Genomic DNA, 72,089 nt, shown 5'->3' with positions numbered 1-72,089 from the left:
GGAGTGACTGATGAGGGTCAGGGGGGTCAGGCTAGTCCAGATAGTGGGTCTGTATGAGGTTATTAGGGAGGGATAAGGTAGTGGCAGAGTTCAGGCTGTAGTTGTGCTCCAACAGTTGAGACAGGGCAGGACAAAAAATGACCTCCTGATGGCGTTAGGAGTGATTCTTACAAGAACCAATCAATAAAAGTGGGTGGTGACCTGCTCATGTGACGCTTGTGTTGATGATTACTGGGTCTCCTCCATGCTCATTTATCATGAATGAATCCCTCTGAGTAAAACACCTGATGACTCCTGAGTTGTTTCACAAAATGTGTGTGTGTGTGTGTGTGTGTGTGGGCAATATGTGTTATGGTTGTTATGGAGTTTATGGTTATTATCTCTGTTTCTTGTGTCTTTGTCTTTGTTGTCCTCCCCTTCGTCCGTCCTGGATTTTTGACCCTGGTTGCAGGAAGCCTGTGACCTCAACTCCTTTTTCTGTGTTGCTGAACGTAGAGCCTTGCTTCATTGTGCTCGCTAAAGTGTGATCCTCCCTGCTGATTCCTTATTTTGTTGACTAATTACCCACCAAAAATTCATACCTACTTGCTTTATTTGGCTGAAGTTTAAAAGACCATCATTCTGGTAGCAACAGTCTTTCTGCCTTGTAAACACGCTAAGCTAACGATGGCTTCTCCCTCTTGTTCTCCTCTCTCCTGCTCAGAGTGCCACATGTTTTGTTCCTCCTCTGCCTCCTTTAGTGATACTGATAAGTGTGTTAAATGTAGTTTTCTTGTTGTGTTGGAGGTGAGTGTATGCGATGTTGAATTGGACCTGCAGCGGCTCTGCACCAAAAGCTGCAAGAGCTAGCCAGCCCTCATTAGCTGGTGAAGACCACCTTAGCTTAGCTCCTAGCTTAGGCCCAACTAGCGCTTCCCCAGCAGCTCCCATGCATCTGGAAGAGCGCCAAGAAAAGTTGGGCCTAAGCTGGGATGTGCTTGCTCATGAAGAATTGTTGGGTGTAAATTCATTTAAGGAGTGTTGAACTGGACCTGTTCTACTTGTAAAGTGTAACTTTTGTTGTTATTTGGTACTTTACAGGGTGATGACTTGACTTCATTGCAGCTTTGACCTGAGCAGGTGTTCATTCACATCTCAGTAACAGGGTGACACTTTATCACACCAGTCGACAAACATAAGCATTCATTACCCAGCAGCTCCTCTGATCAACAGAACAAGTTAAAGTATTCTGGAGAATGAGGGCATGGATCCCTCTACCTCTCACATGCTAAGCGAGCGCTCTACCATTTGAGCTAATTCCCCTGTTAAGGAGCATAGCAGATAATGGAGGTTGACCTTTATGCATGGTTGAATGAGCGTCACCAGTTGAAGCTTCTCTGGTTGACCAATGTCATGGAGACCAAGGGTTCCATGACATCAATGATTAATTGAAGGCAGCATTTGTCTTGGTATTAACAGTTTATGTAAATTAGAGGCACACACACATGTTAATGGTCAGGTTTATTGAATCAGCAAACAAGTGAAACATTTTCTATGCCATGTGTTCCAGGGAGGGACCTGGGAAGCACAGGGGGACCGGCCATCCTGCCTGTGGAAAATGAAGACCCCAGTGTCAGTCAGTGGGAATCACTGTGCAAGAACTGGTATTTAGTGTTGATCTAGTTTGTCTCATGTAAATGTGGCAGTTTCAGTCGTCACGGTCAGTCCTCACCTCTTCCTGGTGGTTTCCTTAAAGGGGGTGGAGCCAAAAGGGGAGAGTGGCCCAAGGAAGCTCCTTAGGAGCTGTAGGTGCAAACCTTTGCTCCCAGATGGGGGAGGGGGTACAATCACAGGCAAGGTTCATTTGAATGATTATGCATGTGGATGTATTATTGAGTTGGTGTAGTAGTCTGGAATCATGTATATATTTAGTCAGGTTAAGTTGTTGAGATGGTGCTGGTTTGATGTAAATATTGATTGTAGAGCATGGTTGTGGTCTCACCTCCACTCTATGGGCCATCCATCGTCATCTTCTGCTTATTCCTTACTAGTAAGGGTCACGGGAGGGGGGGGGCTGGAGCCTATCCCAGCATCTACGGGCGAGAGGCGGTGTTCACCCTGGACAGGTCGCCAGTCCATCGCAGGGCCAACACACAGAGACAAACAACCATTCACACTCACACCTACGGTCAATTTAGAGTATCAATCAGCCAAGTCCCCTAATTGCATGTCTTTGGACAGTGGGAGGAAGCCGGAGTACCTGGAGAGAACCCACGCAGGAACAGGGAGAACATGCAAACTCCACACAGAAAGATCCCACGCCCGAACCCGGAACCTTCTTGCTGTGAGGGCACAGTGCTGACCACTGCACCACCGTGCAGCCCCGCTCGATGGGCTGGTCTGTCTAATTTCCTGCAGCCAGGAGGGAATTAAAGGCAGTCAGGGGTTTTTAATGTAAGTTGATGGTGTCTCATGCAATCTCTTTCAATACTCCAGTGGTGGTTTAAGTGAAGAAAAACATGGGTTAGTCAGTAGGACTCTGTGTGTGTGTGTATGTGTGTGTGTGTGTGTGTGTGTGTGTGTGTGTGTGTGTGTGTGTGTGTGTGTGTGTGTGTGTGTGTGTGTTTCCATGCAGACTTTCCCTTGTGACAACCGATTTGATTTGGAAACCATCTCATCTAAATCTCCTCTCCAAAAACCCTCTTCTGCAACTTTGTACCCAAGTTGTCTCCTCATCAGGCACCACAGTATCCAGTAGGTTTAGTTAAAACAGTCATCAGTGATTAATGTTCATGTTCAATGATGAGGTTTTGATTTATTCTTCTAGAATCATCTGAACAAACCCTCCTCAACACAGTGAAGCCTTCATCTGACAGGAGGAGTTTCTTTTCCCAGTGATTCCACTGACAGTGAAAAGCTTTGTTCATCAGACTGGTCTGATAGGATCAACTACTGGTTGCTCTGGAGTGGAAACAGCAACCTGTCAGGAAACATTAGTCAGATCAAAGCCAAGATTAAAGCAAGAGCCTCCAGGTCAAAGTCAGAATTGATGATGATGTCATCAGGGGGCTTTGATAGTGTATTTATTTGTACCTTGAATTCTGTCTTTGATCTCAGGAGGACATGAAAGAAACCCAATTGAGGAAAGCAAAGGAGAACATTCAGCTTCACTAGAAACACTTGAACTGTTGAACAGTAGAATTTGTTTGAAACAGTTTACAACACTGAGTGACAGGACTGAAGAGGGGAGAGTTTGGTATTTTCAGTTTAATTCTAACTTTAAACTGGGCATGAACATTTTTAGTCATTCATATTCTAACATACAGAGGAAGTCATGTCATTCCCTTTTTTTTAACCTGTCCTGTTCAGGAAATGGAAATGGAAATTTAGCTGCTATGTTGAATCAGAAAAACCTTTTGAAGTCTACTTTTGCTTCAGTCAGAAAGTGGACTGTTGTTAACTCTCACAATGGTTGGTGATTGTGGAGGAAGACAAAATCCTTATGAACCTCTTTTTAACAGACACACATTTCTAAAGACACTGGTTCATTTTATTTTTCTTCTTTTAGCTGAGGATGGTTTTGATCCATTGACCTCTGGGTTATGGGCCCAGCACGCTTCCTCTGCGCCACTCTGCTCTACCATTGACTGAACAGTCCTTGTTTTAGGACAGCATTCTCTGTCTTTGTCTCTGCCCTGCTCTCCTGCTCTCTTTCCCCTCATTTAGTCCTTGACATGATCCATGCTCTACAGCTCTGCGGGTGGAATGAAGACCTGCGTCTGCTCTGCCCGTGCCGTCCTTCGTCTCAACCTAAATTGTTTGACCCACCTTTATAATGATCGGACTCGCTCCCGCTGAGCGCGCCAGGCGCTGCAGACAACACAACCAAACTGGCCCCGATCAGGATTTGACAGGCTGAACTCGCGCCGAAATCTTTACAAAAAATCCATTTTTGTCACCCACGTGAAGACGGGTGGGAACATGCCCTAAAAACACCAAGAATAATATCCACCACCTTCTGAACGGGGCCTGGCCCGTCTCCTGCATCAGGGGCCGCCGCAGTCGCACATCAGCTGTTCAACAGCTTTTCGCCGCAACACTCAATGAGTCAAAGACATAGAAGCTCAAGCTGCTGTTGCGGAAGCCGTGATCGTATAGTGGTCAGTACTCTGTGTTGTGGCCGCAGCAACCCTGGTTCGAATCCGGGTCACGGAAGCATGAGATAAATTTCTTTGTGTGTAGTGATGGACACAAGCCAAGCAGAAATTTCCCACAATGCAATAGGGCAGTGTTTGGTCAGTGTTGAGCAGGCGTCAGTCTGACAATGATGTCATATTATTGTGTCATCACTTGACCAGACCCAAAAGTAGGCTCAGGTATCAGTTTCTTCTCAATGCTAACGTCTGCTAGCTTAGTCTGCTACTTTGATGGCTCTGCCTGCTCAAAGGTCCAGACCCCTGGATGTGGTGGTTCCTACCTGAACGTAGATTCTGTCAGCTCATGTTGTTAAATCAACTCACCAGGAACACCAGTAGATTTCAATGGACTGACAATGAGTCTCATTGAATGGTAAACATGTCAAATATGAAGTCATCACCTGAGGAGGTCTGCTGCTGGAATGAAGCTCCAGATATTCACAAGATATTCTAGATCTTAAAATAAAGCATTTTTATATTTGATTTATTGTTCATTAGCCTGCTTCACATTGTTTTATTTTCTGTGTTGTATATCAATAGAACTTTGATCCACAACCTCCACAAACACTCTTGTCCAACTTTTGTGCCCAAATTTTCTCCTCCTGAGGCACCAAATCAAGTCAAGTCATTTTTATTTGTTAGAACCAAATCACAACAAAAGTTATCTCATGACTCTTTACTAGTAGAGCAGGTCCAGCACCAAACTGCTTCAATGAACCTCCACCCAACAATTCTCCATCAGCAGGACATCCTGCAACAGTGGTGATGAAAACCTTCCTTTTAACAGGCAGGAACGTCGAGCAGATCCAGGATCAGTGGGGATGGCCTCCTGCTTTGACCGGTTGTATGTAAAGCTCCATCAGATTGGAACAACCTTTCCTCCTCACTTGGGTCTCTCTCTTCCTTTCTCATCTTCAAATCATCAAGCATTTTCAAACATCTGCTCTTGTTTCTGATGCACCTCCCCTTTTCTCTCCAGGATTCACTCTCTACTTGTTCTTGTTTGTTCTCTGTACTGTAAATATGTGGATATTTGTGTATGAATATGCATTGTGTACTTTAATGGTGCATGGAAGCAGTATTTATTTAGATGGGTGTTTAAATGTATGAGTATGTGAACACAGGCCCACTCTTATTCTGCAGTGGGATGTCTGATCATACTTTGTAGAATACTGGATGGTGGTTGGGGGGGGGGGGGGGGGCTTTGGGGAACATTGTTGGCCTGTACCTGGGTGTATGATGTGTGTGTCCTTGTGTTGAAAATAGAATCTACTTTTATTATTGTTGTATTGTTGGTCATTATTTGTCAGGACCCCCTCCAAAATGAGATGGTGCATCTCAAGGGGCTGCCCTTGAAATCAAGAATCAAGAATGAAGGTGTCTGCTGGTCTTGGTGGACCCTCTGCTTCTCCAGCTGAGTCAACAGATTCCTGTGTTGCCTGAGTCATTGTGTATCCTGGCTGCATTCAGCGCTTTCACCGCTGCAGCCCAGCGTGATTGCCAGTCAGGACAGGTGTTATTAACAATGGAAGAGGGGACAGTTTTGGCAGGACAAGTTGCTCCACATTCAGGAGATGGTGGGAAGTTTCAAAGCTGCCATAAATCTTGATAACAAACTCCTTCACTGTGTGGGAGGCTCAGAGTCCCTGGTTTGATTGCAGCTTTGACCTGAGCAGGTGTTCATTCACATCTCAGTAACAGGGGACACTTTATCACACCAGTGGACAAACATCAGCATTCATCACCCAGCAGCTCCTCTGATCAACAGAACAAGTTAAAGTATTCTGAGAATGAGGGCATCGATCCCTCTACCTCTCACATGCTAAGCTAGCACTCTACCATTGGAGCTAAGTCCCTGCTAATGTACAGTGACTTACAACACTGCGACAACAACAAAAAACACCCTCCACAAACACTCCTGTCCAACATTTGTGCCCAAATTTTCTCCTCATGAGGCATCAAATCACTACAAAAACTGCCATTAAGTTGATCTGGTTGGCACTGGTATTTGTTCTTGCTGCAGCTCAGGAGTGATTCAGGAGAAGAGGTTCAGAACAGCCAAGGTTGGGGACAGGAATTCTAAAATTTCCCCTGGAACCAAACAACTTTGGGAGGTAAAACCTCCAATCATAGCCACTCAGATGCAGCAGCAGAAGAAGCTGTCATCCACCCTGACAGTCAGAGCATCAAGTCAAGAAAACATCACCATCTTGGAGTTCCAAACCTCCACCTGTCAGATTCAGCTACTTCTTATTGTGGGACTTTAAACTTGAACACAATGGAATTTGGACAAGGAGTTTTCCTTCCAGTCCAAACATCATCGTCCAGCCTCCAACCAGAGGTCCCTCAGTTATCATGGAGCCACAGGTGGAGTCTGGATTCTTTTCTGGAATGAGACGGCAATGACAGTCCTGCCAAGTGACATCACTGACATGAATGGATGACTTCAGTCATGTGACTGGATGACTTCAGTCACGTGACTGGATGACATCACTGACATGACTGGATGACTTCGGTCATGTGACTGGATGACTTCAGTCATGTGACTGGATGACTTCGGTCATGTGACTGGATGACTTCGGTCATGTGACTGGATGACTTCAGTCACATGACTGGATGACTTCAGTCACATGACTGGATGACTTCAGTCACATGACTGGATGACAGTGTAGATTCCAATGTAGAGGTTGGGGAAATAGTCTCTGAGAATCCAGCTTGAAGCCACGCCCTCCTTGTCCTTCTAAAACCCAAACAGCGACCATCAGTCTCCCTCCAATCCTGTACTTGGTTCAATGTTGCTGTTCCATTTTGCAGCAGTAGGTGTCGCTGTGATACCAGGTTCAGTTCAAGATTCCCAACTCCAGCTCATGTTGGTGACATCAGTGGCAGGTAAAATGGCGCTTCAGTGGATCATGTGATCAACTCATGTGTGTCCTCACTGCTCCACAGGTCTGTCAAATGTTCTGTAAAATAGTTGGACCCAGCAGAGCTGCTAGATTAGGAGTTGATGGAGTCGTTGCAGATACCAGGGTCCAAAGTCCAGCTTGAACCTGGTTTGTGCAGTTCTTTGTCAAGCTAGCAGCCATTCTTTTCTTTTCACATGGCGGTGTCTCCTGATGACTCAGGACCAGTTGATGTCCATTTACCTGTCATGGTGACAGAGAACTTTCTCCAGCTCAACCAGGACAAAACTGAGGTCTTAATTAAAGCTGGTGGCGGCATTGTTAGGACCTGAGCCTCCGCCGTCCTCTGCAGCCGAGTAGCAGGTGTTGGCCACAGACAAACACAACTCCACTTTCAAAGCCTGTCAGAGACCTGCTGGAGGCTCCGCCGAGATTTGAACTCAGATTGCTGCATTCAAAGTCCAGAGTGCTAACCATTACACCATGGAACCTGTCCAAAGAAGACATGAGTGAGACAAATTATGGCACTAATCATGTTGGAGGGACCACAGTGGTCGTCTGGTTTTAATTTAACAAACAAATACGGTTGAAAACTTTGAGACAGAGACACAGGGCTCTTATTTGAAGGGCCATGGGATGGGAAATATCCCAGACCTCTGAGATCATAGCGCTCACTTTGATCTCAGGGTCCTGACTTTGGGGGTTCTTCCTTTGGTCTTCAAATACTCATGGATTTTATTGGCAGAACTTTCAACTTGCATGCAAAAAGAGAATCACAGTCAATGTAAACCCAGCAGACAGTGTTTATTTCTAATAAATCAGACAATCGCACAAATGAGAATGAAAGGAAAAAACAATAAAATGTTTAAAATCCTTTTCCACTCTAAAGCTTTTTAAAGTTCATTTGAAGGTTCAAAGGTGGAGGTGAGGAGGTCACCCTGATCCTCCCTGTCGTCACTGCCGGGATTCTTTCTTCTGGTGCTGTGGTTCTTCTGATGAAGGGGGCGTGATGTTTGCTGTCTCAGGCTCCACCAAATGTCCTCTTTAGGACGCCACAATGTGGCCTCTTCAGTGCTCCATCTTCCCTGCATCGGAGACACCAGGGTTCCTCCTGGTGCCGACCCCATCGTCCTTCTACCCAATGGTGCGGCCATGGATCCTCAGAGGAGGCTGGGATCCTTTTCTCATCAGAGCCACAGTTTTTCCTGGAGGGAACAACAGGAGCTTTGTTGTAATGTTTTGCTCGGTGTTTCCTGCTCAGAGCGTCAGGATCTGTGACGCCATCTTGTGGTAGTGCACATCTCCTGTTTCCTCACATCAAACCACACCTACTTCATAAAACAAGCCTGACCACTGAACTCCTTTCATGTCAACTGCATTTAACAACACAGAGGTGTTTTGTTCAATGCCTACTGGAGGTGAATCTCATCCATGATTGTCCGGACATTTTTTAGGTCTGACAGTTTCAGCATCTGAGGAGGAAGACGACAGCCTGTCTGAAACAGAGGTTTTCAAAGTGAAGTCCTCAGATAAATGAGCTCACTGATCCTGGATCAGATTTGTGTTGAAAGGATAAAAGCAACTGGACTTGCTTGAATGTTTTGAAGAGGCTTCATCATCCATGTACTTCTTATCTTGTAGTAACTGCAGTACTTCAAAAAATTAGGGTTATGAATTGACTTCATTGCAGCTTTGACCTGAGCAGGTGTTCACTCAGGACCAGCTGGTCCAGAGAGGTCCAGGCACCTGGAGCCACTGGATCAGTTTGATCTTTGAGCAGCACAAAGTAGTTTGACACAGGAAGAAGGTCGTCTGGAGAGAAGAGAGGAAGAGAAATCCGTCTCCCTTCTCCTCAACGGACGAACACAGGAGAGGACGGACATCAGATGGACAGAGAGCAACACTGCTGGACTCTCACAGCTGAGAGGGCGTCCAGCTGCAGCCAGGAGACAAACAGGGACGCTGCTTGAGGACATCATCCAGGAGGCTCTCCATGGTGTGGAGCTGGGGTCTCAGACTGGAAGCTCTGGCTGCTGAGTTGTCCAACCAGCCGTCACATCACCTCCTGAGCTCTCAGCCTCCTCTTGACCAGGTTCTGGATGCTGACTCAGCAGGACACAGGAAAGTAATCAATGTTGAAGGAATTCCAAAGCGTCCATCAACCTGCAGGACAAACTCCTTCACTGTGTGGGAGGTTCAGAGTCCCTGGTTTGATTGCAGCTTTGACCTGAGCAGGTGTTCATCCTCATCTCAGTAACAGGGGACACTTTATCACAGTAGTGGACAAACATCAGCATTCATCACCCAGCAGCTCCTCTGATCAACAGACCAAGCTGAAGTATTCTGAGAAGGAGGGCATGGATCCCTCTACCTCTCACATGCTAAGCTAACACTCTACCATTGGAGCTAAGTCCCTGCTGAGGAGCAGCAGATGGTGGAGGTTGACCTTTAGGCTGCTGAGAATTCAACAACTGAAACATTTTAGGAATTCCCTCATCTTGTTAGAAATGATTTGAGAGAAGAAAACCTTGAAACGTGATGATGTTATTATTTATGTCTTTAATGCACCCAAACCTTTATTTTTCTGGGGTTTTGAGAGGTTCTGGGTCATGAATCAAAATTTAAATGGACACAAATGTCCTGCAGGGTCACTGGGGCCGCACGTTTCATGTTCTCAACAGATTAGAACTGTAGAGTGTGTGTGGTGTGTTTGTCAGGAGCTTTCAAGAACAAAGTTGTTGACACACAAAAGAAAGAAACATGTCAAAGTTTGTTCATTCTCATGAGTTCAACTGAAAATTAGTTGCAGAGTGACGACAAAAATGGAGAAATCCTCCTCTTCACTACTCAGTCAAAACACCTCACACACACACACACACACACACACACACAAATAGTTTGTGTCTGTGAGAAGATTAAAAAACCTACTATGCTTCAATAAATATAAATTGTTGAGTATCAGTCCTCTACTAAGTGTGAGTGTAGTTGTTGTGGCTGAGTGGTGAAGGCGATGGACTAGAAATCCATTGGCGTCTCCCTGCTCAGGTTCCAGTCCTGCCAACAACGTTAAACTGCTGTTCCAGAGGAGACAACACCTGCTCCTACTGTAGGTCCATGTGTCAAAGGTTTTCTTTCAAGGGCTGCAGCAGCTGATGATGAGGGAGAGAGAGAGGATTGGTAGCATGTTGTCTTGTCTCCACCATTCTGGTGTTGACCAGATACTCCAGTGGAGGTGAAGCTGATGGGAAGGTTCCAAGTGGGACGGTTCCATGTTCTACCAGTCTCATCTAGAACTGAGGGGGAGCTTAGGGTTAAGTAGGAATTGGTTTGGTTTAGTCCCTGGGAATGTCAGTTGGTGTGTGTGTGTGTGTGTGTGTGTGTGTGTGTGTGTGTGTGTGTGTGTGTGTGTGTGTGTACATGCAGACTTTCCCTTGTGACAGCTGATTTGGTTTGGAATCCATCTTAGTCAGGACATTTGGAGAAAATTCTATCATGTCGTTGGAGTTATTTTGATTTACAACACTGCAAATAAAATCATCTCCCCTCCAAAAACCCTCCTCTCCAACTTTGTACTCAAGTTGTCTCCTCATCAGGCACCACAGGATCCAGCAGGTTCAGTTAAAACAGTCATTAGAGATTGAAAAAATGTCCATCAAACACAAAATAAGGCTTCAAATAGGTTTCCAATTTTATTTGATGTTGACCCATTTCGTCCATTTAACATCAGGACTGCTCCCAGATCAGCTCCATGACCTCATCCCTGCACCAGAGTACCGCCCAAGTTCATCAAGGACAGCAAACATGAGCAGGTCTAGATTCACCTCCATCTTTGGAGGCTGTTGAATTTCCTCCTGAGGACCGTCAGGCTGTTTCCTTACTTTGCTGTGACCCAACAGCAGACAGCAACAAGGACTGTGGTGCACTTGGTCATTGGATGCACTGAAGTCACGTGACTGAAGTCATCCAGTCATGTGACTGAAGTCATCCAGTCATGTGACTGAAGTCATCCTGTCATGTCAGTGATGTCACTCTGCAGGACTGTCACTGCCGTCTCATTCTAAAAAAGAATCCAGACTCCACCTGTGGCTCCATGATAACTGATGGACCTCTGGTTGGAGGCTGGACGATGATGTTTGGTCTGGGGGGGTTAAGATGGTGGGGCTGTTTCAGTTCTAGTGCTGAAGGCTTTCACCATGACAGTCAGACTCTCCTCTGTCCTTCATGGTCCCTCAAATGTGCAGTGTGGACCTCACACACTGAATTTAGCCTGAAAACTCTTCATGAACAGCAGGAGACTCAGAGTCTCTGTGGCGCTCGGCTGTTAACAGAGAGGCTGGTGGTTGGAGCCCCCCAGGGACCAGGACCAGGCTCTACTGGTGCTGAGGACTCTGTTGATCAGCTGCTGAGTTGCTACTTGATGTCAACATTGGTCTGTTTCATCCTGAGTAGTTTGATCCTAGCAGAGTCGCTGCATCGATGATCTGAATGTGGACGGACAGACTGACCCTCCACAGCAGACGCCTGTCACAGATCTCTGGATGAGACACTTTGAGGTAAAGCCAGGTTCTGCCAGTCCCACTCACATGTTTCAATCACATGTTCAGAGATGGGTTTGTTGTTCCTGAATCCATTTCTTATTTTCTGATCACCTTGTGGATTGTTCATCATTCTCCTCATCACCATACTTTAGGTTGCAGTACGAACACCTGAGTTAGTCTGGGGTTGCAGGAATCATACAGCATCCAAATAATAGCAGGCTGAAACATTTATTTAAAAGAGATTAACATGGTTACACACACACACACACACACACACACACACACACACACACACACACACACACACGTTTCCAGTCATGTCATTGTGGGTTCATTTCATCAAGGCTCTCAAACGGGGGAGGGTAACTTCACACACTCGTACGTTTCAGGTCTGACCTGAGTGGGGTCCTTCCACGTGGTTCTGACTCAAGGTGTTTCTATGACACTGTGGCAACACCTGGCATCAGCTCAACTTTGACTTTTACACTTCTAACTGTACGCTGTGTGAGCTGTTCCATGTTTTAAAGCCATATTTCCAGTGTGGCCCACTGCAAATCTTTGGAATGGCTCATGCCAGTTGCTGACGCCTCAGAACGACTGTGCTGTGATCTCAGTTTGAAGTTCTGTGCCATTGGAGAACCTGTCTTACCACGAGGTCACCTTATTAGCCTGTGAATGTCTCCACCTACAGCGATGACTTCTGTCAGCTCCAAGTGTCTTCTTGTCTGGCATCTGAATTTCAGGTGAGAGACCCTCTGACTCCTGCAGCAGCAGTAGAGACAGAGGAGCCCTGAAGCTCAGAGGTTCCATGAGGGATCAAAGCCAGACGAGACGGCCACAAAGGTAACAGGACATTGTGGACTCAGTCGTCACCACTAATCTGTGTTGACAGTATTTAATGACATTCTGCTGCCAAAAACAGATCATGATTCCATACATTTGAGAGGCCTCACAGTTCAGGTTTCAGGTCTGTATCCACTGTAGAGGCCAATGAGAGCAAAAGAGCAACAGGGTCAAAGGTCAACAGGCCTCGTGTCTCAGCCAGGCCTCAAAGGGTTAAGTGAGCCTTTTGGAGCTCCTTTGAAAAAAGGCCTGACACCAATCTTGTTCAGGACCAACATGAAGAAGGATCTTTGGAACATTTTCACATCTTTAAGACGGCCTTGACTCCTTTTTATAGCAGGAGTCACTGAACAGCACAAAGCTGCTATTGCAGCCATCAGGCCTCATTTCTGATCAGTTATTATTGTTGAAACAAAGCTGAATATCAATTATTGATTTTTATTGTCATCATTTTGAACACCTGATGAGAGAAACACAATAAAAACATTTGAAAAGGAAGGATCAGAGTGTTGTTGTACTGCAATACTACAGTACAGCATCAGAGACACTCAGTTATTGATTGCCTGAATGATTGATTTACCCAGAAGAGGAACAGCTTTGTTGGAGCAGTAAAAATACACACATCAGAACGACAAAGTTACATTGGAAAAGAAACTACATGACATTACCAGCACAACATCTGAAGAACAGTTAGGATCAATTTAACTGGCCAGATAGTTAGGATTTCTTTAATGATATCCTTGATGAACCCAGACATCAGAGTGGTTTGTTCCCCTCAATCATAAATCTGTAAATACAGCGTGAAGTGATGGAACTAAAAGGCCACCTCTGAGTGCAGGAGTGAGCCTCTGAGACGGATGTGACGTCAGCAGACCGCCATCAGTTTGAGTCATTGTTTATATTCTTAATGCTGATTGGTCGATCTATAATGGTGACAAATGGACTTTGTAGGTAGAATAAACATCCAGAAATTAAATGAATTTGTAGATTGTCTTATTAATCAAAAGATGAAGTATTAAAAATATTTGTTTTTTTTCCTCGGAGTGAGCGACAACTACCGGATTTTCTCACAGAAGACAAACCAAACAAACAAACCAACCAAAGATTAAACACAAGAACTGAGCGAAGATTATGAAAACAAAATGCATATTTCTCTCTAGAAATGTCATCAGAATGCTTTATTAAATCAAAATTATCTTGGAAGAAGGCACTTTCCTCCGAAAATGACAGGAGCGGCGGCCATGTTTTTGTTTTGAGAGGCCCGCATGAAAGAGTCACATGAGGGAAGGGGGTATGGGGTCATGGGGGGGGGGGGGGGGGGGGCGATCCCAGGTGACATTGTTCAAGAGGCAGGGTTCACCCTGGACAGGTCACCAGTCCATCAGGAGAAATGAGGTGGTCGGTATCATGCAACCTAAACTAAAACATTAGTCAGGTCAAATTCAGATTAAAGCAAGAGTCTCCAGATCAAAGTCAGAATTCCTGATGATGTCATCAGGGCTTTGACAGTAGCTAGAATTCTGTCTTTGATCTCAGGAGGACATGAAAGAAACACAATTGAGGAAAGTAGAAGAGAGCATGGCAGCATGATGGTGCAGTGGTGAGCACTGTGGCCTCACAGCAAGAAGGTTCTGGTTTGAGTCCAGGCTCGGGTGGGGAATCTTTCTGTGTAGAGCCTGCATGTTCTCCCCATGAATGCGTGGGTTCTCTCTGGTACTCCGGCTCCTTCCCACTGTCCAAAGACATGTAATTGGGGACGAGGCTGATTGGACACTCTAAATTGACCGTAGGTATGAATGTGAGTGTGAATGGTTGTTCGTCTCTGAGTGCTGACCCTGTGATGGACTGGTGACCTGTCCAGGGTGAACCCCGCCTCTGGCCCGTAGATGCTGGGATAGGCTCCACCCCCCCTCCACCATCAATGTAGGTCTTTTGTTAATTGCATGCCACATGAAATTATTGTTGGTCAGTTTTCTAGCGACTGTCTCACAGTGGCAAGACAAGAACACTTCTACTTTTGATGTTGACAGTTTGTTCAACACTAAACTTCATCCAGTTCCATGTTGTCAAACACTGGAACCTCCACAGCACCTGAACAGGGACTTGAACCCTGGACCCTCAGATTAAAAGTCTGATGCTCTACCGTCTGAGCTCCTCAGGCTCTTTCTACAGCATTGAGACAGGAACAGAAACACCCGTGAAGGTCAAACTGATGCTTTCTTGACTTGTTCAGTCCTCCATGTTGAAGTCCACCATGCTTTTGATTGGCTCTGATTCTCTGTGGCAAAATCCAACAAGAGGCTCCAAAAATGTCCTGAATGTCACAAGAATGCACAGGACAAGATGTTAGTTTCCTTCATGTCTGCAGTTCCTCCACTGGAAAGTAAAGTCAATGCTGCTCCTCTGCTGAAACCTGGGATCGGACCAGGGACCTTTAGATCTTCAGTCTAAGGCTCTCCCAACTGAGCTGGTTCAGTTCTGAGTGAGGGCCCTGCTTCTCTCATTTATAATCTCTTCCACTCTCACTGGACCTTAGAGAGGATTGGAGCTTCTGAAGTCCTGACACATTGAACAGTTCTCCAGGACCATTTTTGATGAAGGTCTGGATCACACCAGCCTTTTTTGTTTGTCTTCTTGCACCACCGTGCCGCCCCTACTAGTCGTCTACATATCAGTGTTCTCAGTATTGCACGAACATTCACATCAGTATTGTGCTAATATTTTATTTCCTGGCTCTTCAATCCTCCTATTATGAAGTTGATTGCTTCAGCGACCAGGAGACGTTATCATTGGCAGCTAGTTTACTATTATTGCTGCTGCTGTTGTTGGTTGTGTGTCTGTCTTCCATCCCCCTGTCCCTCTGTCTTTCTCTCTGCTTGTCTTTCACCCTCATCTTGTTCCCATCTTTTTGTCATTCTCTCCCTCCTTTCTCTCTGTCTTTTGTCTTTTCTTCTCTTTGTTTGTCTTCTGCTGTCTGTCCTGTCCTGCTCTCTTTCAACAACCAACCAGTCAAAGCAGATGTCCGGTGAAAAAAATATGATAAAAGAACTCTTGGTTTGATTTGGCTTGAGACATGAAGAAGACAGGATTGTTTTCCTTTCATTTTAGAAGCTTTTCCAGATTCATGAAAAGATCATCAATCAGAGCAGTATTTCAGACAGACTTCTGGTCCGTGAGGACGAGGAATCCAGCACAGATCCACAGAACTCCAACTGCCATCTTTGATGGTTCCTTTACAGTCTGTAGGGTGGAGAAATCCTCCTGAGTCTGGCTTGGAATGTTTGTCTGTGGATGTGTTGGCCCTGTGATGGACTGGTGACCTGTCCAGGGTGAACACGGCCTGTCGCCCAAAAGCTGCTGGGATAGGCTCCACCCCCTCCATGACCCTGAACAGGATAAGCAGAAGACAATGGACAGAAGTCCTGACACATTGAACAGTTCTCCAGGACCATTTTTGATGAAGGTCTGGATCACACCAGCCTTTTTTGTTTGTCTTCTTCCAGTGTCCTCAACATTGTGTGAGCCAATAATTCCACATCTGTACCAGACACACCTCTGGTTGGTGGGTTGATGGATCTTTCTGTTCTAACAGTGTCTTTTATCTTGCTTTTATCTTTTCTATCTTTTCTTTGTATCTGCATTCTGTGGTGCACGGTGGCTCTGGAAGAGCGCTCTAACTATTGTCACTGTACCCCCCCCCCCCCCCCCGTACAACGAAAATAAAAGATTCTGATTCCGATTCTGACACACACACACACACACACACACACACACACACACACACACGTGTATCAACATGATGTTCCGAATGTTTCACTGTCTGTGGTTGTCCAGCTCTCCTTGCCTCTTCACTGTCATTGTCAGAACTCGGAGCAGTCTTCCTCTCCAGGTGATGTCTCTGAGTGATGATGATTGCTGTCTGTTCAACCAGCTTCATTTGTTGATATCTGAGAAGGACTGAAGACAGCAAAGTGTGCTGATTGGCCAACAACCCCTCACAGGTCAAAGGTCACTGCTCTGAGGCGGACCAGTTTACTGTAACAGTGGTGGCACCATCCACTGCTGGCGCTCTCTTCAGTGCTTCTTGTTTCTGCCCTTTGTGTGTGAGCTCCTAGAGCAGCTGGTCCGGCTCACCCCCCCCCCCTTTTCTTTTCTATTCCTCTAATTTATTTTTTGATTTTCTATTTTTGTAATTCATCATCGATCTCGGCTCACGGTCGCTACACTCTTGACCTCCTGTGAGCCTTGAAGAGAGAGAAGCCACCTTTGTGTCGGAGAAGAGCAGCTTAGTCCAGGCAGCCAGCAGCCTGAGACCAGAGGGTAGCCAATCAACGCGCTTCCCTTCTTCATCGAGCGAATCTCAGCGGGAGCCACGGTCGACGAGGTGGAGGCTTTGGAGGCCGTCCTCCCACCAGTTCGTTGGAGAGGCGTCGTACATCGATGGGAGAATCCAGCTGAGAATGTAAGCCGGTTACGTTGGTTTTCACCGATTCAGGCCTGGACTCCTGTCTCGCTGCCAAACTCCGCCTGACTCCGTAGAGCTGGTCAGCCTCCACTCAGTCCTCTTCATTTGGTTGGAGGTCACCATCGTTCATCCTACACACCTTTCCACCTGCCTCTTAGCCGTCTACTTGAAGCTCAGATAAATCCAGGCTAATTCATACCTGCTACTCAATATAGGCCTTAATTACTCTGCTGGAATTATCACTCTGTCTTAAGGGTTTTCTTCATTGTATTAAATCCTCTTTAATTTCCAAGAAGTCTTCCAACTCATTCATTCATGCAAGCCACTGATCCACAAGACCTCATTGATGAGCTTCAACCTGAGACTGATTGTTTCTCGTTGGACGAGACACCCATTCAATGAGACTCATTGTCAGTCCATTGAAATCTACTGGTGTTCCTGGTGAGTTGATTTAACAACATGAGCTGACAGAATCAACGTTCAGGTAGGAACCACCACATCCAGGGGTCTGGACCTTTGAGCAGGCAGAGCCATCAAAGTAGCAGACTAAGCTAGCAGACATTAGCATTGAGAAGAAACTGATACCTGAGCCTACTTTTGGGTCTGGACCTTTGAGCAGGCAGAGCCATCAAAGCAGCAGACTAAGCTAGCAGACGTTAGCATTGAGAAGAAACTGATACCTGAGCCTACTTTTGGGTCTGGTCAGGTGATGACACAATAATATGACATCATTGTCAGACTGACGCCTGCTCAACACTGACCAAACGCCGCCCTATTGCATTGTGAGAAATTTCTGCTTGGCTCGCGTACATCAAAACACACAAAGAAATTTCTCCAGAATCAGGATTGACAGTGGATACAATTGATTCCACACTGGTTTTTCCATTCTGAGTCGGGTGCAGGTGTGGAATTTCAGACACAGTCTGTGCTTGTGTTGTTTATTCAGTGATTTTTCTTACAATTCCCAATCAAAGCCCCACATTGCTAATGAACTCAAAATGATGCTAACAGTAATGTAGTGATAGTTGCTAATAAACTAAGTGATGCTTACAGTAATGTAGTAAGTGTTTCGAACTACCTCAAAGTGATGCTGACAGTCATGTAGTAAGAGTTGCTACGAACCTCAAAATAATGCGACAGTGATGTTGGAAGAATTGCTAATGATCTCAAAATGATGCGACAGTGATTTAGTAAGAATTGCTAACGAACTCAAAATGACGCTAACAGTAATGGAATGAAAGTTTCGAACAACCTCAAAGTGATGCTGACAGTGATGTCGTCAGAATTGAGAGTCGGGGTTTTCCAAGTTGATCTCCTCCCACGCATGAATTCTCTGGTATCCTTCCACTTACTGCGAAGACGAGCCGTGGATGTATTGTCCTGAGCCCAGGGCTTGTCAGATACCATGACCCTCAACTAAATGTGGCAGAAACCCTGCCCTCTTCATTTAGGGTTGGAAGGTGTGAGAGATACTGGGAGCTCATCGAGGCTACGTCCTCCGCGGTCTCCTCAGGCTGGCCAGCAAAAGAGGAGACCACCAACTGGACGGGACAGGCGGTCACCGTTGTTGTTGCCGCCGTCGTCGGCCTTTCTTTCTTTCTTTCGTTTTTTTCACACGATCACAGGGGAGAGCGCGGACGCAGTCCCCCACTGTCAGAAATTATGCAGTTGAGACTCCCACATTTGGGGAATTCACCAGGGTCAGCACAGCCCCAGTGCAATGGCTGAGCCTCACCCGGGGAGAACCACCTTGCTGATCATGGTATCTCCCCTGCCAGGTAAGTATGACTCGCTGAGCTTAGGAACAGACATGAGCTCCAGGGACACAGCCTTCTGACTGACAGGCAGGGAGGCCGACACAGCGCCTGATCTTTCCTACCTTGTGCCAATCTGCCGCGTGCGCAGCCCCCTTTGTTTCTCACAACGATGCCGGATGTCGGATATCCCAAGCCCGGGAAGCTCGACCGATGCCGTTTTCAAGGCTCACCTTCTCGCTGGGGGCACCAGCGTGGCCTCTAACCGCACGCATCGTGCCCCGCAGTAAAAAAAACAATCTCCGTCCGCTTTCACCCTTGGATGGAGCGTCGCAACCATGAGAGCTGTCAACGCAAGCGGCCCAATTCCGAAAGACTGAAGGCAGCAAGCTGGGGTTTCACATTTCAACATCAAGTTCACAACCCATCTCTGGGCAAAACACGCACATTGAAGGTTCAGGTCTTTCAGAGTGCATTCCAAAGCCTTTTGGGAAAGGCTCCGAGAGCAGTGCCGTCAGCGGACCTCCATCCTTATCTGGAGTGCAAACGGAGCCACAACTTGACGCCCAGCGGCAGCGCGGGCGGAAATCCAGCCCCGGCCTCATGTGCAGCACTCGAGAGTTGGCCTGAAGAGCACGGGATTTGCTCCTGACAAAAGGGGAGGGGCCCGCACTGTTCCTGGAAGGCCATTGCGGCCGCAGGCTGAGGAAAAGCTGCAGTGCAGGAGGAGAACCCTGGTCCGGCTTTGGGTGGAGCAGGTGAGCGAGTGCCTGGCGGAGGCTTGTTTTATTTCCGACGAGAAATGCGGGGCATTGCACCACTCCTGGAAACACTGCAATACCAGGTTGATGCGTGGAAAGGACGGAGCAAGCTCCCGTTCCATCTCCCTGTTCCAAAAAGCAATTTAATATATGGTTCCCGGATAGGGAACGTACCAGATATTAAACTGATAAGAACAGATACTACACTTGATCTTAGCCAAAAGGCCGAGAAGCGATGCCTGTCAGCCACCCGACGTGAGAGCCAGCACCCCCGGTACAGCCAATCCCGGCCGCGGCTGTGGGCAGGAACTGCAACATTTTGGGTGGCGACACAAAATGCAGTGCCATAAACACTACATCTTGCACACTGGTTGTCCCCACTGCTATCCAAAGCAAAGGCAATCGGTGCCTTCACCCCGCTATGCTTGTGGGGCGACTCAAAGTAAAACAAAGCGGTGTTCAAAGCCACAAGCCAGCGACTCATCCTGGAGTCGGGGTTTTCCAAGTTGATCTCCTCCCACGCATGAATTCTCTGGTATCATTCCACTTACTGCGAAGACGAGCCGTGGATGTATTGTCCTGAGCCCAGGGCTTGTCGGATACCATGACCCTCAACTAAATGTGGCAGAAACCCTGCCCTCTTCATTTAGGGCTGGAAGGTGTGAGAGATACTGGGAGCTCATCGAGGCTACGTCCTCCGCGGTCTCCTCAGGCTGGCCAGCACAAGAGGAGACCGCCAACTGGCCGGGACAGGCGGTCACCGTTGTTGTTGTTGCCGCCGTGGTCGGCCTTTCTTTCTTTCTTTCCTTTTTTCACACGATCACAGGGGAGAGCACGGACGCAGTCCCCCACTGTCAGAAATTATGCAGTTGAGATTCCCACATTTGGGGAATTCACCAGGGTATCCAAAGCCCGGGAAGCTCGGCCGATGCCGTTTTCAAGGCTCACCTTCTCGCTCGGTGAACCAGCGTGGCCTCGAACCGCATTAGAATTGCTAATGAACTCAAAATGATGCTAAAAGCAATGTTGTGAAAGTTTCGAATAACCTCAAAGTAATGCTGACAGTCATGTAGTAAGAGTTTCTTTGAACTTCAAAATAATGCGACAATGATGTCGGAAGAATTGCTAATAATCTCAAAATAATGCGACAGTGATGTCGGAAGAATTGCTAATAAACTCAAAATGATGCTGACGGTAATTTTGGAAAAGTTGAAACTAACCTCAAATTGATAATACAGTGATGTCGTAAGAATTGCTAATAAACTCAAAATGATGCTAACAGTAATGTAGTGATAGTTGCTAATAAACTCAGTGATGCTTACAGTAATGTAGTAAGTGTTGCTACTAACCTCAAAATAATGCAACAGTAATGTAGTAAGAATTGCTAATGAACTCAAAATGATGCTGACAGTAATCTAGTAAAAGTTGCTACGAACCTCAAAATATTGCAACAGTGATGTCGGAAGAATTGCTAATAAACTCAAAATGATGCTAACAGTGATGTAGTGATAGTTGTTAATAAACTCAGTGAAGCTTAAAGTAATGTAGTAAGTGTTTTTAACAACCTCAAAGTGATTCTGACAGTCATGTAGTAAGAGTTAAAAACGAACCTTAAAATAATGCTAACAGTAATTTAGTAAGAGCTGCTAATAACCTCAAAATAATGCGACAGTAATGTAGGAAGAATTGTTAATGAAATAAAAAATGATGCTAACATTAATGTAGTGATAGTTGCTTATAAACTAAAAGTGATGCTTAAAGTAATGTAGTAAGTGTTTTGAACAACCTCAAAATAATGCGACAGTGATGTCAGAAGAATTGGTAATAACCTCAAAATGATGCTGAAAGTGATGTGGTCAGAATTGCTAATGAACTCAAGATGATGCTAACAGTAATGTAGTGATAGTTGCTAATAAACTCATTGGTGCTTAAAGTAATGTAGTAAGAGTTTTTAACAACCTCAAAGTGATGCTGACAGTCATGTAGTAAGAGTTGCTACGAAACTCAAAATAATGCGACAGTGATGTAGTAAAAGTTGCTACGAACCTCAAAAAAATGCGACAGTGATGTCGGAAGAATTGATAATGATCTCAAAATTATGCGACAGTGATGTCGTAAGAATTGCAAATAAACTCAAAATGATACTAACAGTAATGTAGTGAAAGTTTCGAATAACCTCAAAGTGATGCTGACAGTCATGTGGTTAGAGCTGCGAGTAACCTAAAATTGATGATGACAGTGATGTCGTAAGAATTGCTATTGAACTCAAAACGATGCTAACAGTCACGTGGTGAGAGATGCTAATAAACTCAGTGATGCTGACAGTAATGTAGTAATAGTTGCTAATAACCTCAAAATGATGCGACAGTGATGTCGTAAGAATTTCTACTGAACTCAAAATGATGCGACAGTGATGTCGTAAGAATTGCTAATGAACTCAAAATGATGCGACAGTGATGTCAGAAGAATTGCAAATGAACTCAAAATGATGCTGACGGTCATGAAGTGAGAGTTGCTACTATCCTCAAAATGATGCTACAGTGGTGTAGGAAGAGTTGCTACGAACCTTAAAATAATGCGACAGTGATGTTCTAAGAATTTCAAATGAACTCAAAATGATGCTGACGGTAATCTAGTAAGAGTTGCTAAAAAACTCAAAATAATGCGAAAGTGATGTCGTAAGAATTGCTAATAAACTCAAAATAATACTGACATTATTATAGTAATAGTTGCTACGAACCTCAAAATGATGCTACAGTGATGTAGGAAGAATTGTTAATGAATTAAAGAATGATGCTGATGGTAATGTTGTGAGAGTTGCGAAAAACCTCAATATGATGATTACAATAATGTCGTACGAATTCCAAATGAACTCAAAATGATGCTACCGTGATGTTCTAAGGATTGCTAATAAACTCAAAATGATGCTAACAGTAATGTAGTGATAGTTGCGAACAAACTCAAAGTGATGCTGACAGTAATGTAGTGAAAGTTTCGAATAACCTTAAAGTGATGCTGACAGTCTTGTAGTAATATTTGCTACGAACCTCAAAATGATGCTACAGTGATGTAATTAAAGTTACTAATGATCTCAAAATGTTGCTGAGAGTGATGTCGTAAGATTTGCTAATAACCTCAAAAAATGCTACAGTGATGTAGGAAGAGTTGCTAACGACCTCAAAAACAATGCTACAGGGATGTAGGAAGAGTTGCTAATAACCTCAAAATAATGCGACAGAGATGTCGTAAGAATTGCTAATGAAATCAAAATAATGCTAACAGTAATGCAGTGAAAGATTCGAATAACCTCAATGATAATAATGAACTCAAAATGATGCTGACAGTGATGTAATGAGAGTATCTACTAATTTCAAAAAGATGCGAAAGTGATGTCATGAGAGTTGCTTCTAACCTAATAAATGATGCGAAAGTGATGTGGTGAGAGTTGCTTAAAACCTTAAAATGATGCTGACAGTCATGTAGTGAGAGTTGCTACTATCCTCCAAATGATGCTACAGTGATGTAGTGAGAGTTGCTTAAAATCTCAAAATAATGCGACAGTGATGTGGTGAGATTTGCTTCTGTCACGACCCGGCTCAGAAATCGTGACATCGAAGGAGGGAGACGCAGACTAAACGTGACACACAACTAATAATTTATTATTAGTAAGGCAAAATCAACACAAGGCAAACCATAACGTACAGTGGAGTGTGGTTATCAGTCGTGTCAGTGGTGAGTGTGAGTGTGTGCATGAGTGTACAGGGGGTGTATGTGTGCGGTGTGATGGATGCAGAGAACTAAACAAGACATAACTCAAGAAACACAACCATCGCTCCGACGTGGGCCAGGAGGAGTGAGCGAGAGACAACCGGCCAGGTTGGTCGCCTGCTTTATAGCTGGGAGACGCCGGGCCCAGGTGCTCCCAATTAGTCAGCAGCTCCGCCCCATGAAGCTCGAACCTGAGAAGGGAAGGAAGTCAAAAATAATGCAACGCCCCCATGCCCGTGACCATGGGGACGTGACACTACGAACCTCAATATGATGCTCCAGTAATGTAGTGAGAGTTGCTACTAATCTAAGAAATGATGCTCCAGTGATGTAAAAAGAATTGCTACAAACCTAAGAAATGATGCTACAGTGATTTAGTGAGAGTTGCTTAAAACCTCAAAATGATGCTGACAGTGATGTAGTGAGAGTTGCTTAAAACCTCAAAATGATGCTCCAGTAATGTAGTGAGAGTTGCTACTAATCTAAGAAATGATGCTCCAGTGATGTAATAAGAATTGCTACAAACCTAAGAAATGATGCTACAGTGATTTAGTGAGAGTTGCTTAAAACCTCAAAATGATGCTACAGTGATGTAGTGAGAGTTGCTACGAAGCTCAAAATGATGCTACAGTGATGTCGTAAGAGTTGCTAAAAATCTCAAAATGATTCTTCAGTGATGTGGTGAGAGTTGCTAAAAACCTCAAAATGATGCTACAGTAATGTAGTGAGAGTTGCTTAAAACCTCAAAATGATGCTACAGTAATGAAGTGAGAGTTGCTAAAAACCTCAAAATGATGCTGTCAGTAATGTAGTGAGAGTTGCTAAAAACCTCAAAATGATGCTACAGTGATGTAGTGAGAGTTGCTACGAACCTCAAAATGATGCTAACAGTAATGTAGGGAGAGTTGCTACGAACCTCAAAATGATGCTAACAGTAATGTAGGGAGAGTTGCGACGAACCTCAAAATGATGCTACAGTGATGTAGTGAGAGTTGCTCCAAACCTCAAAATGATGCTACAGTGATATAATGAGGTTTGCTATTTACCTAAGAAATGATGCTACAGTGATGTGGTGAGAGTTTCTACAAAGCTCAAAATGATACTGAGAGTAATGTAGTGTGAGTTGCTACGAATTTCAAAATGATGCTAAAGTGATGTAATGAGAGTTGCTAATAACCTCAAAATGATGCTACAGTGATGTGAGCTTCATCAAGACCCAGGCCACTATTTGTGGTCATGCATCATTGTTGCTGACCAATGGTCCAACTTCATCAGTCAGTCAGTCAGAGACATTAGCATTTGTCGGCCTGGCCTGCTGCCAAAGACTAACACTGCTTTAGTTGATTTACCTGTGCAGCCATGTCACGCTCCTCTCGGCCACCTCCACGGTCAGACGCCAGGTTAAACCAGCCAATGGCGTAAGAATCACTCTCAGAATCTGAAGCGCTCGTAGCTGCAGGGTTTTTCCACACAGCTTTGTTGAGAGACAAAGTCCATCACTTGACTAACTCTCACCAACAGAAATGTGCAGTTTTCCACTCAGGACAGCTGCTGCATGCTGCTGTTTGTAAAAAGAAGGTCCAGTGGATCCGTTCAGTTCTACATTATTCAGTCGAGAGATGTCACCATTGAATAATGACCATATTTCCTAAAATTATAGCTCAACCACAGAGGGACCAGGCTACTAGAATGACCTCTGTTTACTAGAAGTGCTTCTCCTATGGTGGTGAACTCCTCAGCTGTCAGTGGAGTCAAATCTGTCTTAGAGAGGCCAGAGGTTCCCACACTGGTTCCCTCTCACCATGCAGCCCTGACAGCTGTGTGTGCTGTTCCAGCGTGTTGGCACCTCACTGATGAGTTTCAGGGTTGGCCCTCCCATCTGTTGCTGCACCTGAGCCAGCTTCTCCTTGGCTGTAGTGCTGATCTGAAGGATGTGACAGTGTTCCTGGCTTTGTGTCTGATGATGGAAGTGGGGGATCTGATCACAGGATTTTCTGACTCCTAGATTCAGACGATGTGCAGTGCAGACTGAGTGGTGAATTTGGAGCTGTCTAGTGGATGCTGTCATGTTTGGTGCTGCGTCGCTCACAAGACACTTGACTTTGTTGGTGATGGCCCAGTCCTCCATCATGCCTCTTTGGACTGGGGCCAAACTGTCAGCAGGGTGACTTTGTGGAAAGTCTTGCACTCCCAACACATTCATTCTCACGAATGCAGTGACAGGTCAGAGCCAAGGGAGCCTCCATGTCCACAGATGTCCACATGGCAGCTGGACTTCCTTTTTCACTCCTTCCCGTTCCTCCTGGTACTTTTTGGCCACCGTTTGTTTGATGGTCTGAAAATGACACCCAGAGTAAATCAATACATTGAAATTAGAGATGAAATAAACTGGAGATATCAACGACTGCTTTAGATCATTTCCACACAAACCTTTCTGGTTGGCAAACATATGAGGCTCAAGGACCTGAACCAGTTCCCTGAACCCATCCCTCTCAACAGTGCTGAGGGGCTGGCAGTCCTTCAGGATGAAATTCAGCAGAGCCTCATCCAGCATCTGCTTCCTGGAAGCTGGATGGTTAAAGATGAAGGAGAGAAGAAATGAATAGGAATTAATTCTCAACGAAGCAACTGTGAGTCAGTTGGAGAGTGGCTGTATACCTGAGTTCATCCTGGTGGATCTGGGACTTCATTCTCATGCCTGGCCCCATCATGCCTCAGCACTGAAGAGGTGCTTTTGTTGAGACGAGACGCTTCTGTCCAACAAATGCGACATTCAACCTGCAGAAAAGAACATGAGTACTCAGCTAAAAGTTCCTTTCTTCATGGTGACTGGTGTTTCTTAGTCTTAGACCACCAGGTTTCCAATGAGGTGTATCGGATACGTTGTTGTGTGCCGCTGAAATCCGTCCAATTCCGGCGTTGTTTCCTCATGAAATATGTTTGCCTTAAAGCTCATTAAAGTGTTGAACCACAATATTGTTCACCATAACTGAGTCAACTTCAAGATAACCTACTTCTACATTCCAGTCTCGGCTGCTCCTGTTCTGCTGCAGTCCAGAAAACAACAACCCGATACAATTGGCGCTCCTTCCCACAGCTCCGGCCCGGATCCGCATGGTTCCGCTGACTGACTGTGAGACCGCTCCCTCCAGAGTGGCACAGCCCGATGGGGGTCCTTATCTGGCACGGGGGCGTAAAACAGGTGCGACTGGAAAGCCTTGTTTATTCTGCGTTCGAGGGAACGTGTTGCTCTGCTCTTCACCGCCAAGCCGCTAGGGGGTGTGGCTTTGTCTTTGTATTGTTTACGGGCTCTTGTCGGATTCCTTGGTTTTCTTCTGGTCACAGACAACAATTGTTGGCCATTTGTCAGTCTTTGTAGTGCCGCCAATAATCCTTTCTTCGTCTTGGTCAATTTTTTTCTTGGAGCTTTCACCACAGAAACTTTGAAAATGGCGGTGTTGTTGTGCTGCGACTGAACCGGAAAGACGTTTTGAGCGGACAAATCACAGTCCTCGACGTTGACGTCACCACGCGTCGACGCGACGCAGAAGCATAAATCAGGCTTTAGTGGTGTAGAATCTCACGCCAAGCCGGAGAACCAGGTCCTGAATCCGTCACGTGGCCACTTCCGGTCGGCGAGGCTTTGGACGTCACTAAATACGTCATCAATACGCGCTTTTCAAACCGAAATCCTGGATCACTCCATTCATCACTACCGCTGCTACCAGGTTAGCGAGTCTGGAGTGGCACAGAGAACAGAGCTTGGACTCTGCTCGTTTTGAAGAAGACGAAGAAGAAAAGAAGCGGAAGGCCTCGGTCTTTGTCTCCTGAAGGCTGAGTGGCGCCGGTAGAACCTCAACATGTGCGCCGCGCAGCTGCTGCGGGTGTCGGTCCAGGAGCGGATCCTCGCCGCCGCTGAAGACTTCCTGCTGCAGCTGGGAGAAGGAGACTCAGCGGCTGGAGTCCCGGTGCTGAGAGCGCTGCTCACCGAGCGGCTGGCGGCGGCCGCGGAGCAGATCGTGGCTCTGCTGGAGGAAACCGTGGCGGAGTACGAGCGGGAGAACCGCCGGCAGAGGTTGCTGCTCGATGCCGTGCTGAAGCCCCGAGTCAGGCTGGACAGAGCAGGTGAGTCCCCCCACACTGACCAGGAGAACCGGTGTTGTGTCGCTCCCAGCAGCATCGACCGATAGCGATGTCTGTCTGTTTATGCCACTGTGACGCTCATTAAATGTCGGTCACATTTTATGTTATTTTGATTAATTTTTAATGTTATTTCTGTCCCATGTAAAATGGGAGAGTTTTGTCATTCCGCCAGCAGGGGGCAGTGTCGCGGGCTGCTTCTCCCGGTGAACGCCGGTTTGCTTCCCAGTCTTCACGGAGAAGCTGAACAGAGCAGACGCGTCTCACCGATTGTCTTAATTATCCTGTTTTACAGGAAACATCATCTGCATACAGAGTCTCAATCTGAGACCTGTAACACCACCGCCTCAAAAAATCACATCTTTGTGTTTGGTCCTTTTTGGCTCCTCATAACCACTGCAGGCTCCTCTTAATCAAGCTAAGGATCGTTCCAGGCTCACTAATGAGCCCCTCCTCTCCATTCAGGCCCAGGTTTAAAATCCTGTCAGCTCAATTCTCTCAGTGAGCAAATGCTGTGGGGGGGGGGGGGGGTGCCCGGTGGGACCGGGGTCATCTCTGCCCCGTCTCTCTGTGGGTTGCTTCTGGGTGGGGTTTGCTGCTCCTATGCTTTCCTACGGGTCCTGGCATGGGTTTGGCCTGTGGCTGTTTCCTGGGGGAGGGGTGGCCTGGGGCTCCCTGTGTCCTGGGGGTTTCTGGGTGCTCTGGTGGCTTGTTCCTGACCTGCCTGCTATCCTGGACTGGGGGTGCGATGTCCTGGCCCCCCACATCAGCTACAGCCAGCTACGCACAGCATCCAAGACAAACTGTTGCACACACACATACACATACACACACGTATACACACATAAACGCATGCGGTGCACAACTGACCCATAATCACACACTCAGACATTTATCTAAAAATTATATTAAACCAAATGGTAAACCTGCTCTGGAAATTCTGCAACCAATGTTTTTTTCCTTTTTTTTTCTTTTCTCCTCTCTGTTGTTGTTGTTACTTTTTCTTTGTTTGTTTGTTTGGTTTTTGTTTTTGGTTTTTTTTCTGCTATTGCTGTTGTTGTTTTTGTCCCCCCCACTTGTCTTCCCCTGTCCTGTCCCTGCTCTCTCTTCCTGTCCTCTCCCTGCTCTCTCTTCCTGTCCTCTTCTGTCCTCAGTCCGGTAGCTTCATCAATGAACCAACACCATTCCTAATAAAGTTCAACACAGATGGTGATAGGAGGAGTTTATCAGGTTCCTCCTTAGCAGAGTAGAACTGCTTCAGTCCAACGAGGCACCAGGAACATGGATGCTGCTGCTGAACAGGACAGGTTAAAAAAAAAAACTTGTCTGATTGATTTCTACTATTTTTGGTCTCTTTTGATGACGTGTGCTACAATGTGATGTCACAGCGGCCATATTGGATGAGCTGGAGTCTCTCAGGAAAGTTGTTTTCTTTTTTCTCTCCAAGTCCATTCAGAATGAACCAAAGAAAACACTGCTAATAAACCAGCAGAAGACGAGGAGGAAGTTCAAAAGTCTCTGAACTTCAAGTCAGAGGATCGACGTCAGGTTGCCAGCAACAGAGGGACCAACTAGATTAGACTGATGAAGAGCAGCACCTGAAGGCTGCCATCAAAGAAGAAGACCAGAGAAGAGAAGAGACTGAAAAGAGGGGGGAAGATTTGGAGCAACAAACAAGGACGAGGACTTGGTGATGTCTGGACCTGAGACCAGCCACCGCACCTCTGCTGCCTCACAGCTGCTGACCAGCAGGGTGAGGACGCACCCAGAGGTGAACTGCAGTCACTTGAGCAGCGAGTCAGGGAGTTCTTCAACAACAGAGAGGTTCCTATGAACAGGGACCAGATCGCTGCTCGTCCACCAAACCAGAGACACAACAACAGGCTCAGCATCATCGCTCCATTTGTGAGCAGAAAACATGAAGCTGAGGAGCAAAGAGTCCAGGTGTCCATGCAGAAGAGCCTCTCACAAAGACAAACTGAGACTGAGACAGAATCCTGACAAAGAGGAAGAGAATTCAGGACTGGTGGAGAGGAGCTGGAGAGTCCTGATCAGACTGAACGCTCACCTGAGCAGGTAAAAGTGACAGTGGTCAGAGACCTGGAAGATCTTGATCAACATTCATGACAATGTTGAATGTTGAGGAGGAGAGGAGGAGGAGTGAGGAGATGTCCCACTGTCAATGGAGTTGTGCTGTGAAATATCAGCAACCTCAGTTTGGGAGAGATAAATCTGGGAAAACTGGAAGAAAATGAGTGAATCCACACTTTGGAAGTCTTCTGCTGTCAAGATCCAACAATTTAGGAGTTAGAAAATGTCACTGATCAGAGATCCACTTCCACCAGAACATCAGCTTGAACTGTGACTGTTATTCTGAAGAGGAGTTCAGTTCTGGAGTCAAATGGAGCAGTTTTCAGTCCTTCACTTCACCAGCAGGAGGCTCTGCAGCAACTTCTCCTCAATCAAAGAGAGCGTCATCAGTTTCAGCAGAGATTTAGTGAGCAGCAACTTTGGAGCCTTGGCTGAATGATAATAATGAGCTGCAGCATGGAGGAGAGGCTCTGAAAGGTTTAGTCCAACCAGGGTCAGAGAGAGAGGGGGCTGTTGCTCTTCAATGCCAGGTTCTTGATCAGATCACCATGGTTACTGAGAAGCTGATGGATGTGTGACCTCTGAAATTGAGGCTGACAGATGCAGAACCATATTAGTTAGTTGTGTTTCTAGAGCGCCGGGTCACGCGTCGATCAGTTTCATCCACTTCCAGGATGACGTGAAGAGCATCAGGATAAAGTGAGAGTTTGGTTTGTTGGATTTGGTGAAATCTGTTGATCATTCAAAACTGCAGAATTTGTTCCTTCATGTTTAGTGGAGTTTCTATCCAGTCGTTGTAGAACCTAAGAGAACCTGAGAGAACAGAGCAGCACTGATTGACAATCTTTCTATCAATGTGATTGATGGACAGAGGAAAGTCAACTGTTAGTGGCTGGTGGGAGCCACCATTTGCCTGTTTACAGTGGCAGAGATGAAGAAGAACTTCAAACTCAGAACAAACAGACAGAGGAACAGTTTGGAGGGAACAAATCACGGGAGGCAATGAAGGCTCAGAGCAGAACCTGAGAGTCTTCATTGACAGGAAGTTTCTGGAGAGGACAGCAGGGAATCCTAGGATGAGGTTTGACAGCCATTTTGGACTCTTTTTGACCGATGTTGTCTGTTGAAGGAGTTGAGACAAGTTCCTAAAGAGGAGGGAACCAAGGTGAACAAAGGGTTTGGAGAAAGACTTTAAGAAGAAAAATAGGCTCTGGAGGGAATTTATCAAGCATCCACCAGAGGAAAAGGAGGAGAAGAACAAAGTAAAACCAGAAGAACATCTGATGAGATCGAAGCGAAGTAAAATCTGGTCAACTGGACGTAAGTTTATCTTGAAGACGTTTCACCTCTCATCCGAGAGGCTTCTTCAGTTCTAGTGAAGAGTGTGGAAACTCCAGCTTATAAACCTATGTGGGAGTGGTCAGTGCTATTGTGGTGGAAACGACCCTCCCGAGACTCACCTGGCCTCCCCAAACGACAGTCGTTGTGAGGTGTCAGGGAGTTTCAGGGGTGGTCGTTAGGGAGTTTCACCGACCACTCAGATGCTAATGGACTGTGCTGGCAGCAGCCGTTCCACATGGGTCTTTCAGCTGAGCTCTTTGGGGAAGCTTTGAAAGGACTTGGTTGTAAATAGGTGAAAGGAAATGTCGCAGTCCACCTCCTCTGCAGGCAGATCCGTGCAGGCCTCACTGCACGGATCTCTACATAGGGGAAACCAAACAGCCCCTCAACAAGCGCATGGCCCAACATAGAAGAGCCAACTCTGGAGGACAGGACTCAGCGGTTTTCCTCCACCTCAAGGAGGAAAGCCACTCTTTCCAGGACGATCATGTCCAAATCCTCGACAGAGAGGACAGATGGTTTGAAAGAGGAGTTAAAGAAGCCATCCACGTCAGGATAGAGAAACCATCTTTGAACAGAGGAGGTGGACTGCGACATTTCCTTTCACCTATTTACAACCAAGTCCTTTCAAAGCTTCCCCAAAGAGTTCAGCTGAAAGACCCATGTGGAACGGCTGCTGCCAGCACAGCCCATTAGCATCTGAGTGGTCGGTGAAACTCCCTAACGACCACCCCTGAAACTCCCTGACACCTCACAACGACTGTCGTTTGGGGAGGCCAGGTGAGTCTCGGGAGGGTCGTTTCCACCACAATAGCACTGACCACTCCCAAATAGGTTTATAAGCTGGAGTTTCCACACTCTTCACTAGAACTGAAGAAGCCTCTCGGATGAGAGGTGAAACGTCTTCTAGATAAACCTACGTCCAGTTGACCAGATTTTACTTCGCTTCGATCTACGATGACCTGGATGAATGAGAACCTACACAGACATCTGATGAGATCAGAACAAAAAGACTCTTCTGATCAGTTGTTGGAGAAACAGAACATGGACATCATGATTGAACTTCAGCCCTCATGAATGCCTTCCCTTCATGTGGAGGAGAGCTTGTTAAACTAGAAGAAATATCTAGTTGTCCAGCTCAGGATGTTCTGCTCTCATCATTCTGACCAAACTCTTTGGACGGGACATCGGCCAAATGTCCTCCCTGTTCCACCACATTCTGGTCTCTGTTCTTTCCTGTTCTATCCTGCTCCAACTTCCTACAGAGACTCAGACCATGAGAGGAAGGAGGATGAGAACCAGAGGTGTTCCTCACGTATGAAGTTCAACTGGTAAAAGTCTCCTCACACATCCAGGACTTCATCCACCTACCGAGCTGCAGTTGAAGCTTTGACCACTGGCAGCAGCCTCAGAAGAGCCTCCTCTGAAGCTGAATATTTGCTCAGGTCAAACACGTCCAGATCTTCTGAGGACAGTAAGATGAAGACCAGAGCCGACCACTGAGCTGGAGACAGTTTAGCTGAGGACAGACGTCCTGATCCCAGCAGAGGCTGGATCTCCTCCACCAGAGAATCATCGTTCAGTTCATTCAGACAGTGGATCAGGTTGATGCTTCTCTCTGGAGACAGATCCTCATTCATCTTCGTCTTGATGAACTCAACTATTTCCTGTTTGGTCTCTGAGCTTCTTTCTGTCTGTGACACCAAACCTTGCAGGAGAGTCTGATTGGTCTGCAGTGAGAGACCCAGGAGGAAGCGGAGGAACAAGTCCAGGTGTCCATTGGGACTCTTCAAGGCCTCGTCCACAGCTCTCTGGTGCAGGTGTTTTAGTTCAGGTTCACCTCTGAAGACTCGTGACCTCGGGGATGTTTGTTCCTCTGTCAGCAGATTGACTCCAGAGTTGATGAAGGTCAGATGGACATGAAGAGCAGCCAGAAACTCCTGAACACTCAGATGGACAAAGCAGAACACCCGGTCCTGGTACAGTCCTCTCTCCTCTCTGAAGATCTGAGTGAACACTCCTGAGTACACTGAGGCTGCTCTGATGTCGATGCCACACTCTGTCAGGTCGCATTCATAGAAGATCAGGTTGCCTCTCTGCAGCTGATCAAAAGCCAGGTTTCCCAGAGCCTCCATCATCCTCCTGCTCTCTGGAGTCCAGTGTGGATCCGTCTCAGCTCCTCCATCATACTTGACCTTCTTGACTTTGGCCTGAACCACCAGGAAGTGGATGTACATCTCAGTCAGGGTCTTTGGCAGTTCTCCTCTCTCTCTGGTGGTCAACAGGTCCTCCAGGACGGTCGCAGTGATCCAGCAGAAGACGGGGATGTGACACATGATGTGGAGGCTTCGGGACCTCTTGATGTGGGAGACCATGGTCTCGGCCTGTTCCTCATCTCTGAATCTCTTCCTGAAGTACTCCTCCTTCTGGGGGTCAGTGAACCCTCTCACCTCCGTCACCATGTCAACACACTCAGCAGGGATCTGATTGGCTGCCGCAGGTCGTGTGGTCATCAAGAGGTGAGCGGAGGGAAGCAGTGTCCCTCTGATGAGGTCTGTCAGCAGCTCGTCCACTGAGGTGGACTCTGTAGCATCGGTCACGGTCCGGTTGTTGTGGAAGTCCAGAGGGAGTCGACACTCGTCCAGGCCATCAAAGATCAACGCAACCTGGAACTCTTCCAACCTGCTGATTCCTGCTTCTTTGATTTCAGAGAAGAAGAGATGAACAAGTTCCACCAAGCTCAAGTTCCTCTGCTTCAGCACATTCAGCTCTCTGAAGGTGAACGGGAACATGAAGTCTATGTGCTGGTTGGTTCTGCCTTCAGCCCAGTCCAGTGTCAACTTGTGTGTTAGGACCGTCTTCCCAATGCCAGCCACTCCCTTTGTCAGCACGGTCCTGAATGCTGTCTCTCTCTCTCTCTGAGTGCAAGACTTTCCACAAAGTCACCCTGCATCATTTTGAGGTTCCTAGCAACTCTCACGACATCACTGTAGCATCATTTCTTAGGTAAGTAGCAACTCTCATTACATCACTTTAGCGTGATTTTTAAATTACTATCAACTCTCACCACATCACTGTAGCATCATTTTGAGATTAGTATCAACTCTCATTACATCACTGTCGCATCATTTTCAGGTAATTAACAACTCTCACCACATCACTGGAGCATCATTTCTTTGGTTAGTAGCAATTCTTAAGACATCACTATAGCATCGTTTTTGAGGTTTTTAGCCACTCACTACATCACTTTCAACATCATTTTGAGGTTAGTAGCAACTCTCACTACATCGCTGTAATTTCATTATGAGCTTCATCGTAATTATCATATCACTGTCGCATCATTTTTAGGATAGTAGCAACTCTCACGTCATTACTGTAGCATCATTTTGAGATTCGTAGCAACTCTCACTCCATCACTGTAGCATCATTTCTTCGGTTAGTAGCAACTCTCATGACATCACTGTTGAATCATTTTGAGGTTCGTAGCAACTCTCACCACATCACTGTAGCATCATTTCTTAGGTATGTAGCAACTTTCATTACATCACTTTAGCATGATTTTGAAATTACTATCAACTCTCACCACATGAATGTAGCATCATTTTGAGGATCGTAGCAACTCTCACTACATCAGTCGCATCATTTTGACATTTGTAGCAACTCTCAATTCATCACTGTAGCATCATTTCTTAGGTCAGTAGCAACTCCCATGACATCACTTTAGCATCATTTCTTAGGTAAGTAGCAACTCTCATTACATCACTTAAGCATGATTTTGAAATTACTATCAACTCTCACCACATCACTGTGGCATCATTTCTTAGGTTTGTAGCAAATCTCATTGCATCACTCTAGCATCATTTTGAGATTAGTAGCAACTCTCATTACATCACTGTAGCATAATTTTGAGGATAGTCGCAACTCTCACGACATTACTGGAGCATCATTTTGAGATTCCTAGCAACTGTCATTACATCACTGTAGCATCATTTTTAGGTTCGTAGCAACTCTCACCACATCACTGTAGCATCATTTCTTAGGTAAGTAGCAACTCTCACGACATCACTGTAGCATCACTTCTTAGGTTTGTCGCAACTCTCATTACATCACTTTAGCATCATTTTGAGGATCGTAGCAACTCTCACGACATTACTGTAGCATCATTTTGAGGTTCGTAGCAACTCTCACCACATCACTGTAGCATCATTTATTAGGTAAGTAGCAACTCTCATTACATCACTTTAGCGTGATTTTGAAATTACTATCAACTCTCACCACATCACTGTAGCATTAAATTGAGGTTAGTAGCAACTCTTACTACATGACTGTCAGCATCACTTTGAGGTTATTCGAAACTTTCACTACTTTGTTGTGAGCATCATTTTGAGTTCATTAGCAATTCTTACGACATCAGTGTCGCATCATTTTGAGATCATTAGCAATTCTTCCGACATCACTTTCGCATTATTTTGATGTTCGTAGCAACTCTTACTACATTATTTTTGCATTATTTAAAGGTTCGTAGCAACTCTCACGACATTACTGTTAGCATCATTTTGAGTTTATTAGCAATTCTTAAATCACTGTCGCATCATATTGAGATCTTTAGCAATTCTTCTGACATCACTGTCTCAATATATTTAGGTTCGTAGCAACTTTTACTACATTACTGTCGCATTATTTTGAGGTTCATAGCAACTCTTACTACATTATTGTTGCATTATTTAAAGGTTCGTAGCAACTCTTACTACATGACTGTCAGCATCACTTTGAGGTTGTTCAAAACACTTACTACATTACTGTAAGCATCACTGAGTTTATTAGTAACTATCATTACGTTACTGTTAGCATCGTTTTGAGGTCAATAGCAATTCTTACGACATCACTGTCAGGATCATTTTTAATTTACTCGCAACTCAAACCACATGACTGTCAGCATCACTTTGAGGTTTTTCGAAACATTCACTCCATTACTGTGAGCATCATTTTGAGTTCATTAGCAATTCTTACTACATCACTGTCACATCATTTTGAGATCATTAGCAATTCTTCCGACATCACTGTCGCATTATTTTGAGGTTCGTAGCAACTCTTACGACATGACTGTCAGCATCACTTTGAGGTTGTTCAAAACACTTACTACATTACTGGAAGCATCACTGAGTTGAATAGCAACTATCATTACGTTACTGTTAGCATCGTTTTGAGGTCAATAGCAATTCTTACGACATCACTGTCAGGATCATTTTTAATTTACTCGCAACTCAAACCACATGACGGTCAGCATCACTTTGAGGTTTTTGGAAACTTTCACTCCATTACTGTTAGCATCATTTTGAGTTCATTAGCAATTCTTACTACATCACTGTCACATCATTTTGAGTTTTTTAGCAATTCTTACAACATCACTGTCACATTATTTTGAGGTTAGTAGGAACTCTTACTACATGACTGTCAGCATCACTTTGAGGTTGTTCAAAACACTTACTATATTACTGTAAGCATCACTGAGTTTATTAGTAACTATCATTACATTACTGTTAGCATCGTTTTGAGGTCAATAGCAATTCTTACTACATCACTGTCGCATCATTTTGAGATCATTAGCAATTCTTCCGACATCACTGTCGCAATATTTTGAGGTTCGTAGCAACTCTTACTACATTATTGTTGCATTATGTTAAAGTTCGTAGCAACTCTTACTACATTACTGTGAGCATCACTTTGAGTTTATTAGCAACTATCACTCCATTACTGTTAGCATCATTTTGAGTTGTTGAGCAATTCTTCTGACATCACTGTCGCATTATTTTGAGGTTCGTAGCGACTTTTACTACATTACTGTCGCATTATATTGAGGTTCGTAGCAACACTTACTCCATGACTGTCAGCATCACTGACTTGATTAGCAACTATCACTACATTACTGTTGAGATCATTAGCAATTCTTCCCACATCACTGTCTCATTATTTTGAGGTTCGTAGCAACACTTACTACATGACTGTCAGCATCACTTTGAGGTTATTCGAAAGTTTCACTCCATTACTGTTAGCATCATTTTGAGTTCATTAGCAACTTTCACTACATCACTGTCGCATCATTTTGAGATCATTAGCACTTCTTCCAACATCACTGTCGCATTATTTTGAGGTTCGTAGCAACTCTTACTACATTATTGTTGCATTATTTTGAGGCTCGTAGCAACTCTTAGTACAAGACTGTCAGCATCACTTTGAGGTTATTCGAAACGTTCATTCCATTACTGTTAGCATCATTTTGAGTTCATGAGCAATTCTTATTAAATCACTGTCGCATCATTTTGAGATCTTTAGCAATTCTTCTGAAATCACTGTCGCATTATTTTGAGGTTCGTAGCAACTCTTACTACATGACTGTCAGCATCACTTTGAGGTTATTAGCAACTATCACAACATTACTGTTAGCATCATTTTGAGTTCATGAGCAATTCTCACGACATATCTGTAGCATTAAATTGAGTTCAATAGCAACTCTTACTAAATGACTGTCAGCATCACTTTGAGGTTGTTCGAAACTCTTCCTACATTACTGTAAGCATCACTGAGTTGATTAGCAACTATCACTACATTACTGTTAGCATCATTTTGAGTTCATGAGCAATTCTTACTACATCACTGTCGCATCATTTTGAGATCATTAGCAATTCTTCTGAAATCACTGTCACATTATTTTGAGGTTCGTCGCAACTCTTCCTACATTATTGTTGCATTATTTTAAGGTTCGTAGCAACTCTTACTACATTACTGTCAGCATCACTTTGAGTTTATTAGCAACTATCACTACATTACTGTTAGCATCATTTTGAGTTCATGAGCAATTCTCACGACATCACTGTAGCATTAAATTGAGTTTATTAGCAACTCTGACTACATGACTGTCAGCATCACTTTGAGGTTATTCGAAACTCTTACGACATCACTGTAAGCATCACTGACTTGATTAGCAACTACCACTACATTACTGTTAGCATCATTTTAAGTTCATTAGAAATTCTTCCGACATCACTGTCGCAATATTTTGAGGTTCGTAGCAACTTTTATTACATGACTGTCAGCATCACTTTGAGGTTATTCGAAACGTTCACTCCATTACTGTTAGCATCATTTTGAGTTCATGAGCAATTCTTACTAAATCACTGTCCCATCATTTTGAGATCTTTAGCAATTCTTCTGACATCACTGTCGTATTATTTTGAGGTTCGTAGCAACTCTTACTACATGACTGTCAGCATCACTTTGAGGTTATTCGAAACACTTCCTACATTACTGTAAGCATCACTGAGTTGATTAGCAACTATCACTACATTACTGTTAGCATCATTTTAAGTTCATTAGCAATTCTTCCGACATCACTGTCGCAATATTTTGAGGTTCGTCGCGACTTTTACTACATTACTGTTGCATTATATTGAGGTCCGTAGCAACTCTTACTACATGACTGTCAGCATCACTTTGAGGTTATTCGAAACACTTACTACATTACTGTAAGCATCACTTTGAGTTGATTAGCAACTCTCACTACATTACTGTTAGCATCATTTTGAGTTCATTAGCAATTCTTCTGAAATCACTGTCACATTATTTTGAGGTTCGTCGCAACTCTTCCTACATTATTGTTGCATTATTTTAAGGTTCGTAGCAACTCTTACTACATTACTGTCAGCATCACTTTGAGTTTATTAGCAACTATCACTACATTACTGTTAGCATCATTTTGAGTTCATGAGCAATTCTCACGACATCACTGTAGCATTAAATTGAGTTTATTAGCAACTCTTACTACATGACTGTCAGCATCACTTTGAGGTTATTCGAAACTCTAACTACATTACTGTAAGCATCACTGACTTGATTAGCAACTACCACTACATTACTGTTAGCATCATTTTAAGTTCATTAGAAATTCTTCCGACATCACTGTCGCAATATTTTGAGGTTCGTAGCAACTTTTACTACATGACTGTCAGCGTCACTTTGAGGTTATTCGAAACGTTCACTCCATTACTGTTAGCACCATTTTGAGTTCATGAGCAATTCTTACTAAATCACTGTCGCATCATTTTGAGATCTTTAGCAATTCTTCTGACATCACTGTCGTATTATTTTGAGGTTCGTAGCAACTCTTACTACATGACTGTCAGCATCACTTTGAGGTTATTCGAAACACTTCCTACATTACTGTAAGCATCACTGAGTTGATTAGCAACTATCACTACATTACTGTTAGCATCATTTTAAGTTCATTAGCAATTCTTCCGACATCACTGTCGCAATATTTTGAGGTTCGTTGCGACTTTTACTACATTACTGTTGCATTATATTGAGGTCCGTAGCAACTCTTACTACATGACTGTCAGCATCACTTTGAGGTTATTCGAAACACTTACTACATTACTGTAAGCATCACTTTGAGTTGATTAGCAACTATCACTACATTACTGTCAGCATCATTTTGAGTTCATTAGCAATTCTTACTAAATCACTGTCGCATCATTTTGAGATCGTTAGCAATTCTTCTGACATCACTGTCACATTATTTTGAGGTTCGTCGCAACTCTTCCTACATTATTGTTGCATTATTTTAAGGTTCGTAGCAACTCTTACTACATTGCTGTCAGCATCACTTTGACTTTATTAGCAACTATCACTACATAACTGTTAGCATCATTTTGAGTTCATGAACAATTCTCACGACATCACTGTAGCATTAAATTGAGTTCATTAGCAACTCTTATTAAATGACTGTCAGCATCACTTTGAGGTTGTTCGAAACTCTTCCTACATTACTGTAAGCATCACTGAGTTGATTAGCAACTATCACTACATTACTGTTAGCATCATTTTCAGTTCATTAGCAATTCTTCTGACATCACTGTCGCAATATTTTGAGGTTCGTAGCAACTTTTACTACATTACTGTCTCATTATTTTGAGGTTCGTAGCAACACTTACTACATGACTGTCAGCATCACTTTGAGGTTATTCGAAAGTTTCACTCCATTACTGTTAGCATCATCTTGAGTTCATTAGCAATTCTTCCGACATCACTGTCGCAATATTTTGAGGTTCGTTGCAACTTTTACTACATTACTGTCGCATTATTTTGAGATTCGTAGCAACTCTTTGTACATGACTGTCAGCATCACTTTGAGGTTATTCGAAACATTCAATCCATTACTGTTAGCATCATTTTGAGATCATTACCAATTCTTCTGACATCACTGTCGCATCATTTTGAGATCATTAGCAATTCTTCCGACATCACTGTCGCATTATTTTGAGGTTCGTAGCAACTCTTACTACATGACTGTCACAATCACTTTGAGGTTGTTCGAAACACTTACTACATTACTGTAAGCATCACTGACTTGATTAGCAACTACCACTACATTACTGTTAGCATCATTTTAAGTTCATTAGCAATTCTTCCGACATCACTGTCGCAATATTTTGAGGTTCGTAGCAACTTTTACTACATTACTGTCGCATTATTTTGAGGTTCGTAGCAACTCTCACGACATTACTGTTAGCATCATTTTGAGTTTATTAGCAATTCTTCCTAAATCACTGTCGCATCATTTTGAGATCTTTAGCAATTCTTCTGACATCACTGTCTCAATATATTTAGGTTCGTAGCAACTTTTACTACATTACTGTCGCATTATTTTGAGGTTCATTGCAACTCTTACTACATTATTGTTGCATTATTTAAAGGTTCGTAGCAACTCTTACTACATGACTGTCAGCATCACTTTGAGGTTGTTCAAAACACTTACTACATTACTGTAAGCATCACTGAGTTTATTAGTAACTATCATTACGTTACTGTTAGCATCGTTTTGAGGTCAATAGCAATTCTTACGACATCACTGTCAGGACCATTTTTAATTTACTCGCAACTCAAACCACATGACTGTCAGCATCACTTTGAGGTTTTTCGAAACATTCACTCCATTACTGTGAGCATCATTTTGAGTTCATTAGCAATTCTTACTACATCACTGTCACATCATTTTGAGATCATTAGCAATTCTTCCGACATCACTGTCGCATTATTTTGAGGTTCGTAGCAACTCTTACGACATGACTGTCAGCATCACTTTGAGGTTGTTCAAAACACTTACTACATTACTGGAAGCATCACTGAGTTGAATAGCAACTATCATTACGTTACTGTTAGCATCGTTTTGAGGTCAATAGCAATTCTTACGACATCACTGTCAGGATCATTTTTAATTTACTCGCAACTCAAACCACATGACTGTCAGCATCACTTTGAGGTTTTTCGAAACTTTCACTCCATTACTGTTAGCATCATTTTGAGTTCATTAGCAATTCTTACTACATCACTGTCACATCATTTTGAGATCATTAGCAATTCTTCCGACATCACTGTCGCATTATTTTGAGGTTCGTAGCAACTCTTACTACATGACTGTCAGCATCACTTTGAGGTTGTTCAAAACACTTACTACATTACTGTAAGCATCACTGAGTTTATTGGTAACTATCATTACGTTACTGTTAGCATCGTTTTGAGGTCAATAGCAATTCTTACGACATCACTGTCAGGATCATTTTTAATTTACTCGCAACTCAAACCACATGACTGTCAGCATCACTTTGAGGTTTTTGGAAACTTTCACTCCATTACTGTTAGCATCATTTTGAGTTCATTAGCAATTCTTACTACATCACTGTCACATCATTTTGAGTTTTTTAGCAATTCTTACAACATCACTGTCGCATTATTTTGAGGTTAGTAGGAACTCTTACTACATGACTGTCAGCATCACTTTGAGGTTGTTCAAAACACTTACTACATTACTGTAAGCATCACTGAGTTTATTAGTAACTATCATTACGTTACTGTTAGCATCGTTTTGAGGTCAATAGCAATTCTTACGACATCACTGTCAGGATCATTTTTAATTTACTCGCAACTCAAACCACATGACTGTCAGCATCACTTTGAGGTTTTTCGAAACTTTCACTCCATTACAATTAGCATCATTTTGAGTTCATTAGCAATTCTTACTACATCACTGTCACATCATTTTGAGATCATTAGCAATTCTTCCGACATCACTGTCGCATTATTTTGAGGTTCGTAGCAACTCTTACTACATGACTTTCAGCATCACTTTGAGGTTATTCGAAACGTTCACTCCATTACTGTTAGCATCACTGAGTTGAATAGCAACTATCAGTACATTACTGTTAGCATCATTTTGAGTTCATTAGCAATTCTTACTACATCACTGTCGCATCATTTTGAGATCATTAGCAATTCTTCCGACATCACTGTCGCAATATTTTGAGGTTCGTAGCAACTCTTACTACATTATTGTTGCATTATGTTAAAGTTCGTAGCAACTCTTACTACATTACTGTGAGCATCACTTTGAGTTTATTAGCAACTATCACTCCATTACTGTTAGCATCATTTTGAGTTGTTGAGCAATTCTTCCGACATCACTGTCGCATTATTTTGAGGTTCGTAGCGACTTTTACTACATTACTGTCGCATTATATTGAGGTTCGTAGCAACACTTACTCCATGACTGTCAGCATCACTGACTTGATTAGCAACTATCACTACATTACTGTTAGCATCATTTTGAGTTCATTAGCAATTCTTACTACATCACTGTCGCATCATTTTGAGATCATTAGCAATTCTTCCCACATCACTGTCTCATTATTTTGAAGTTCGTAGCAACACTTACTACATGACTGTCAGCATCACTTTGAGGTTATTCGAAAGTTTCACTCCATTACTGTTAGCATCATTTTGAGTTCATTAGCAACTTTCACTACATCACTGTCGCATCATTTTGAGATCATTAGCACTTCTTCCAACATCACTGTCGCATTATTTTGAGGTTCGTAGCAACTCTTAGTACAAGACTGTCAGCATCACTTTGAGGTTATTCGAAACTTTCATTCCATTACTGTTAGCATCATTTTGAGTTCATGAGCAATTCTTATTAAATCACTGTCGCATCATTTTCAGATCTTTAGCAATTCTTCTGACATCACTATCGCATTATTTTGAGGTTCGTAGCAACTCTTACTACATGACTGTCAGCATCACTTTGAGGTTATTAGCAACTATCACAACATTACTGTTAGCATCATTTTGAGTTCATGAGCAATTCTCACGACATATCTGTAGCATTAAATTGAGTTCATTAGCAACTCTTACTAAATGACTGTCAGCATCACTTTGAGGTTGTTCGAAACTCTTCCTACATTACTGTAAGCATCACTGAGTTGATTAGCAACTATCACTACATTACTGTTAGCATCATTTTGAGTTCATGAGCAATTCTTACTACATCACTGTCGCAATATTTTGAGATCTTTTGCAATTCTTACGACATCACTGTCGCAATATTTTGAGGTTCGTAGCAACTCTTACTACATTACTTTCAGCATCACTTTGACTTTATTAGCAACTATCACTACATTACTGTTAGCATCATTTTGAGTTTTTGAGCAATTCTCACGACATCACTGTAGCATTAAATTGAGTTTATTAGCAACTCTTACTACATGACTGTCAGCATCACTTTGAGGTTGTTCGAAACTCTTACTACATTACTGTAAGCATCACTGACTTGATTAGCAACTACCATTACATTACTGTTAGCATCATTTTAAGTTCATTAGAAATTCTTCCGACATCACTGTCGCAATATTTTGAGGTTCGTAGCAACTTTTACTACATGACTGTCAGCATCACTTTGAGGTTATTCGAAACGTTCACTCCATTACTGTTAGCATCATTTTGAGTTCATGAGCAATTCTTACTAAATCACTGTCGCATCATTTTGAGATCTTTAGCAATTCTTCTGACATCACTGTCGTATTATTTTGAGGTTCGTAGCAACTCTGACTACATGACTGTCAGCATCACTTTGAGGTTATTCGAAACACTTCCTACATTACTGTAAGCATCACTGAGTTGATTAGCAACTATCACTACATTACTGTTAGCATCATTTTAAGTTCATTAGCAATTCTTCCGACATCACTGTCGCAATATTTTGAGGTTCGTCGCGACTTTTACTACATTACTGTTGCATTATATTGAGGTCCGTAGCAACTCTTACTACATGACTGTCAGCATCACTTTGAGGTTATTCGAAACACTTACTACATTACTGTAAGCATCACTTTGAGTTGATTAGCAACTCTCACTACATTACTGTGAGCATCATTTTGAGTTCATTAGCAATTCTTACTAAATCACTGTCGCATCATTTTGAGATCATTAGCAATTCTTCTGAAATCACTGTCACATTATTTTGAGGTTCGTCGCAACTCTTCCTACATTATTGTTGCATTATTTTAAGGTTCGTAGCAACTCTTACTAATTACTGTCAGCATCACTTTGAGTTTATTAGCAACTATCACTAGATTACTGTTAGCATCATTTTGAGTTCATTAGCAATTCTTCCGACATCACTGTCGCAATATTTTGAGGTTCGTTGCGACTTTTACTACATTACTGTTGCATTATATTGAGGTCCGTAGCAACTCTTACTACATGACTGTCAGCATCACTTTGATGTTATTCGAAACACTTACTACATTACTGTAAGCATCACTTTGAGTTGATTAGCAACTCTCACTACATTACTGTTAGCATCATTTTGAGTTCATTAGCAATTCTTACTAAATCACTGTCGCATCATTTTGAGATCATTAGCAATTCTTCTGAAATCACTGTCACATTATTTTGAGGTTCGTCGCAACTCTTCCTACATTATTGTTGCATTATTTTAAGGTTCGTAGCAACTCTTACTACATTACTGTCAGCATCACTTTGAGTTTATTAGCAACTATCACTACATTACTGTTAGCATCATTTTGAGTTCATGAGCAATTCTCACGACATCACTGTAGCATTAAATTGAGTTTATTAGCAACTCTTACTACATGACTGTCAGCATCACTTTGAGGTTATTCGAAACTCTTACTACATTACTGTAAGCATCACGTTGAGGTTATTCGAAAGTTTCACTCCATTACTGTTAGCATCATTTTGAGTTCATTAGCAATTCTTACTAAATCACTGTCGCATCATTTTGAGATCATTAGCAATTCTTCCGACATCACTGTCGCAATATTTTGAGGTTCGTCGCAACTCTTACTACATTATTGTTGCATTATTTTAAGGTTCGTAGCAACTCTTACTACATTACTGTCAGCATCACTTTGAGTTTATTAGCAACTATCACTACATTACTGTTAGCATCATTTTGAGTTCATGAGCAATTCTCACGACATCACTGTAGCATTAAATTGAGTTTATTAGCAACTCTTACTACATGACTGTCAGCATCACTTTGAGGTTATTCGAAACGTTCACTCCATTACTGTTAGCATCATTTTGAGTTCATTAGCAATTCTTCTGACATCACTGTCACATTATTTTGATGTTTGTAGCAACTCTTACTACATTGTTGTTGCATTATTTTAAGGTTCGTAGCAACTTTTAATACATGACTGTCAGCATCACTTTGAGTTTATTCGAAACGTTCACTCCATTACTGTTAGCATCATTTTGAGTTCATGAGCAATTCTTACTAAATCACTGTCGCATCATTTTGAGATCTTTAGCAATTCTTCTGACATCACTGTCGTATTATTTTGAGGTTCGTAGCAACTCTTCCTAATGACTGTCACCATCACTTTGAGGTTATTCGAAACACCTACTACATGACTGTAAGCATCACTGAGTTGATTAGCAACTTTCACTACATTACTGTTAGCATCATTTTGAGTTCATTAGCAATTCTTACTCCATCACTGTCGCATCATTTTGACGTCATTAGCAATTCTTCCGACATCACTGTCGCATTATTTTGAGGGTCGGAGCAACTCTTACTACATGACTGTCAGCATCACTTTGAGGTTATTTGAAACCTTCTCGACATTACTGTTAGCATCATTTTGAGTTTAATAGCAATTCTTCCGACATCACTGTCGCATTATTTTGAGGTTCGTAGCAACTTTCTCTGCATTACTGTTGCATTATTTTAAGGTTCGTAGCAACTCTTACTACATGACTGTCAGCATCACTTTGAGGTTATTTGAAACTTTCACTCCATTACTGTTAGCATCATTTTGAGTTCATTAGAAATTCTTACTACATCACTGTCGCATCATTTTGAGATCATTAGCAATTCTTCCGACATCACTGTCGCATTATTTTGAGGTTCGTAGCAACTCTTACTACTTGACTGTGATCATCACTTTGAGGTTATTTGAAACTTTCACTCCATTACTTTTAGCATCGTTTTGAGTTCATTAGCAGTTCTTACTACATCACTGTCGCATAATTTTGAGATCATTAGCAATTCTTCCGACATCACTGTGGCATCATTTTGAGGTTAGTCGCAACTCTTACTACATTACTGTAAGCATCACTGAGTTCATTAGCAACTACCACTACGTTACTGTTAGCATCATTTTGAGATCATTAGCAATTCTTCCGACATCACTGTCGCATTATTTTGAGGTTCGAAGCAACTCTTACTACATGACTGTCAGCATCACTTTGAGGTTATTGAAACTTTCACTACATTACTGTTAGCATCATTTTGAGTTCATTAGCAATTCTTCCGACATCACTGTCGCATCATTTTGAGGTTATTAGCAACTCTTTATACATTACTCTCAGCATCATTTTAGGTTACTCGCAACTTTCACTACATTACTGTTAGCATCATTTTGAGTTTGTTCGCAATTCTTTTGACATCACTGTCGCATCATTTTGAGATCATTAGCAATTCTTCCGACATCGCTGTCGCATTATTTTGAAGTTCATAGCAACACTTCCTACATAACTGTCGGCATCACTTTGAGGTCATTTGAAACCTTCACGACATTACTGTTAGTAGCATTTTGAGTTTAATTACAATTCTTACGACATCACTGTCGCATCATTTTGGGTTCATTAGCAATTCTTATGACAACACTGTCACATTATTTTAAGGTTCATAGCAACTCTAACCACATGACTGTCAGCAATACTTTGAGGTTATTCGAAACTTCACTGCATTACTGTTAGCATCATTTTGAGTTCATTAGCAATTCTTACTACATGACTGTCAGCATCACTTTGAGGTTATTGAAACATTCACTCCATTACTGTTAGCATCATTTTGAGTTCATTAGCAATTCTTACTCCATCACTGTCGCATCATTTTGAGATCATTAGCAATTCTTCTGACATCACTGTCGCATTATTTTGAGGTTCGTAGCAACTCTTACTACACTACTGTTGCATTATTTTGAGGTTATTTGAAACTTTCACTCCATTACTTTTAGCATCATTTTTAGTTCATGAGCAATTCTTACGACATCACTATCAGCATCACTTTGAGTTTATTAGCAATTATCACTACATTACTGTTAGCATCATTTTGAGTTCATGAGCAATTCTCACGACATCACTGTAGCATTAAATTGAGTTCATTCGCAACTCTTACTACATTACTGTAAGCATCATTGAGTTTATTTGCAACTATCACTACATTACTGTTAGCATCATTTTGAGTTTAATAGCAACTCTTACTACATTACTGTAAGCATCACTGAGTTTATTAGCAACTATCACTACGTTACTGTTAACATCATTTTGAGTTTAATAGCAACTCTTACTACATTACTGTCGCATCATTTTGAGGTTCGTGGCAACTCTCACTACATCCTGTAGCATCATTTTTAGATTTTTAGCAACTCCTACTACATTACTGTGACATCATTTTGAGGTTCGTAGCAACTCTCACGACATCACTGGAGCATCATTTTGAGGTTCGTAGCAACTCTCACTACATTACAGACAGCATCATTTTGATGTTTTGAGCAACTCTCATCACATCACTTTAGCAACATTGTGAGATTTTTAGCAACTCTCACCACATCACTTTAGCATCATTTTGAGATTTTTAGCAACTCTTCCGACATAACTGTAGCAGCATTTTGAGGTTTTTAGCAACTCTCACCACATCACTGTCGCATCATTTTAAGATTATAAGAAACTCTCACCACATAACTTTAGCATCATTTTGAGGTTTTTAGCAACTTAATACATTACTGTATCATCATTTTGAGGTTTCTAGCAACTCTAAATACATCACAAGAGCATCATTTTGAGGTTAGTAGCAACTCTCACTACATCACTGTAGCATCATTTTGAGGTTTTTAGCAACCAAATACTTTACTGTAGCATCATTTTCAGGATCGTAGCAACTCTCACTACATCACTGTAGCATCATTTTGAGGTTTTTAGCAACCTAATACATTACTGTAGCATCATTTTGAGGATCGTAGCAACTCTCACTACATCACTGTAGCATCATTTTGAGGTTCGTAGCAACTCTCACCACATCACTGTAGCATCATTTTGAGGATAGTAAAAACTCTCACTACATTTCTGTAGCATCATTTTGAGTATCGTAGCAACTCTCACTACATCACTGTCGCATCATTTTGAGGATAGTAACAACTCTCACTACATTTCTGTAGCATCATTTTGAGTATCGTAGCAACTCTCACTACATCTCTGTAGAATCATTTTGAGGATCGTAGCAACTCTCACTACATTACTGTCAGCATCATTTTGAGGTTTTAAGCAACTCTTACTGCATCACTGGAGCATCATTTTGAGGTCCGTAGCAACTCTCACTACATCACTGTTGCATCATTTGGAGATATTAAGCAACTCTAACTACATCACTGTAGCATCATTTGGAGGATAGTAGCAACTCTCACCACATCACTGTCGCATCATTTTGAGTTTTTTGAGAAACTTTCACCATATCACTGTTGCATCATTTTGAGATTTTAAGCAACTCTCACAACATCACTGTAGCATCATTTTGAGGTTCGTAGCAACTCTCACAACATTACTGTCAGCATCATTTTGAGGTTTTTAGCAACTCTCATTACATCACTGTTGCATCATTTTGAGGTTCTTAACAACTCTCACTACATTACTGTCAGCATCATTTTGAGGTTTTAAGCAACTCTAACCACATCACTGTAGCCTTATTTTGAGATTTTTAGCAACTATCACTACATCAATGTTGCATCATTTTGAGATTAGTAGCAACTCTCATTACATCACTTTAGCATCATTTTGAGGTTAGTCGCAACTCTCACTACATCACTGACAGCATCATTTTTAGGATCGTAGCAACTCTCACTACATTACTGTAGCATCATTTTGAGGTCCGTAGCAACTCTCACTACATGACTGTAGCATCATTTGGAGGATAGTAGCAACTCTCACCACATCACTGTCGCATCATTTTGAAATTTGAAGCAACTCTCACTACATCACTTTAGCATCATTTCTTAGATGAGTAGCAACTCTCACTATATCACTGGAGCATCATTTTGTGGTTTTTACCAACACTTACTACATCACTGTAGCATCATTTTGAGGTTCGTAGCAACTCTCACTACATGACTGTAGCATCATTTTGAGGTTCGTAGCAACTCTCACTACATTACTGACAGCATCATTTTGACTTTTTTTTTTTCAACTCTCAACACATCACTTTAGCATCATTTTTAGATTTTTAGCAACTCTTACTACATGACTGTAGCATAATTTTTAGGATCATAGCAACTCTCACTACATTACTGTAGCATCACTTTGAGGTTCTTAGCAACTCTCACCACATTACTGTAGCATCATTTTGAGGTTCGTGGCAACTCTCACTACATCACTGTTGCATCATTTTGAGATTTTTAGCAACACTTACAACATTACTGTAGCATTATTGAGGTTCGTAGCAAGTCTCACTACATTACTTACAGCATCATTTTTAGATTTTTAGCAACTCCTACTACATTACTGTAGCATCATTTTGAGGTTCGTAGCAACTCTCACTGTATCACTTTAGCATCATTTTGAGATTTTTACCAACTCTTACTCCATTGCTGACACGATCATTTTGAGGTTTTTAGCAACTCTCACCACATCACTGTCGCATCATTTTGAGATTTTAAGCAACTCTCACTACATCACTGTAGCATCATTTGGAGGATAGTAGCAACTCTCACCACATCACTGTCACATCATTTTAAGATTTTAAGAAACTCTCACCACATCACTGTAGCATCATTTTGAGATTTGAAGCAACTCTCACTACATCACTTTAGCATCATTTCTTAGATTAGTAGCAACTCTCACGACATCACTGCAGCATCATTTTGAGGTTTTTCGCAACTTAATACATGACTGTAGCATCATTTTGAGGTTCGTAGCAACTCTCACTACATCACTGTAGCATCATTTTGAGGTTTTTAGCAACTTAATACATTACTGGAGCATCATTTTTAGGATCGTAGCAACTCTCACTACATCACTGTAGCATCATTTTGAGGTTTTTAGCAACTTAATACATTACTGGAGCATCATTTTTAGGATCGTAGCAACTCTTACTACATTACTGTAGCATAATTTTGAGGTTCTTAGCAACTCTCACCACATTACTGTCGCATCATTTTGATGTTCGTAGCAACTCTCACTACATTACTGTAGCATCATCTGGAGATTTTTAGCTACACTTAAAACATTACTGTAGCATTATTGAGGTTCGTAGCAAGTCTCAGTACATTACTTACAGCATCATTTTTAGAATTTTAGCAACTCTCACTACATGAATGTCAGCATCATTTTAAGGTTTTAAGCAACTCTTACTGCATCACTGGAGCTTCATTTTGTCTCACTACATTACTTACAGCATCATTTTTAGATTTTTAGCAACTCCTACTACATTACTGTAGCATCATTTTGAGGTTCGTAGCAACTCTCACTGTATCACTTTAGCATCATTTTGAGATTTTTACCAACTCTTACTCCATTACTGACACGATCATTTTGAGGTTTTTAGCAACTCTCACCACATCACTGTCGCATCATTTTGAGATTTTAAGCAACTCTCACTACATCACTGTAGCATCATTTGGAGGATAGTAGCAACTCTCACCACATCACTGTCACATCATTTTAAGATTTTAAGAAACTCTCACCACATCACTGTAGCATCATTTTGAGATTTGAAGCAACTCTCACTACATCACTTTAGCATCATTTCTTAGATTAGTAGCAACTCTCACTACATCACTGCAGCATCATTTTGAGGTTTTTCGCAACTTAATACATGACTGTAGCATCATTTTGAGGTTCGTAGCAACTCTCACTATATCACTGTAGCATCATTTTGAGGTTTTTAGCAACTTAATACATTACTGGAGCATCATTTTTAGGATCGTAGCAACTCTCACTACATCACTGTAGCATAATTTTGAGGTTTTTAGCAACTTAATACATTACTGGAGCATCATTTTTAGGATCGTAGCAACTCTTACTACATTACTGTAGCATAATTTTGAGGTTCTTAGCAACTCTCACCACATTACTGTCGCATCATTTTGATGTTCGTAGCAACTCTCACTACATTACTGTAGCATCATTTGGAGATTTTTAGCAACACTTACAACATTACTGTAGCATTATTGAGGTTCGTAGCAAGTCTCAGTACATTACTTACAGCATCATTTTTAGATTTTTAGCAACTCTCACTACATGAATGTCAGCATCATTTTAAGGTTTTAAGCAACTCTTACTGCATCACTGTAGCATCATTTTGAGGTTCCTAGCAACTCTCACTACATTACTGGAGCATCATTTTGAGGTTTTGAGCAACTCTCACGACATTACTGGAGCATCATTTTAAGATTTTAAGAAACTCTCACCACATCACTGTAGCATCATTTTGAGATTTTAAGAAACTCTCACCACATCACTGTAGCATCATTTTGAGATTTTAAGAAACTCTCACCACATCATTGTAGCATCATTATGAGATTTTAAGCAACTCTCACCACATCACTTTAGCATCATTTTGAGGTTTTTAGCAACTTAATACATTACTGTAGCATCATTTTGAGGTTCGTAGCAACTCTTACAATATTACTGTAACATCATTTTTTAGGTTTCTAGCAACTCTAAATCCATCACAAGAGCATCATTTTGAGGTTAGTAGCAACTCTCACTTCATAACTGTCAGCATCATTTTAACGTTTTAAGCAACTCTCACTACATGACTGTGGAATCATTTTGAGGTTTAAAGCAACTCTTACCACATCACTCTAGCATCATTTATAGGTTCGTAGCAACTCTCACTTCATTACTGGAGCATCATTTTTAGGTTCGTAGCAACTCTCAATTCATCACTTTTGCATCATTTTGAGGTTTTTCGCAACTCTCACCACATCACTGACAGCATCATTTTGAGATTTTTAGCAACTCTTCCTACATCACTGTAGCATCATTTTTAGGATAGTTGCAAATCTCACTTCATGACTGTCAGCATCATTTTGAGGTTCGTAGCAACTATTACCACATCACTGTCACATCATTTTGAGATTTTAAGCAACTCTCACTACATCACTGTAGCATCATTTGGAGGATAGTAGCAACTCTCACCACATCACTGTAGCATCATTTTTAAAGGTTTTAAGCAACTCTTACTGCATCACTGGAGCTTCATTTTGAGGTTCGTAGCAACTCTCACGATATCACTGGAGAATCATTTTGAGATTTTTTGCAACTCTTACTACATCACTTTAGCATCATTTGGAGGATAGTAGCAACTCTCACGACATTACTGCAGCATCATTTTGAGGTTGTAGCAAGTCTCACTACATTACTGACAGCATCATTTTTAATTTTTTTGCAACTTTCACCACATCACTTGAGCATCATTTTGAGATTTTTAGCAACTCTTACTACATTACTGTAGCATCATTTTGAGGTTCGTAGCAACTCTCACTACATAACTGTAGCATCATTTTGAGGTTCGTAGCAACTCTCACTACATCACTGTAGCATCATTTTGACGTTTTTAGCAACTTAATACATTACTGGAGCATCATTTTTAGGATCGTAGCAACTCTCACTACATTACTGTAGCATCATTTTGAGGTTCCTAGCAACTCACGCCACATTACTGTCGCATCATTTTGAGCTTCGTAGCAACTCTCACTACATTACTGTAGCATCATTTTGAGGTTCCTAGCAACTCTCACAACATCACTGGGGCATCATTTTGAGGTTCATAGCAACTCTCACTACATTACTAGAGCATCATTTTGAGGTTTTAAGAAACTCTCACCACATCACTGTAGCATCATTTTGAGATTTTAAGAAACTCTCACCACATCACTGTAGCATCATTTTGAGATTTTAAGAAACTCTCACCACATCACTGTAGCATCATTTTGAGATTTTAAGCAACTCTCACCACATCACTTTAGCATCATTTTGAGGTTTTTAGCAACTTAATACATTACTGTAGCATCATTTTGAGGTTCGTAGCAACTCTTACAATATTACTGTAACATCATTTTTTAGGTTTCTAGCAACTCTAAATCCATCACAAGAGCATCATATTGAGGTTAGTAGCAACTCTCACTTCATAACTGTCAGCATCATTTTAACGTTTTAAGCAACTCTCACTACATGACTGTGGAATCATTTTGAGGTTTAAAGCAACTCTCACTACATTACTGGAGCATCATTTTTAGGTTCGTAGCAACTCTCAATTCATCACTTTTGCATCATTTTGAGGTTTTTAGCAACTCTCACCACATCACTGTAGCATCATTTTTAGGATAGTAGCAAATCTCACTTCATGACTGTCAGCATCATTTTGAGGTTCGTAGCAACTATTACCACATCACTGTCACATCATTTTGAGATTTTAAGCAACTCTCACTACATCACTGTAGCATCATTTGGAGGATAGTAGCAACTCTCACCACTTCACTGTAGCATCATTTTTAAAGGTTTTAAGCAACTCTTACTGCATCACTGGAGCTTCATTTTGAGGTTCGTAGCAACTCTCACGATATCACTGGAGAATCATTTTGAGATTTTTAGCAACTCTTACTACATCACTTTAGCATCATTTGGAGGATAGTAGCAACTCTCACGACATTACTGCAGCATCATTTTGAGGTTGTAGCAAGTCTCACTACATTACTGACAGCATCATTTTTAATTTTTTTGCAACTTTCACCACATCACTTGAGCATCATTTTGAGATTTTTAGCAACTCTTACTACATTACTGTAGCATCATTTTGAGGTTCGTAGCAACTCTCACTACATAACTGTAGCATCATTTTGAGGTTCGTAGCAACTCTCACTACATCACTGTAGCATCATTTTGACGTTTTTAGCAACTTAATACATTACTGGAGCATCATTTTTAGGATCGTAGCAACTCTCACTACATTACTGTAGCATCATTTTGAGGTTCCTAGCAACTCACGCCACATTACTGTCGCATCATTTTGAGCTTCGTAGCAACTCTCACTACATTACTGTAGCATCATTTTGAGGTTCCTAGCAACTCTCACAACATCACTGGGGCATCATTTTGAGGTTCATAGCAACTCTCACTACATTACTAGAGCATCATTTTGAGGTTTTAAGAAACTCTCACCACATCACTGTAGCATCATTTTGAGATTTTAAGAAACTCTCACCACATCACTGTAGCATCATTTTGAGATTTTAAGAAACTCTCACCACATCACTGTAGCATCATTTTGAGATTTTAAGAAACTCTCACCACATCACTGTAGCATCATTTTGAGATTTTAAGCAACTCTCACCACATCACTTTAGCATCATTTTGAGGTTTTTAGCAACTTAATACATTACTGTAGCATCATTTTGAGGTTCGGAGCAACTCTTACAATATTACTGTAACATCATTTTTTAGGTTTCTAGCAACTCTAAATCCATCACAAGAGCATCATATTGAGGTTAGTAGCAACTCTCACTTCATAACTGTCAGCATCATTTTAACGTTTTAAGCAACTCTCACTACATGACTGTGGAATCATTTTGAGGTTTAAAGCAACTCTCACTACATTACTGGAGCATCATTTTTAGGTTCGTAGCAACTCTCACTACATTACTGGAGCATCATTTTTAGGATAGTAGCAAATCTCACTTCATGACTGTCAGCATCATTTTGAGGTTCGTAGCAACTATTACCACATCACTGTAGCATCATTTTTAGGATAGTAGCAAATCTCACTTCATGACTGTCAGCATCATTTTGAGGTTTTTAGCAACTCTCACCACATCACTGTAGCATCATTTTTAGGATAGTAGCAAATCTCACTTCATGACTGTCAGCATCATTTTGAGGTTTTTAGCAACTCTTCCTACATCACTGTAGCATCATTTTTAGGATAGTAGCAAATCTCACTTCATGACTGTCAGCATCATTTTGAGGTTCGTAGCAACTATTACCACATCACTGTCACATCATTTTGAGATTTTAAGCAACTCTCACTACATCACTGTAGCATCATTTGGAGGATAGTAGCAACTCTCACCACTTCACTGTAGCATCATTTTTAAAGGTTTTAAGCAACTCTTACTGCATCACTGGAGCTTCATTTTGAGGTTCGTAGCAACTCTCACGATATCACTGGAGAATCATTTTGAGATTTTTAGCAACTCTTACTACATCACTTTAGCATCATTTGGAGGATAGTAGCAACTCTCACGACATTACTGCAGCATCATTTTGAGGTTGTAGCAACTCTCACTACATTACTGACAGCATCATTTTGAGATTTTTAGCAACTCTTACTACATTACTGTAGCATCATTTTGAGGTTCGTAGCAACTCTCACTACATAACTGTAGCATCATTTTGAGGTTCGTAGCAACTCTCACTACATCACTGTAGCATCATTTTGAGGTTCGTAGCAACTCTCACTACATCACTGTAGCATCATTTTGAGGTTTTTCGCAACTTAATACATTACTGGAGCATCATTTTTAGGATCACAGAAACTCTCACCACATTACTGTCAGCATCATTTTGATGTTCGTAGCAACTCTCACTACATTACTGTAGCATCATTTTGAGGTTTGTGGCAACTCTCACCACATCACTTTAGCAACATTTTGAGGTTCGTAGCAACTCTCACTACATCACTGAAGCAGCATTTTGAGGTTTTTCGCAACTTTCACTACTTCACTGTAGCATCATTTGGAGGATAGTAGCAACTCTCACCACATCACTGTCGCATCTTTTTAAGATTTGAAGAAACTCTCATCACATCACTGTAGCATCATTTCTTAGATTAGTAGCAACTCTCACTACATCACTGGAGCATCATTTTGAGGTTTTAAGCAACTCTTACTACATCACTGTAGCAACATTTTGAGGTTTTTAGCAACTTAATACATTACTGTAGCATCATTTTGAGATTTTTAGCAACTCTTACTACATCACTTTAGCATCATTTCTTAGATTAGTAGAAACTCTCACTACATCACTGGAGCATCATTTTGAGGTTTTTACCAACACTAAATACATCACTGCAGCATCATTTTTTAATTTTTTTGCAACTCTCACCACATCACTTTAGCATCATTTTGAGATTTTTAGCAACTCTTACTACATTACTGTAGCATCATTTTGAGGTTCATAGCAACTCTCACTACATAACTGTAGCATCATTTTGAGGATCGTAGCAACTCTCACTACATCACTGTAGCATCATTTTGAGGTTGGTAGAAACTCTCACTACAATACTGTAGCATCATTTCTTAGGTTTGTAGCAATTCTTATTACATCACTGGAGCATCATTTCTTAGATTAGTAGCAACTCTCATTACATCACTGCAGCATCATTTTGTGATTCGTAGCAACTCTCACTACATTACTGTCAGCATCATTTTGATGTTTTTAGCAACTCTTACTACATCACTGTAGCATCATTCTGAGGTTCTTCACAACTCTCACTACATTACTGTCAGCATCATTTTGAGGTTTTTAGCAACTCTCACTACATCACTGGAGCATCATTTTGAGGTCCGTAGCAACTCTCACTACATCACTGTAGCATCATTTTGAGATTTTAAGCAACTCTCACTACATCACTGTAGCATCATTTGGAGGATAGTAGCAACTCTCACCACATCACTGTCGCATCATTTTGAGTTTTTTAAGAAACTCTCACTACATCACTGTCGCATCATTTTGAGATTTTAAGCAACTCTTACTGCATCACTGGAGCATCATTTTGAGGTTCGTAGCAACTCTCACTACATCACTGTCAGCATCATTTTTAGCATAGTAGCAACTCTCACTACATCACTGTAGCATAATTTCTTAGGTTTTTAGCAACTGTCATTACATCACTTTAGCATCATTTTGAAATATGTAGCAACTCTCATGACATCACTGAAGCATCATTTTGAGATTAGTAGCAACTCTCACAACATCACTGTAGAATCATTTTGAGGATCTTAACAACTCTCACTACATTACTGTAGCATCATTTTGAGGTTTTAAGCAGCTCACGACATCACTGTAGCATCATTTTGAGGATCTTAACAACTTTCACCACATCACAATAGCATCATTTTGAGGTTTTTAGCAACCCTCATTACATCACTGTCGCATCATTTTTAGTTTAATAGCAACTCTCACGACATCACTATAAGCATCATTTTGAGGTTAGTCGCAACTCTCGCTACATCACTGACAGCATCATTTTTAGGATCGTAGCAACTCTCATTACATCACTGTAGCATCATTTTGAGGTCTTTAGCAACTCTCACTACATCACTGGAGCATCATTTCTTAGTTGAGAAGAAACTCTCATTACATCACTTTAGCATCATTTTGATCTTAGTCGCAAGTCTTACTGTATTATTGACAGCATCATTTTGAGGTTTGTAGCAACTCTCACTACATCACTGGAGCATCATTTTATCCTTGAGATTGGGGACCAATAATTTTAATGTCCATTTTGGGGACATGTACTGTACACACACACACAGATTTATGAAAGTCACTTTCAGGTGCCTGAAATTCCTTTGGGGACTAAAGTCTAGAAAAGTAATTTGAACATTTGTGTGTACTTTGTTTATTGATGATAAGATTTACACCGACCAAGTCAGCCATATTGGCACCACAATCCAATTGGCATGTCAATAAACATCACCCAATAAACCTAGGTCTTCTGTCTCAATGTATGTCACTGAAACATACTGTATTGTATTGCCTCACACTTACAGCATAAAAGGATGCATGGCGTGCGTGGAACTGCCTGAATCTCTTCTGCAATGGAAGTTTGGTCAACCGTGTGGAACATTCCTGCACGATCCCCTTTGAGTGGGAAAGTAGCATCAACACAGCACCACGTGGTCCACCAGCAGCTTGGATTTCTGCTCCTTGTCTTGTAGTTCCACTTGACTTCTCCAAGGGAAGAGACTGCAAATAGTCAAGAACTCTGGGAAATTTGGTGGCTGTGGCCTCCTCAAATTCCACATTGATGTGGACACCAGTTCAAAGTTTGAAGTGCAGTTATCAACTCTGCACTGAAGTTGTTTCGTTAAAGGATAAATGATTTCCATTGTCCAATGATTTTTTTACATTCCAATCCTCTAAAGTGATGGACTGATACTGTAAATATGTAGAAATTCTCTATTGTTCAAAGTACAGATTCTGTGTTTATACATTGTTGTAGTTTTTATACTTGGAGAAACCAGAATCTAACAGGAAATCACTGTAGAAAGTTGGCTCAGTTTCATAAAGTAACAACTAAATAGCTTCAATTGACAGCGATTGACCTTAAACTTGGCTATTTTGATGGACTATGCTTGCTTTTCCACTGTCAAATGAACTTTTTAACGGGAAATTCCTGCTCATAGACTGGTTTGTTTCATAAATGAACCAGTAAGAGCCCTGAACTTAGAGAAGAACCTGAAAGGTCCTTGTTCTTCATGTGTTTTTCCATGATGGGCCTGTTTTCCTGCAGTTGAATGCACATTTATCAACACTAAATGGACTGTAATTTAATGAGTTGGGACTGTGAAACCTGCTGTGTATTTTTACAGTTTATTCCATGTAATTTTGTGGAACAGTTCATTACTGTAATTTGACGGTATTCGTCTGGAAACTCTGCTGACTGACTTTTTACTGTTTTTTTTCTAGTTTTTTTTCTTGACAGTGTACACAGAGGTCTGGTGGTTGAGCCGGGGCATTTTTACAAGCTGCTACCCGCATTCAAAAGACAAAACGGTCCCAGAGCTGATCGACCCAGAATGGAAATGGCACCTCGCATTTTGTGTTTGTGCCCCACAACATTGTCTGGCAGACAGTTGACCTGTCAATCACACACAGAGTCCCGCCCCCACACAGCTGAGAAACGCAGCTCTCAGCAGCTGCCTCAGTCACACAGAAGATAGACGCGTTTCCTGGTTGGCGAGTGCAGACACAACTTCTCTGAGTGCAGGATTCACTTCTCTCATTGCTGTTTGTTCACTGTTGAGGTTTTATTCCTCCACCAACCTGCTTCTGTCTGGAAAGAAACAAATAACTGGAGTGCTGCACATCAACAGACGTGGAGTTTGGACACGGACGAATGAAGTTTGGCTTTTTGTTTCTTCCATCAGATCAGAGCTGATAGGAAAAACAATCAGGTGGTTTTATTAAACCAGCAGTGAGCTGGACTTCAGCCCAGGTCCTCAGTCCCACTGTCAGTTCACTTCAACATGAATGAACAAAATCCAACCCTCACCTGGCCTGGAAATAAATAACAATTACATAACAATAACTCCTTTATTTCTCTCCTGTTCAGGTCCAGTTGGACTCATTTATCTCTATATGGTAGGATTTCACTTCATGAGTTCAGAAGCATCTTCACATGAGACGCTGGTTCCTCACATTGATTGATCGTTGAATTCTGTATTTGATCTCTGAATTCTGTGTTTGATGTCTGAATTCTGTGTTTGATCTCTGAATTCTGTGTTTGATGTCTGAATTCTATGTGTGATGTCGGAATTCTGTGTTTGATCTCTGGGTTCTGAGCATTGATCTCCTGCTTCAGTCTTTGATCTCTGACTGATTCTAAACTCATCAAAGGATCACATCAGCATCTTGCTCCAGACTCCAGATGGTGGTTTTACCAAGTGCACCATAGTCCTTGTTGCTGTCTGCTGTTGGGTCACAGCAAAGTAAGGAAACAGCCTGACGGTCCTCAGGAGGAAATTCAACAGCCTCCAAAGATGGAGGTGAATCTAGACCTGCTCATGTTGGCCATCCTTGATGAACTTGGGCGGTACTCTGGTGCAGGGATGAGGTCATGGAGCTGATCTGGGAGCAGTCCTGATGTTAAATGATGGGATGAAGGACAGAGTGGAGGCAAAATGGACAAAATGTGTCAACATCAAATAAAATTGTAAACCTGTTTGAAGTCTTATTTTGTGTCTGATGGCCATTTTTAAAATCACTAATGATTTTTTTGACTGAACGTCCTGGATCCTGTGGTGCCTGATGAGGAGACAACTTGAGTACAGAGTTGGAGAAGAGGGTTTTTGGCGGGGAGATGATTTTTGCAGTGCTACAAGTCAATAAAATGTCATCATGTTTCAAAATGTCCTCACTAAGATGGTTATTAATTCCTCATTCTCAGCTGCTACAGCCTTTAAAGAAACCCTTTGACTGGTGGATCTAACAAAGATCAGATGTTGTCTCCTCTAGAACATCAACAGCTTAACGTTGTGGGCAGGACTCCTACCTGAGCAGGGAGACCCCAATGGATTTCTAGTCCTGATAGGGAGAGGGAGCCTCCTGGGTCGCGGAGTGGGGAACCTGATAGGGAGTGGGACGATCCGCCCATTGTGGGTGATTGACAGGGCAGGTTTGATCTATGTTTTCATTTTCAAAAGTAATTTTGAATATTTGTGGAAAGTTCGCCCACCTTGAACATGTAGAAGATGTCTTCTGATAGTTAATCGACTGTTGTCACATTTAAGGATCACTTTAGCTGACAAGATGAAGGCTACAAAGGACCAGCTGGAGATGCCGGGGATTGAACCCAGGGCCTCATACATGCTCAGCATGCGCTCTACCACTGAGCTACACCCCCTCTGGTAGAGTCACTGTTTAACTGGTGAATGAATTTCCAGTTGATTTTAGGAAACCTAGAAGTTCCTCAGGTGCCATCAATCTTAAGTCACTCCTTCACTTTGTGTGTGGTTCAAAGTCAGTGGTTTCATCAGAGCTCAACAACAGAACAAGCTGAAGTCTTCTGGAGAACGAGGGCACCGATCCCACCACCTCTCACATACTAAGCTAGCGCTCTACCATTGAGCTCCCTCCTCTGCTCAGCAACATAACAGATAATGCAGCTTGACCTTCAGGCTGCTGGGAGGTCAACACCTGAAATATTTCCAGGATTCTGTTGTGTTGGTAGAAACAGTTTGAGGGAAGAAAACCCTCAAACATGATGATGTCATTATTGAAGGCTTTACTGCTCCAAACCTTTGCTTGTTCTTCTGGGGTTGTGAGAGGTTCTGAGTGATGAATGGAAACTGAAGGTTTAGGCATCAGTTCAAAGTAGCAGGAGCTGAAGGGGACATTTCAGATTTGTTGAAGTTGAGTCCTACTGCCTTCTTGTTCATGATGATGGTGATGTCAGAGTTCTTGCTCAGAACGGTCCATGCTGTTCCTCCTATTAGTTCTGGAAAGTTGGAGCAAAACGTCATGCAGGGTCACAAGGTCACGTGTTTTGTGTTATCAGCAGATTTAATCTATAGAGTGAGTGACGTGTGGTGTGTTTGTTAGGAGTTTAAAGACCAAAGTTGTTGATGCACAAGAGAAGTAAACACGTCAAAGCTGCTTCATTTTAATGAGTGAAACTGAAAATTGAGAAGAGTGACAACAAAAATGGAGTCAAGAAGTCGTCTTCAAAACACACACACACACACACACACACTCACATAGTCATATACGTGCAGTCAAATGCCAGTAAATTCTGAGTATTTTTGAATCCATTTTCATTTCACTCTTCTCTTTATGTTGCCCCCTGCTGGACAATAGGTTTAAGGTTAATGTGGAAAAAAAGCAGACAATAAAAGCGACTATTATTGAAATGTCGGCGACTTCATTCGATCTGAAAGTTCATTGTTGACCAAACAGACACTGATACAACAGGCTTAAAGTCTACCTCCATCGGCTAAAGATGCCCCTGGATCATAAAGCACAGCTCGACTGCTGGCTAACATGCAGGCGTGGGCCTATCACTGAAATCAGCAGTCATGAAAAACTGTGCTAGGCCTCCAGACCCAAGCTTGAAGAGGTTTGAAAACTGGACCCAGGAGAATTTTAACTGAAAACCCCTGCTGTAGAGGATCTGAGGGATGCATGACTGCCCTCTGTTGACCCGTTTAATACAGGAATATCTGAGAAGTACTGAGGACGGCAAAGGGTGCTGATTGGCCAGCAGCCCCACACAGGTCAAAGGTCACCCCCACGGCGGACCAGTTTATTATGATAGTCACGACACCATCCGTTACAGTTGGGTTGGGTTCAGGCTCTTCAGCGCTTCTTATTTTTCCGTGAGCTCCTCCAGCTGCTGGTCCGTCTCTCCCCTTTTCTTTCTCTTCTGCTTACTTTTTTGTTTCTTTGTTCTTTAACTTTAAACAGAACTTCTCCTCTCCCCCTTTTCACGGTCACAATACTGTTGACCTCCCGTGAGCCTTGAATCTCCATCCTGACCAGTGGAGAGAAACCACCTTGTGCCTGAGAAGAGCATCGCGAATCCCAGTGGGAGCCACGGTCGTTGAGGTGGAGGCTTGGTAGGCCGTCCCCCCACCAGGTCGTTGGAGAGGTTCCGTACATTGATGAGAACAATCCAGCTGAGAACGTAAGCAGGTCCTGTTGGTTGTCGTGCTGTCACAGTGACAAAGACCAGTGCTGCATCTGTTCAGGCCTCAACTCCTGTCTCACTGCCAGCTCCACCTGACTCCTCAGACTCTGCTCAACCTCCATTCAGGAGTTTTCTTTGTTTGGAGGTCACTGACCCTTCATCCTGAACACCTTCTCACCTGCTACCTTTGCCGTCCACTTGAGTCTCAGATAAATCTTGTGATTCATGTCTGATCCTCCATATGCCTTCATTGCTTTACTGGTATTATTACTCTGTCTTACGCGCTTCCTTGTTTGTATTCAATCCTCTTAAAATTCCAGGAAGTGTTTCAACTGGTTTTTATATTTGTATGTAAGTCTCTGACCCTCAAAGAACTCACTGACAAGCTGGAACCTGAGACTGAGCGTTTCTCATTGGACTCTAAATTACAACCAGCGATGCCCTGAGTAACAACTGTGTTAGCATCCTAAAGCTACATCATCACCACCAGCTGATCAAGTCACTACTCTGTACACAAGTCACTGTAACCTAGCAAAGTTGAACCTAGAGGAAAAGTACAGTTGAAGCCAGATGCAAACAGATGTTGATGTTTCCTCTGTAGTCCTGGCAGCAAGTGTCCTTGGAGACGTCACTCCAGACACTGGCAGAGCTGACAGAGATGGTTTGACACAACTCATGATGTTACTGCACTGCAACAGTAACGGACCATCGATGGCATCGTGGTGATGGAGGAGGACAAAGAATTCTGTCATCGTTTTGTTCATGTTTTGTAAATGTTCTTCTTGATCTCAGCATTTAGTCTTTGATGTCACAGTGCCAGAACGGACCAAAGCTGCCTGTGTCAGAGGAAGCAGAATGACATCAGCATCAGGACATTCAGAGCCTTCAGAAACGTGGTGATGGTTTCACCAAAGAGGGACCAGTTCAGTAAATGTGGTCAGGCTTCTGAGAGTCTGGGTTCAAGATGGAGTTCGGGGTTTTAGCGACTCAGAAAAACTGTTTGTGGCTCAGAAAGCAGAGGAGGGCTGATGAAGAGACCTCACAATGAGTGTCATCAAGGAGGAGGAGGTAGTAGACATCACATGGGGGGGGGTAGAGCAGCAAGAAGAGAGAGAGGAGGAACAACTTGTTTGAATAAAACAAAGACAAACAATCAAAGAGAGTCAAAGCAGAGGGAGTGGCCCTGAGTCACAGTGAATGGTGGAGTTTGATGATCCATCATTCATCTCCTTTAAATGCTGTCAGGGAGGGAGAGCTGTCTGCTGCTGGTGGTGTTCATTCCTCAGTGGGAGCCTCTATGGTTGATGTTCTACTGCCCTCTGGTGGTGAGGCAGTGGGGATGCAGGTGATCTGCTGGTCTGGTTGAACGTGAGTGGACAGAAACCTTGTTGAGGTGACTGGGAGTTCCTGACTGTGGTGAGCTGCCTTGCTTCTCCTCAGGTCTTCATGGTGGCTTTCTGCTGGACTGTTGTTGAAGGGAACATGGCATCCTATCATTTTCAGCTCTGACATCTGGACAGTGGACAGATGTGACATCATCAAGGTCTCACTGCCTGCTTTGTTCATGGATCAATGGAACGTTGTGTTGGAACCTTTATTGTAGAACTGCTATGAGCTGAGAGCTCAGTGTTGTTGGAACAACGCAGCTCCACATGGGACTGATGTGATGAAGAGGTTTTTATTGAGCTGAAGCTGGAGAGCAACAATCAAAATGGAGCAGCAAACATAATGTCTGGTCTCTCTCTCTTCTCTTCCCCACCTCTCTGTCTCCTCTCCTCCCTCACCTCCATCTCTCTCCAGCCCTTTTTAGACAGAAAATGTGCCAAATTTGCCGTCTCGTCTGTGTGAAATGGAGGCGTAATATTCCTCTTTTTAAAAAGACACCCTTGTGTGGGCATCAACACTTGATGTGATGTGCAGCTCACACAACCTCAGTCATTGACAACGCAATGACTGAGGTTGGCAGAGCGGGGCAACAACAGACTCTTGAACTGAAACCCAAGATGGAAACCATCTCGGAGCAGTTGGCCGCTCTGCGAAGAGGAGAGTGATGTTGAAGACCAGAAATTTAACTTTACAATTTGGATTGGACTGAAAGAGAAGACAGATTGGAATGTGTGCTCCTCCGCCCAAACCCACAGCTTCCTTATCGGCTGCCCCATTGTTTATCCTCCAGGAGAACTCCTTCTGCCTTGGTGACGTAAATGGCGCGTACTATCCTCCCCTCCCCTTCCCCCGTGTGTTCCTGACCCCTGCCTCTGCCCTCTCCACCTCCCTTGGGGTGGCAGCACCAACCTTGTAGTCTGGCTGCAGGCCTCACTCTCACTTGCCTCCATTGGGACAACGGACTGTTCAAGTTCAGCGTACATACACAACAAATGTATATGTGCTGTCGTTAATTCTGAAGTGTACCATTATTACGATTAAACTGTGCATTCAGGGAACATTAAAGTGGTTTCAATCGTATTCATCAGGTTGATTTCAGTTTGTAGACGTTAATGATAAATCTTCTATACAAACCAAAGTTAAACACGGTGTTCCTCAAGGTTCAGTGCTGGGGCCAATACTCTTCACTTTATGTATGCTTCCTTTAGGTCATATTATTGGGAAACAGTTCATAAATTTCCATTGTTACACAGATGATACTCAATTATATTTATCAATAAAGCTGGATGAAGGCCAGCAGTTGTCTAAAACTCCATGTATGAGTTCCATCTAGGCTGGACTTTTGTAATTCTTTATTATCAGGCTGCACCAACAAGTGATGAAAGACTTGACAGCTGCACATGTATTGACAGGAACCAGGAAGAGAAACCATCGTAACAATAACATACACTCATGTAAGATAGTCTGAAGACACTCAAAGATAATTCAGTGTTTGATCAGTGATCAATACGTCAATACAAAGATCAGTAAGTGGTACCAGGTGGATCTTTCCATGGTGACCTCAGAGAAAATAAGATCAGCCCCCTCACCGTCATATCCAATGATGGCTCCATTATGTCAGGTTAACTGAGTTTATTTCCTGCTGCATTATCTCAAAAACGCTTTCTTAAACCAGAACCTCCAAGTTGGGTCTGAACGACCATGATAAATTGCATTATCTACTCAGTTTGAGTCACACCAACACAGAATGGACAAAGGACATTTTTCTGTTGTGTTGTTTCATGTTTTCCTCATCTAGGAAGTTTTTGCAACTAATTCAGCAAGACAAATGTCTCTCAAGTGTGTGTTCTCCTCATGTGTCTTTTCAGACATCCTTTTTCTGAAAATCTTTTGCAACAAAATGCACAGGGGAATGGTTTCTCCCCAGTGTGCGTTTTCATGTGCTTTCCCAGATTTCCCTTTTGTGAGAATCTTTTGCCACAAAGTGCACAGGGAAATGGTTTCTCCCCAGTGTGCACGTTCAGGTGCCTTTTCAGATGTCCCTGTTCTGAGAATGTTTTGCCACACACTGAGCAGCCGAATGGTTTCTCTCCAGTATGTCTTCTCATATGTCTATTCAGACAACCCCTTTCTGAAAATCTTGTGCCGCAAACTGAGCAGGGGAATGGTTTCTCTCCAGTATGGGCTCTCCTAATGTGTCTTTTCAGACAACCCCTTTCTGAAAATCTTGTGCTGCAAACTGAGCATGGGAATGGTTTCTCTCCAGTATGTGTTCTTGTCATGTGTCTTTTCACACTTGCCTTTTCTGCAAATGTGGTGCCACAAACTGAGCATGGGAATGGTTTCTCTCCAGTATGTGTTCTCTTCATGTGTCTTTTTAGATATCCATTTTCTGAAAACCCTGTGCCGCAAACTGAGCACGGGTATGGTTTTTCTCCAGTGTGTGTTTTCATGTGTACATCCAAATTCCTTCTGTAACTAAAACCTTTACTGCACTTTGAGCACCTAAAGGGACGCTCATCCTCACTGACTTCTGTCTCAGATTCAGAAGGACCAAAGGTCACGTTCCTGATGATCTCTGATTCTCTTCCAGTCTTTAGTTTTTGTTCTTTTGAGCTGCAATGACTCGCTTCCTGTCCTGGGCTCAATTTCTGAAGCATATTCCTCCTTGAGCCAAAGGGTTCCTTGTGCTCAGAAGTGGCCGTGTTATCAGGTCTGACCCAATCATCCTCACTGACTTCAGTCTCAGCTTCAGAAGAGTCTGACATCTGGTCTTCAGTCTGGGGTTGTACAAGTGGATCTGGATCTACCTTGCTGGCTGGTTCTGGTTCTGGTCCTCCACACTCTTCTCCATCAGCTTCTGTTTTCAGAGGATGAACTGGGCTGCTGCTCAGAGACTCTTCTTTCAAGTTCTCCTCAGTTAGACTCTGATGAAGATGTGGGAACTGAGGTTTCTCTTCGTTCCCTTCACTCTTCACAGGAACCAGAGTGAAGGGGAACGTGGTGATATCAGCCTCCTCCTGCCCTTGAAGCTGCCCTCCCTCCTCACTGGTCCAGAGCTCCTCCCACTCCTCTTTAATGTGGGGGGGCTCTGGGTCCTGCAGCTCAGGGGGAACCTCTTCTTTAATCACCAGCAGCTGCTCCACATCTGCAGGACACAAACAGCAACATCAGAAATCTCTTCATTTGACTCTGAAACAGCGGAGCAACAGACAGAAACAGAAATCAACTCAATGAAAAGAGACGTCCTGCTACTGACGACCAGTCAGCAAACTGGGAATAGAAACGCTGGCTTCAGATGCTTGGATCAACGTTGGGTCACCCAGGTCAAAGGTCACTGGTCCCCTCTGCTGAATGGTTTTGTCCATTCATGATCACATCTGCTAGTCAGAATGTTCATTTCTAGAATGAGAGGTGAGTGCTGGACCACTGTGACCTGTACTGATGCTAAAAATGTCAGCCCACCCAAACACAGCAACATGCAGTCAGCCAAGGTCTAAGATTACTTTATTAATAACAATCAGGAAATGTCCCTTTCCTTTCCAGTAATTGAGGAAAACTCTGGCTGGGACAAAATTTGTAACGTGTAACCTATGAGATGTTTCTCCGTGTTTCTTAGTTTTGTTTTTTTCTTCCAAACAAATACAAAAAGCAGTAGAACTACGGCGGGAAGGACGCAGCCTGGAAACCAAACAGCGCCATCTACATGTTGGTCAGGAGGCAGCCAAGATGGCGCCCAGCGTGTCCCGAGCCAGGTGAGGTTTTAAGGCTCCACCAACACCGAATAGCCGTCAACTACGAAACACTTCTACGTTGTTCCACTCCTGCTCAGACGGTCTGAGCACAATGACCCGGATTACGGACACAACCAGACCGGAGACACTTGCTGGCAGGACTGCGGTCTCTCGGTTCTCCTGGTCAGTGTGGGGGGACTCACCTGCTCTGTCCAGCCTGACTCGGGGCTTCACCACGGCATCGAGCAGCAACCTCTGCCGGCGGTTCTCCCGCTCGTACTCCGCCACGGTTTCCTCCAGCAGAGCCACGATCTGCTCCGCGGCCGCCGCCAGCCGCTCGGTGAGCAGCGCTCTCAGCACCGGGACTCCAGCCGCTGAGTCTCCTTCTCCCAGCTGCAGCAGGAAGTCTTCAGCGGCGGCGAGGATCCGCTCCTGGACCGACACCCGCAGCAGCTGCGCGGCGCACATGTTGAGGTTCTACCGGCGCCACTCAGCCTTCCGGAGACAAAGACCGAGGCCTTCCGCTTCTTTTCTTCTTCGTCTTCTTCAAAACGAGCAGAGTCCAAGCTCTGTTCTCTGTGCCACTCCAGACTCGCTAACCTGGTAGCAGCGGTAGTGATGAGTGGAGTGATCCAGGATTTCGTTTTGAAAAACGATTATCGATGACGTATTTAGTGACGTCCAAAGCCTCGCCGACCGGCAGTGACCACGTGACTGATTCAAGACCTGGTTCTCCGGCTTGGCGTGAGATTCGAAACCACTAAAGCCTGATTTATGCTTCTGCGTCGCGTCCACGCAAACCCCAACAAAATCCTGCCTCCGTGTCGCGTCAACGCGTGGTGACGTCAACGTCGAGGACTGTAATTGGTCCGCTCAGAACGTCATTTCCGGTTCAGTCGCAGCACAACAACACCGCCATTTTCAAAGTTTCTGTGGTGAAAGCTTCAAGAAAAAATGGACCAAGCCGAAGAAAGGATTATTCGCGGCACTACAAAGACTGACAAATGGCCAACAATTGTTGTCTGTGACCGGAAGAAAACCAAGGAATCCGACAAGAGCCCCGTAAACAATACAAAGACAAAGCCACACCCCCTAGCGGCTTGGCGGTGAATTGCAGAGCAACGCGTTCCCTCGACGCAGAATAAACCAGGCTTTCCAGTCGCACCTGTTTTACGCCCCCGTGCCAGATAAGCACCCCCATCGGGCTGTGCCACTCTGGAGGGAGCGCGTCTCACAGTCAGTCAGCGGAACCATGCGGATCCGGGCCGGAGCTGTGGGAAGGAGCGCCAATTGTATCGGGTTGTTGTTTTCTGGACTGCAGCAGAACAGGAGCAGCCGGGACTGGAATGTAGAAGTAGGTTATCTTGAAGTTGAAGTTATGGTGAACGATATTGTGGTTCAACACTTTAATGAGCTTTAAGGCAAACATATTTCATGAGGAAACAACGCCGCAATTGGACGGATTTCAGCGGCACACAACAACGTATCCGATACACCTCATTGGAAACCTGGTGGTCTAAGACTAAGAAACACCAGTCACCATGAAGAAAGGAACTTTTAGCTGAGCACTCATGTTCTTTTCTGCAGGTTGAATGTCGCATTTGTTGGACAGAAGCATCTCATCTCAACAAAAGCACCTCTTCAGTGCTGAGGCCTGATGGGGCCAGGCATGAGAATGAAGTCCCAGATCCACCAGGATGAACTCAGGTATACAGCCACTCTCCAACTGACTCACAGTTGCTTCATTGATCATTAATTCCTATTCATTTCTTCTCTCCTTCATCTTTAACCATCCAGCTTCCAGGAAGCACATGCTGGATGAGGCTCTGCTGAATTTGATCCTGAAGGACTGCCAGCCCCTCAGCACTGTTGAGAGGGAAGGGTTCAGGGAACTGGTTCAGGTCCTTGAGCCTCATTTGTTTGCCAACCAGGAAGGTTTGTGTGGAAATGATCTAAAGCAGTAGTTGATATCTCCAGTTTATTTCATCTGTAATTTCAATGTATTGATTTACTCTGGGTGTCATTTTCAGACCATCAAACAAACGGTGGCCAAAAAGTACCAGGAGGAACGGGAAGGAGTGAAAAAGGAAGTCCAGCTGCCATGTGGACATCTGTGGACATGGAGGCTCCCTTGGCTCTGACCTGTCACTGCATTCGTGAGAATGAATGTGTTGGGAGTGCAAGACTTTCCACAAAGTCACCCTGCTGACAGTTTGGCCCCAGTCCAAAGAGGCCTGATGGAGGACTGGGCCATCACCAACAAAGTGAAGTGTCTTGTGAGCGACGCAGCACCAAACATGACAGCATCCACTAGACAGCTCCAAATTCACCACTCAGTCTGCACTGCACATCGTCTGAATCTAGGAGTCAGAAAATCCTGTGATCAGATCCCCACTTCCATCATCAGACACAAAGCCAGGAACACTGTCACATCCTTCAGATCAGCACTACAGCCAAGGAGAAGCTGGCTCAGGTGCAGCAACAGATGGGAGGGCCAACCCTGAAACTCATCAGTGAGGTGCCAACACGCTGGAACAGCACACACAGCTGTCAGGGCTGCATGATGAGAGGGAACCAGTGTGGGAACCTCTGGCCTCTCTAAGACAGATTTGACTCCACTGACAGCTGAGGAGTTCACTTCTAGTAAACAGAGGTCATTCTAGTAGCCTGGTCCCTCTGTGGTTGAGCTATAATTTTAGGAAATATGGTCATTATTCAATGGTGACATCTCTCTGCTGAATAATGTAGAACTGAACGGATCCACTGGACCTTCTTTTTACAAACAGCAGCATGCAGCAGCTGTCCTGAGTGGAAAACTGCACATTTCTGTTGGTGAGAGTTAATCAAGTGATGGACTTTGTCTCTCAACAGAAGCTGTGTGGAAAAACCCTGCAGCTACGAGCGCTTCAGATTCTGAGAGTGATTCTTACGCCATTGGCTGGTTTAACCTGGCGTCTGACCGTGGAGGCGGCAGAGAGGAGCGTGACATGGCTGCACAGGTAAATCAACTAAAGCAGTGTTAGTCTTTGGCAGCAGGCCAGGCCGACAAATGCTAATGTCTCTGACTGACTGATGAAGTTGGACCATTGGTCAGCCACAATGATGCATGACCACAAATAGTGGCCTGGGTCTTGATGGAGCTCACAAGACTGTTAGCATCATTTTGAGTTTACTACCAACTCTTACTACATCACTGTAGCATTATTTTGAGGTTCGTAGCAACTCTTACTCCATGACTGTCAGCATCACTTTGAGGTTATTCGAAATGTTCACTCCATTACTGTTAGCATCATTTTGATTTCATTAGCAATTCTTCCGACATCACTGTCACATTATTTTGAGGTTCGTAGCAACTCTCACTACATTATTGTTGCATTATTTTAAGGTTCGTAGCAACTCTTACTACATTACTGTCAGCATCACTTTGAGTTTATTAGCAACTATCACTACATTACTGTTCGCATCATTTTGAGTTTATGAGCAATTCTCATGACATCACTGTAGCATTGAATTGAGTTCATTAGCAACTCTTACTAAATGACTGTCAGCATCACTTTGAGGTTGTTCGAAACTCTTACTACATTACTGTAAGCATCACTGAGTTTCTTAGCAACTATCACTACATTACTGTTAGCATCATCTTGAGGTCATTAGCGATTCTTCCGACATCACTGTCGCATTATTTTGAGGTTCGTAGCAACTCTTACTACATGACTGTCAGCATCTCTTTGAGGTTATTCGAAACGTTCACTCCATTACTCTTAGCATCATTTTGAGTTCATTAGCAATTCTTACTAAATCACTGTCGCATCATTTTGAGATCTTTAGCAATTCTTCTGACATCACTGTCGCATTATTTTGAGGTTCGTAGCAACTCTTACTACATGACTGTCAGCATCACTTTGAAGTTGTTCGAAACACTTACTACATCACTGTCAGCATCACTGAGTTCATTAGCAACTATCACTACATTACTGTTAGCATCATTTTGAGTTCATTAGCAATTCTTCCGACATCACTGTCGCAATATTTTGAGGTTCGTAGCAACTTTTACTACAATACTATCGCATTATTTTGAGGTTCGTAGCAACTCTTACCACATGACTGTCAGCATCACTTTGAGGTTATTCGAAACTTTCACTCCATTACTGTTAGCATCATTTTGAGTTCACTAGCAATTCTTACTACATCACTGTCGCAATATTTTGAGGTTCGTAGCAACTCTTACTTCATGACTGTCAGCATCACTTTGAGGTTGTTCGAAACACTTACTACATCACGGTCAGCATCACTGAGATGATTAGCAACTATCACTACATTACTGTTAGCATCATTTTGAGTTCATTAGCAATTCTTCCGACA

General features: G+C 42.9%; 1 protein-coding gene and 3 non-coding genes across 4 annotated transcripts; all 4 read right to left on the bottom strand.

Moving 5' to 3' along the window:
* Positions 1-18,546: 18,546 nt before the first annotated feature.
* LOC147270253 (U1 spliceosomal RNA) lies at positions 18,547-18,710 on the bottom strand. Its single transcript, XR_015116701.1, has one exon. It is a non-coding gene; the product is annotated as a U1 spliceosomal RNA (small nuclear RNA).
* A 775-nt stretch (positions 18,711-19,485) lies between these two features.
* On the bottom strand, positions 19,486-19,676 carry LOC147270252 (U2 spliceosomal RNA). The gene has a single exon (XR_015117086.1). It is a non-coding gene; the product is annotated as a U2 spliceosomal RNA (small nuclear RNA).
* Positions 19,677-31,917: 12,241 nt separating this feature from the next.
* LOC147270251 (protein NLRC3-like) lies at positions 31,918-33,310 on the bottom strand. Its single transcript, XM_086205136.1, has 2 exons — positions 32,277-33,310; positions 31,918-32,038 (listed from the first exon to the last, which is right to left on the bottom strand). Exons 1-2 carry the CDS (start codon positions 33,290-33,292, stop codon positions 31,918-31,920), a joined length of 1,137 nt encoding a protein of 378 aa, XP_086061262.1. The 5' UTR covers positions 33,293-33,310.
* Positions 33,311-60,753: 27,443 nt separating this feature from the next.
* On the bottom strand, positions 60,754-60,825 carry trnaa-agc (transfer RNA alanine (anticodon AGC)). Its single transcript has one exon. It is a non-coding gene; the product is annotated as a tRNA-Ala (tRNA).
* Between the last annotated feature and the right edge of the window lie 11,264 nt (positions 60,826-72,089).

The sequence above is a fragment of the Aulostomus chinensis genome, chromosome 1, assembly GCF_037954235.1.
Source record: "Aulostomus chinensis isolate RoL2024-O1b breed Wild chromosome 1, RoL_Achi_v1.0, whole genome shotgun sequence".
In the NCBI taxonomy this organism is placed as follows: Eukaryota; Metazoa; Chordata; class Actinopteri; order Syngnathiformes; family Aulostomidae; genus Aulostomus; species Aulostomus chinensis.
The sequence above is the reverse complement of the archived record's forward strand: the minus strand, read 5'-3'. Positions and strand labels throughout refer to the sequence as shown.

Coding starts and splice junctions, on each gene's coding strand:
- LOC147270251 (XM_086205136.1), bottom strand. CDS start 33,292: ATGACCACACGACCTGCGGCAGCCAATCAGATCCCTGCTGAGTGTGTT. Junction 32,039..32,276: donor AAACTGTCTCCAGCTCAGTG/GTCGGCTCTGGT, acceptor GAGTCTCTGTAG/GAAGTTGGAGCAGGATAGAA.